At 47.3% G+C, this 72,089-nt stretch overlaps 1 protein-coding gene across 1 annotated transcript; it reads right to left on the reverse strand.

The window, feature by feature from the left end:
* Nucleotides 1-5,283: 5,283 nt before the first annotated feature.
* Nucleotides 5,284-59,406, reverse strand: LOC125940006 (uncharacterized). Its single transcript, XM_049655666.1, has 5 exons — nt 59,387-59,406; nt 53,338-53,502; nt 21,765-22,043; nt 15,595-15,614; nt 5,284-5,412 (listed from the first exon to the last, which is right to left on the reverse strand). Exons 2-5 carry the CDS (start codon nt 53,455-53,457, stop codon nt 5,322-5,324), a joined length of 510 nt encoding a protein of 169 aa, XP_049511623.1. The 5' UTR covers nt 53,458-53,502; nt 59,387-59,406; the 3' UTR covers nt 5,284-5,321.
* Between the last annotated feature and the right edge of the window lie 12,683 nt (nt 59,407-72,089).

Raw genomic sequence — 72,089 nt, forward strand, 5'->3', positions numbered from 1 at the left:
GGCTGATATGAGCAGGTATGTGTGTTTTATTCGACATTTTGACATTTTTTTTTCATATGACCGATGCACCTTTTCCCAATTTTTGTCGCTAACAACGATCTGTGGCTGTAGATGTCAATGTAAACAAGCGCACCGCTTTGCTAAATCCGACGCGGAAGGCTGCGCGCTCGAAAACTTCTTATTTATGCAAAATGTGTAAAGAATGTGCAAAAAGAATTGAAAGAAAAGCGAGGTGCAAGTTCAGGAGTCAGCGACAACAGCCAAAGCAGCCGCGCCGGCAGAGGGTACTCAGCGTACCTTTATAGGCCACACTATATATAAACAAAACAGCGCTATCACGCCTGCTCACCCTATATATATATATATATATATATATATAGTTAGTGAGTGCTACATGGCTTCCAGGAACGTCATGCTGCTCCGCGGAAGCCATTAATAATTATTCGCGATCCACGAAATGCACAACCGATGCGCACTCAACAAGGGCGCAGGTTCACAAATCCACCGGCGAAAGCCCCGGCACCCTACCAAAACGTTTCCGGTGGCGTGCGGCAGAGGGCAGCACAGGAAAATGAAAAAGGCGGATTGATGCATTGCAATGGGTTCGTGCACTGTTCATCATCGTGATCGTTCTGGCCACACTTTACACAGGTTGGATTCCTACGGCAAGACTGTGACCCATGCCCGTACCTCTGGCACCGGAAGCACCTACGAGGGTTGGGTATGTAGGGCCTAACACGCAGATACAAGTATGCGGCTTTGACAGCTGTAGGGAGAGTTGTGCTGGCAAACGTTAACACTACATTCTTTGTCCGGATTTCTTTGTTGTCTCTGCGAATGATGATCGTTCGTGCAGCGAGTACACCTTGATCTGCGAGAGCCTCCTCAATTTCTTCGTCACAGCATTTAAGTAGTTCTCTGTCAGATATGACACCTCGTGTGTTGTTCAGTGATCGGTGGGCGGTTACTGAGAGCTGGTGTTGTCCGATTTTCTCTAATTGTTTGATCTTGTTGCTTTGCTCTTTGGTTTCTACATCAATGAGTAGATCTCCTGAATTCATCTTTTTCGCGTTGTAGTTGCTGCCGATGCATTCTTGGATTGCTTTGCCTATCGGGAAAGGCGACATGTCCTGGATTTTGGTTTCACTCATAGATGTGATGACGAAAAACTTCGTATATTCATTCTTCTTAATGAAAAACTCTTTACTTGATTCGGTGCGTCCCCTTTTCAGGGGCCGATCATTTCTGGAAGGGGGGGTTCTTCATGCCATAAAAACAAAAAACTATTCGGTAGCTATGCTGGCCACCCACCACGGAGTCCAACTAGGGAACGTATAGAGACGCTAGCCATACAGCGCCACTATAACCCTATAGTCCTGACCAAGAGAGTTCATTTCCACAGGGTTAACCCTTGCCGCCAGGAAATTGGGAAGTAAAACGAAGTGAAGAGAAGACAGGAGAGATGGAAAGTGAGAGAGAAAGGCGAAGGTTGGAGGGAGAGAGAGACAGGAAAAGGCAACTACCGATTTCCCCCGGGTGGGTCAGTCCGGGGGTGCCGTCTACGTGAAGCCGAGGCCAAAGAGGTGTGTTGCCTCCGCCGGAGGGCCATAAAGGTCCAAACACCCGGCTTCAGCTCAACCTCCAGGATGCCCTTTTCCCCGGACACGGCTAAGCTGCGCACGGTTAGACGCGGGAGGATCCAACCCCCCTGTGCTCGGGTCCGTGGTGTCGCAACACACCAAACGCCTGCTTGCGCAGACGCCCCTGCGGGGGAATGCGATAGGGGAGAGCCATATGAAGGAAGGATAGTACTTTTATCGGCCCTGTCAACTTGTAACCATTCGCTTGCTAACTAAATTAACAAGCATGGTGTCAGCGCGCACAGTAAACATGAACTCATCACACTCGATGACCGCAGACACTCGCTGTCAGCGCACTGCGTAAGGAAACGCGGCAGCAGCAGCGAGCGAAGTGACCTTCGTGTTTGTCTGTCGCTTCAACGCAAAGTGAACGACGAGAACACACAGCACGCATAAAGGTACGAGCCGTCGATGCACCTAGACTCTACCCCAACGCAAATCGCTTTCAAGGTACGGCCGCGCGACACATACGCCGTTGCAGCCGAACTAGAATGCCGCCCTCCCCTACCCCACCCTTCGGTGCCTCGCAACGTTGGGTGCCTCGCGCATGACGGAATACGGCGCGCTTCCTGACTGCTTTCCTCCCTTTCGTTGAGCCAAGATCATGGGCCCTTCTCGTACGCTTTTAGCGCACATACCGCGTAGGGAACATGGCCGTGGTGTTATCACCCTTGGACTCGCGCTATCTTCGATATCGTCGTCTTTCATCCCCCGCTGGCTCTGTGTTCGCTCTTACATCCTTCGCTGTGATCGTTCGCTCTGTTACGCAGAGTGACGGCGACGCTCAAAGCAGGTACGGGTGCCTAAGATCTGCACTGTAAAAAAAGTTGATATAAATGCACTTGGAAACTACTAAGCAATCTGTTTGCTTCCACGTTTTTATAAGAGCTAGAACACGTAATTTAGTGCTGTGTCCAGAAATTTCTCTTAAAATATTCGGTATTGCCAGATTGCCAGTCCGAATTCATTCTGCGAAGGTCTACAGAACTCGCTTTACTCATATAAGAATACAACTGAGAAAATATTGAAATACAGTTCCTAACTTTAGGTACCTTTATAGATCGGAATACGGCATTCGAAGCAATAAATTATAGTACTATTTTTGCTAAACTTGAGCGCCATGGTGTCCATGGTCACGCTCTCAACTTATTTAAGTGATATCTATGTTTCAGCTAGCAATACGTAGCAATAAACTACTGCACTTCTGATCCTTTATAATTAATTCTAGCAATCACATGCGCAGCATCTTAGGGCCCCTTCTTTCCAATTCTTACTTCAGGGACATTGTAAAAATGAGTACGCAGACAAAATTTGTAATATACGCTGACAAAAGTACCATCTTGCTAACATTCTCTGACCAGAATGAATCGCTAATAAAGCACGCCACATATTACATGGACTGTCACCTTGAATTCGTTCACTACAAAAAAAAAACTAAAGCGATAGTTTTCCTCACAGAAGGTAAAAAGATGAAAACATGCCAACGCCTTATTTTTGGACGGCGTTGTGATTAACACATTTTGCTTCCTTTGCATTATAAACACGTCAACAATGTCATGGAATGCACATTTTACTGGAATAAGCGTTAAGAAATCTTGAATTCTAGCAGTAAACTTGCGCAACAAACGTAGATAGATAGATAGATAGATAAATAGATAGCCTCTGGAAATTCTATGAAGTACACTAAGAATGCTAAAGCATTAAAAAGCAAAGACGAGACCTTGAATTAAAAATGCTCGTGGAGTACTTGGATGGAAAGACTTAGGTTACGCCAAGGATATTTAGGCGTAGATGGCGTTCTTTTCACTGGAAAATGACACGCTCGTAAAAAGGAACTTCTCTTCAGCATGCACCAAATACCTTCTCAGTGTGCTCTCAGCAACGCGGACAGAGGTTCTGCATGCCCTGCATGATCGCCCATGTGCTGTTCAACACCGGATACAAGGTAAGTACTACTGGCCGCGCCTGTTAGAACCCTGATCGATGGCCGCGCCTGCCGGGATCGCATCCACGCCCGCTGCGCGGGAGGCTGAAATGTTACCACTCAGTCACCCAAGCGTTTGCTATCACGCAATGGAAAAATGCCCTGTAGGCGGGTGCGTAGGCGCAGACAACCCGAGCCTCCGCCAGTATGGTGGCGCCATCTAGTGAAGGCGCCTGCAAACGCAGTGTGCGCAGGCGCAGACGACGAGATGTGATCCACACGAGGCGCGCAATCAACGCGATCCCCAGCCTCCGCCAGTATGGTGGCGCCATCTAGTTAAGGTGCCTGCAAACGCAGCGTGCGCAGGCGCAGACGACGAGATGCGATTCACACGAGGCGCGCAATCAGCGCGATCGTGATGTGAAATGTGCGCCACCTATTCTGGATACCTCTTCGGTACACGTTATGGCGTCCCCTCGCAAGGTACGAACCAATGCTGAAGAAGCGAATCGTAGATCTACGTGCGCGGCTACAACCAGGCATCATCGGGCTCAGCAGACTGCTGTGCAGAGAGCATTACAAGCCGCAGATCGCCGTCGACGCCGGGCGGACAGTTGAGTCGTTCTCGTCAAAGTGAGGCGAAGAGACTGCCGCGAAGACGCGATTGCGCGTGGTGCCGAAATTGTAGCTACTCTTGAGCCGCTCCACCGTTTTACGCTGTGATTGTGCTGCGTGTGCCGCGTAGGCCTGTGACTTTTTGGGTTGTATCGTTTCATCTTTGGCTTGTATCGTTTCAGGGTAGAGGATATAATGAGCAATGTTCTGGCGAAGTGAATGTGTGTGGATGAAATACTGCACTCGTAAAAGTTTCTTATTTGGTGACATAGCCTTTGCAAAATATTCAGTTTTCCCCGTTTTCGCTTCGTGCAGGAGAAACACAAGTGAACAGAGCTTGGTAACTGATGGCAATAGAGCCTTTAGATTTATTTCTTTGTGACAGCCTTCCCTAAACATTCGCGCAGTATTTTCTTGCAGGATTACCAGCTTCCCAGATCCGCCTAGTGGTTCATAATCCATGCATTTGTACTTCCATTCAGGTAAAATATCACGTCCATGAGCGTAAGCGTCGGATGGCCGCGGTTGTGGTGACTCACACTGTCGAAGTAGTTCGAGAAATATTCACGCCAACTTCATCCGTACCGCAGAGTGTCTCGGGTCACGAGGGTGCGAAAGGACAATCCTTCACGTTCCCACGGATGCTACGCTCAGAAACTCGTCGGTCATCGAGGAAACACCGAAGCCATGACCACTGTATGACTCTTTGCTCGGGTGCCTGTTACTCCGCAACCTACATCAAACTGATACGGGTATTACGCGTACGTAAAACAAAACAAATACTATGCACTGTATACAAAGGTATCAAGGAGCAAAGCCGACCGTTACTCAGCGCTTGTGCGTCGCCACTCCACCATCCCGTATTCTTCGCACTCAAAGTACTATTGTCGCGTTTATGCACAAGCGTGAAGTAACAATATGCTCGATAAAAAAGCTAATCGCGTGAAAAGCACGCCAGAAGCAGTGTTAGCAGGTTATACCAATTTAATTGGCAGTCTTTTGCAAGTTGTCTGCGCCTCTATTTGGAACCAACACTTGAGTAAGTAGTTTGTTAGAGTTTATACTGCGTCTTGTATTAATTTATTATGTTTGTGTACTAGGCATAAAAAATTGTAAAAACCCAACGCAAATAATACAAAGCGTTAGAAAAAGATTGAGCTCTCACTGTGCTCATTTAGCCGGAGGATGTACCTTCCATCTCTAACAACCACTCTCAAAGCAAGCTGATGTTTCCTGAAACAGAAAACATTTTAGAATGTCATATTTTGTGTCAAATTTAGAATGTCATATTCAGAATAATTTATATCCAGAATCAGAACATGCAAAATGTGTATGAGGTATCGCCGCCTACGAGCTAGGGTACTGTACACAAAACACGAATATTTTGGTGATACCTTTAGAGTAGAATAGTGCTTCTATTTGAAGCAGTGATCATGCTTATTCAAGTTCTCCTCTATTTATGACTTCTTGAAGTGGGCAGAACTGTGAATATAGCGATACTTTAGAATTCCCACCTTGTTTTATTGTAAAACTTAATGTTGATGCTGTGTTCTAGGTTTTATTCGATTTGATATGCCTGGTGTTTTTTTTATTGCCCACCCTTGCCTTGCAAAGTTCGCTCATCATATTCTGTGAAGACTTGAACTACAACTGCAAGCGAAGCCAGACGCCCATTTAATGCGCGCCCTTGTATCGCATTTACCACGTACATTTCAGCGCCCAATTTTCGTAGTCCCAAAGATAATACATGACTAGCCGTAAGAGTTATTGTTGGTACAGTACTGGAGTCTTTCGGCTTCATTGTAGCATTGGCTTTATGGCACGAAGAAAGAAGTAGTAAACAACATTGCGATTATTACTAATTTCCGATCTCGATCTGTTGAGCAACGAATACGAATAATAGAATTGTGATTTTTACGCTTCCAACATTCCACCTTCTCCATGCATACCATTTTCAGTAAGGCTGCCTTAACATCAATCAACAAGTACTATAAATCTTAATGTTGCTTCAACGCAAATAATTTTATAATGACCTCATTGTAGAGCACGAAACTGTTGATAGCATTAAATCTTCATGCTTCCTCTTAAAGCTTTCTCCTCATCATGTTCACTGTGTCGTCGTAGGAAATGCTACATTGTGGCATTCAGAATATGATGCAATGTTCAGCACATTAAACTTGTACTACTACATCACTACTGTGTCCTAATCTGCCAGTACAAATCAGAAGTTCCTCCCAGTAGAAAATTTTCGCAGATCCAAAGCTCACGTTGACATCAACGCGAAGCAAAGCTATAATGAAGAGGAACTTAAAATACTTTAAAAGTGACAGCAATGCATAACACATTGTCTGCTTTCATCTCCTCCAATGTATATGTTTGCATACCAGAATCATGACAAAATTATTTTCATGCATTTTTATGTTCATCCACTGCAGAAGCTAGGCGGAAATATAATCTCTAAATCAGGGGACGTACAATGTAGATGTGTATGCAGCGATAAGTCCTGAAAGAAGGTGATGTGTGAAGCTTGACGAGGGAGGAATGTTGATGACAGGTATGCGCACAAAAATTGCCAGGTATCATGCACACTGGCAACAGGCAGAAGAGTAGCTTTCATCGGTCTTTCTCAAGAATACTGGGCTTGCATAGAGACTATTGGGAAGTAGAGACCACACAGCACAGTTGCACACAATTTCAGCGGAAACTGTAATGCCCAACTTAAATTTGTGGCATTCGATCACGCACCAACAACACACGACGGCACCATCAAGTGCACCGCCCGGCGAGAACGCGATGATGACGACTCACTGACGACGATGGCATGACGATCCTGGCCTGAAGACATTTGAGTCACAACGTCAAAATTAGGACAATAGAAAGACCAGAATGGCGGGACCATGACCCCAAAAAAACAAATTGCACGAGGCCAACAGCATGATGGCGACGAGGTGACGACGGCGGCATGATTAACATGGCATGAAACTTCAGTGACGGCAATGGTATGGCACTGACAGCTTGAAGACCACGCCGTAACACGACGAGATGTCCTGGTAGAACGATACGAAATATATGACGACGATGGCATGACTGAGATCAGAGCTGCGATGGCTACGACAACATGACGGTGATGGGATAGTGATACTCAAATGATTACAATGGCATCGTGAAGTCGGCATGCTGGCAATGGTATGGCGATGCTTGTATAACGACGGCAATTAAATTACGAAGGTGGAAGGACGAAGGACGGCGTAACACAGGGATGGCGACAAAGAGAACAAACACGACGACATGATGGTGGTGGCGTGTTGGTGTTGGAGCTCATGCCCGACCTTATGGTCATAAGCTTCACCTGCAGGTCACCTGGATTTGCGTGTATTCGCGTACATATTGCGATATTCTTTGTTTGCTCTATATTCGGTACCTGTAAATTGAACAAAGCAATATCGAGAAACCAGCAAGGATGACAGTGCTACGACGACAATGGCTAGGATGAAGGCTCTGTCTTGACGGGAGGGATGACGACACTGCAATGACGACGTTGGTGTCATGACAAAGTCATAACCACAATGAGATGATGTGACTAGAATCACTATGACTGAATGACGACGACGGAAAGATCTGATAGAGAAAAAGCAGGAATCTGACAGATGACACACGAGAAAGCTGGAATCACAAATAAGGATAGCAAAGATGGGATTGGCTTCCTGTGTTTGAGTTGTTCACCAAAGCAGCTGCAGCAGTGCAATGTCGAAGACAGAAGCAAGGAAGGTTTCGGTTTAAAACTTTGACTTTGACAAGACGACATCGTTATCAATATTATCACTACCATGCAAAAAGGCTTGCATTATTCAGTGGACATTACGGTGACCTACGGACATGATTTATTAAGCTAATTTTGTTGGGATTTTATTGGCACTGTAAGCATAGCTTTAACCATATCAATTTCAGTGCATCTCCTGAAGACTTGTTAAGCTTAAATAACATTGTTTTAAATATAGTTGACTAAAGCAGGAAGCAGAGTTCGTTTTCTCAGTAATACGATGTGACGCCTTCAACCGAGCTCGTACAACATAGCTTGTTGGTTGCTATGCACAGGCCACAAGTAAGAATATTGTAATGATACTGCGAGCAATAGGACAAAGACGACGTTGGCCATCATGGGGAAGAGAGCAACGATTGTCAAGAAATGCAGCAGATCCAACGTGCCCTGTTGAAATCGACATACAGCGAACCTTAGAAAGCAGTGTCCAGGCGCACCTTCTGATTTGGCTCAAGGATGCCCCCAGCGAGGAGCTCTGCAATACAATGCACCATTGAACGCAACCGGCATTATAGCGGTTGCAATAGGCAAGCTAGTTTGCTGCGCCATTTGTTTGGGGTACCCGACTCCCCTTAGAGCCGCAGATGCGACCATCAACGCTGTTGCCAGGTGGCGGAAGGCATGGGCACCGTGAGGAGATCTCCTACGGTGCCCTCTCTCCCGTCTCATCGAGGCCTCCTCGCCCTCTGCCCCAGCAGCCAATGACCCGCACGAGCAGGCCGGCTTCCCTAATATACCTTCCACTGCTGCGGGTGAAGTACTCTGAGCCGTTGCTCGTAGATGGCGCCGCCGTCTTGCAAACGATTGAGAGTGATTCGGCGAGAACGCACAGGCAGCAGCCGCAGCAGCAGCAGGCGGCAGCCAAGATCACCAAGAGAGGCGCAGCGGGGTTTCTAAAAAAACGTTTTGCTTTAAAGTTCTCTTTCCGCTTCCTTAGCTTATTGCAGCTAGATGCCGAAAGCTTGTAAACACATTTTCCTTTAAATCTGTACCCATGGTATTTTGGCAGATGAAATGGCTTCCACGCAAGACGGAATTCCACTTCGGCCAAGTCCTGGCTAGTTGCACCATGTCAACAGACAGAGAGCTTGTTTGAACCGCAACACCGGCACCCCCCACTACCCCACCCCAGCCGATGATCTCGATCCAACCCCGCGACCTTGGCTCCTTCAGCGCCACTAACAGCGTCGACGTCTATGAATGGCTTGGGTATTACGAGCGTGCCGCAACGAACAATCGGTGGAGCCCAACAGGGACGCCCGCCAATATCGCCTTCTCTCTGAGTGGGACAGCGCGCGTCTGGTTTGACACTCACGAAGTAGAGCTGACAAACTTTCATTTATGCAAGGCTCGTGACCGATTAGACAAAGCAATAGGCCGTCAGGGCACAGCTTTGAAAAAAATCTCTCCTGTCGCGCTGAGACTCTCACGGAGTCAGTGCGTGTCGCCTGTCCTTGCCATCATCACCCTTTGCCGCCGTGTTAGCAACATTACCGAGACGGGGAAACTATGCCACGTCCACAAAGGCATTAAAAGGCCCCTCACCAGGCCGCAGAGCATATGTTGGTTATACGCTGGAAGTTGTTACGTGCCCTCTAAGGAGTGTTCTACCGCAAGAATTTCTAGAATTAGTTCAGTAATAGCAAAGATAGAAATATTTGAAGTGTCGCGAGGGAGGCGAGCTTCATCGCCAACATAGACGCTGTCTCAACTTGCCCCGTCTAGTCTTCTTTTGCTGGGTCATTGTCATTTTCGCTCAGTCATGGTCATCACTATGTCTTACTACCATCATCGTTTAGGGATTCATTCACTTAGTACCCACGTCATAAACCATTTAAGTGGCTTTTATGTGTTAATCTTTTTTCGTTGAGTCATTGTGATTTTTGTTGAGCCATGCTCATGACTATGATTTATACCATCTTCACTGAGTGTTTCCTTCACTTTGTGCCCACGCCCGAACCCATTACAGTGGTCTCTCAGTGATAAACTTTTTTTGCTAAGTCATTCTCATTTTTGGTGAGCCGTGGTCATGACTATGGCTTCTACCCCAATCAGTGCTTTATGTCTCCATCCCTTAGAACCCCCCTCCCCCCCGTTCGAACCCATTTCAGTGGTATTTGAGTATTCTTTTTTCGATGAGTCATTGTAATTTTTGCTGAGTCATACTCATGACTATAACTTCGACCATCATCCTTTAGCAAGTGGGTTTTGAGTGTTAATGTATTTTTCCTGAGTCATTGACGTTTTTGCTGAGTCATGCTTAATACTATGACTTCTACCACCATCCTTTAGTGTTTCCTTCACTTAGTACCAACGTCCGAACCCATTTGAGTGGTTTTTGAGTGTTAATCTTTTTTCGCTGAGTCATTGTCATTTTTGTTCAGTCACGGTCATGACTGTGACTAGTCGGTCATGACTATAGTCCTGGTCATAATATGAGCATGACCGAGTCAAGCTCATGACTATGACTTCTACCACTACCCTTTAGTGTTTCCTTCACTTAGTACCGACGTCCGATCACATTTCAGTGGTTTTTGAGTGTTAATCTTTTTTCGCTGAGTCATTGTCATGTTTGCTTTGTCATGGTCATGACTATGACTACTACCACCATCCTTTAGTGTTTCCTTCACTTAGTACCTACGTCGGAACCTATTTCAGTGGTTTTCGAGTGTTAATTTTTCGCGGAGTCATTGTCATTTTTGATCAGTATGATTTCTACCATCATCCTTTAGTGATTCCTTCACTTGTACCCACGTCAGAACCTATTTAGGTGGCTTTTGAGTGTTAGTCTTTTTTCGCTGAGTCATTGTCATTTATGCCGAGTCATGGTCATGACTATGACTTCTAGCACAATCTCTTTAGTGTTTCCTTCACTTCGTGCCCACGTTCGAACCCATTTCAGTGATTCTTTAGTATTCTTCTGTTTTAAGTGAGTGAATGTCATTTTTGCTGAGTCATGCTCATGACTATGACTTCAACCGTCATCCTTTAGTGATTCCTTCGCTTAGCACCCATGTCAGAAGCAGTTTAAGTGGCTTTCGAGTGTTAATCTTTTTCCGCTACATCATTGTCATTTTTGCTGAGCCATGCTCAATGACTATCATTTCTACCATCATCCCTTAGTGCTTCTTGCTAAGTCTTGCGGCCTCAACTGCGCCCCCCAAAAGTCAGAGCTACTCCTGGTCTCACCGCGAAAGAAGCATGCATCCGACTCGCCCACTATCAAAATACAACTGGAGGGACACACCATCATTCCGTCTCAGAGCGTAAAGATATTGGGAATGGTTTTCCAGTCGGATCGCACCAACACAATATTAATTAACAAGCTTAAGAATACTACAGCCCAAGTTACCCACATGATCCGGCGAATAACAACCAAGAGAAGAGGCATGGGGGAGGCGGACACGCTTCGGCTTGTCCAAGCCTTCGTCGTGTCTCGAATAACTTACGTTATTCCATACGCACTACTGAACGCAACGGAATTCACAAAAATCAACACAATGATCAGAAAGGCATATAAGCAGGCGATGGGCCTGCCGATCAGTACGTCCACAGAACGCCTACTACGACTAGGCGTGCACAACACGGCCGAGGAGCTGATCGAGGCACATTTATCCAGCCAGCGAACAAGGTTGGCTGTTACGGAAGCGGGGAGGTCCATCCTGTTACGCCTGGGGCTATCTGCTCCTCTCAGCCATCCGCCGCCTCAGACTGTTAGCTTACCCCATGCCATCCGGAGCAACATCACCGTACCTCCTCTACCTCGCAACATGCACCCAGTGCACCACGCACAGCGAAGGGAGGCCCGGGCTCGGGCCATACACAAGCGATACGGGACTGTGCCCTCTACAGCCTACACGAATGTGGGGTCTTACCCCAGACGCGCAGCCACAACAGCCACCGTAATCGTCAACAAAAAACATCGGAGCAGCATTTCGCTCACCGGATACAATCCCCTCCAAGCCGAAGAAGCGGCCATAGCCCTCGCGCTCGCCCAAACACAGGTTGAAGTCATAGTTACCGACTCCCAACAGGCGTGCCGCAACTTCGCTAGCGGAAGAATTCATGCCACTACGCTCAAGATAATTAATCAAAAGCCGCCAACCAGATCAGTCATAATCATCTGGGCGCCAGCTCATCACGGCATTCCTGGCAACGAGGTCGCCAACCACGTGGCTCGAGATTTGACCCAACGAGCCGACGCCGAGGAATCTGAAGCGGAGCATATGCACCCTCTAGTCTCATACCAAGACATCACACAACACTACAAGCTAACCCGCAGAACATATGCACCCCCACACAAGTCACTACCTAGAGAGCAGGAGCGTTTCCTCCGAGCTCTACAGGTTAACACATTTCCCCACCCAACCAGAAACCACCTCATAGCCCCTACACAATTCTCTCCGCAATGCCGCTTCTGCGCAGAGCCCGGTCCCTGAGGCACATAGTCGGGGGCTGCAGAGAGGCACCACTCAATCCTCCGAACCCCTACCACACCAACGAGCTTTGGGAGAGAGCCTTGGCCAGCTCCGACCTCGAAGATCAGCAACGGCTGATTGCGAGGGCCCAGGACGTGGCCCGAGCTCAAGGCATCCTGGAATGAGGACGCCTCTCCAAAGCTGCATTTATACATTAAAGATGTTTATTCTCTCTCTCTCTCTCTCTCTCTCTCAATTTGTACTCACGTTAGAACCCATTTCAGTGGCTTTTGAATGTTAATTTTTTTAATGTGACACATTTCTCGGCGAAAATTTGCTACTTGGACAGTCTCTAGCTATTGACCTAACTGCCTACATCTTTGTGCTCTCATGGTCGTTTCGTTAGCTTGGTAAGTACCTAAATTGGCATAGTATGACAGCAGTGTATGACGAACATAAGTGATTGGTCATGACATATATGCATGACCATTGATTTTAGTGTTTCCCTCACTTAGTACCAACGTACCCAACAAACGCATGTCATGACATGCGTGTCATGTAGGTCATGACAATGACCCAGCAAAGAAGATTAAAACTCAGAATCCACCTAAATCGGTTCAGACGTGGATTCTAAGTCAAGGAAACACTAAAGGATGCTGTAGAAGTCATAGTCATGAGCATGACTCAGCATAAATGACAATGACTCAGCAAAAAAGATAAACACTCAAAAGCCACTGAAGTGGGCTCTGACGTGGGTACTAAGTGAAGGAAACACTGAAGAATGATGGTAGAAGTCATAGTCATGACCAGGACTCAGCCAAAATGAGAATGACTCAGCGAAAAAGTTTAAAACTAAAAAACGAATGGAATGGGTTCGGATGTGGCACTAAGTGAAGGAAAAGGCTAAAGGTTGATGGTCGAATTCATAGTCATGAGCATGACTAAGGCTTTCGCCTTAAGGTCTCTTAAGTGTAGCTTAAGGGACTCCTGAGGACTCATGACATCAATGTCATGACATGCGTGTCATGTAGGTCATGAAAGAGCCACCTACGTCTTGGTGCTCTCATGGTCATTTTGTTAACTTGGTAGGCGCCCCGCACACTGCTTCGCATAACAAAGATTCCCACCAGGCGTGGGATCTGCCAGTTTTTTCGCTCAATCATTGTCATTTTCGCTGAGTCATGCTCATGACTAAGATTTCTACCAGCATCCTTTAGTGTTTCCTTCACTTAGTACCCACGTCCGAACCCATTTCAGTGGTTTTTGAGTGTTAATAGATGAGCCATTGTCATAACCTACATGACACGCATTTCATGAAATTCATGTCATGGCATGTCATTTATGTTCGCCATATATCTTGTCATAGTATGCCAATTTCAGTACATAGTCATACCAAGTAAACGAAACGACCATGAGAGCACAAAGACGTAGGGGGCTAGATAGATAAATAGATAGATAGATAGATAGACCGATATATAGATATATACGGTCTAAGTAGCAAAAGTTCGTCAAGAAATCCTTCGTATCTAAAACAAGCTCTCTTTAATGGCAGACCAGAAGAACGTGCAGCTTATGCGCTTCGTTATCTTTCATGGCGCCAGCCCTTGCGCGCGCTTTCCTCCATGTGTGAAAGCACCACATCATTGTGTCAATATACCGGATCTCCCAGTTAACTTGGACCACGATTTAAAAAAAGACCATCGTACCGATAGCATAGTACCGACGGTCGCGTGTTCTTACAGCCAGTATTTTTTTCATCACGATTAATTAATTCGTTAATTGCTTTTAATTAGTGAACTTCTAAATTATTGCTTGAATCGCAAACATGTACATTACAAAGTTGTAGGGCACTTCAAAAAACCTCCGAATCAAGCATTTATTTCGTGCTGAATTGTGCCTGGTTGTTCTTTCTAAGAAAAAAAACAGCCCCCGAAGTACGCGAAATATGAAATAGAGGCGCGCTCGCGTGTGCCGCTACTCAAGCTCTCCCAAGCTCACTAAATAAAAGCAATTATTAAATAATACTTCCTTATGAAAAAACTGCTGGTTTAAATAAAAGTTTGTTCCTGCTCCTCCTTATGAAAAGAATACTGGCTGTAAGTGCAGACGACTGTCGCTAATATGCAGTCGGTACGATTTCTCTAGTGCGCTTGGTCTTTTTTTTTATCCTGGTCCAAGTTAACTGAGACACCAAGTATATTCCTCAAGGCAGCAGAATCCAGGCAGCGCCCCTCTCAGGAAGTTGCGGGAAGGTTCCTAAAGAAAGCTTTGCTTTTATACTCAACCAGTGTTCAATCCTAGCTAGAGAATTGGGCAACAATAACGTTTTCATATGTTGTAACGGAGTTGCAATAGCAAGGGGAGAAATATGATACGGGAGTGCATGAAGTGTGGATTCGAAGTGCAGGAAGCGGATCTCGATGAATCAGGATACGGCAGTGAATGTGGCATGGTAGAATGTCGAGTCGGGAAAGCCGCTTGCACGTCAAAAGTAGACTTTGCTAGTGCTTCCGGTGCACACATACAATGGCAAATCATTGATCGCATCGCGGACAGTGTTTCGGCGTTGTTAAACCGCGTAGGGCATTGTTGTTCCCAGTGTGCCGTAGCACTCCTGACCCCGTTTTTCTTCTATCTAGAGTTTTACGTGCCAAAACCTGTTCTGATTATGAGGCACGCCGTAGTGGAGGGCTCTGGAATAATTTTAATACCTGGGGTTCTTTAACGTGCACTACAAACCAAGCACACGGGCGTTTTTGCATTTTGCCTTCATCGAAATACGGCCGCCGTATCCGTGATTTGGGCCCGCTATCTCGTGCTCAGCAGCGCAACGCCTTAGCTGACTGAGCCACCGTGACAGGTAGCCTGTTTTTGAACCGTCACTGGCTGAAATACAATAATTCTGTTTGTGGCATCGTAGCTTGTTTCTCAATGGGCGATTCTGGATTCATGAATCCCCTGCCGTGAAGGCGTAGTGCTTCCATACTTGCAATACAATTTTTTTTCAAAAAATACTGCGCTAAAAAAGGCTGATCCGTAGGAGAATTTGTCTTTGGGAGTTGAGGCCAGTGACTCACTATGCAAGTAGGGTAATGGTACACCCGGAAGTTGTGTATCGCTAGCGTTACCGGTAATAAATATTTCGCAAGTAGTACTAGATAGTTCTGGTGCACTCACTTTTTCTTCCACTCTGTGAACTGAAACGAGAAAAATGTATATAATGCTTTATTTACCCCTGGATGACCCTTGCGATAATATTACATGAGTATTACAAAGTGCACTAATAGTTGCAAATAGTTATAAAACTTGGAGGATGCCTAAGCTTCACCTTTAAGAGTGGAACGCGATATCGTTATCGGGCTCCATTCGCATCACATTTTTCTTTAGGAGTAGGCTTCACTGAAACACACAACGTTTAAAAGCCAGCTTACAAAGACCAATTTTACACTGATGCCCTTATAGTCGGCTTTACTTTTAGCACAAATGCATTGCTGGGAAGACATCTTTACAGGAGCCATTTAAGCCGTCTTATATGAAAACGCGAAGGCCCTAGGACCATTGCATTATTTTATAAATTTTTTACTGTTCCCCGAGGCGCGCGCTTGTCGGAAATTTAGAAAGGGTCGGTTCTCAACATTCCCCTCAATGTTGCCTAGAAGCAAAGTACAGAGAAACACTATTAGAATGTGAGGAACGTTAAGCTTCGCCTTTACGAGTGGAACACGATAGCATTCAAAGATGCCTGGCTGCTTATGGGGCTTTTTTCTCGTACATTCGAAGTACAATCCGACGCTATCTGGCCAGTGGGTCTCGTTAAGTCGTAGTTTACGATTTTTCTGACGGATTCTACTGTGAGAAAATCAATTTTTGTTAACTAACGCCTTGCGCCACGTGGAGGGCCTGTGTGGTGGGGTAATTCGGGATGATGCAGTCCGGGATAATATGGTTCGGCATGATTATTTCCGCCAGACGCCGATGCTTGGCGCCGACACCGGATTTCCTACGACACGGGGCCCTCAACGCTATCGCATTAAAAGCACAGGCAAAGCACAGACATTTACAACGAATGGGGAAAAATTTATACTATAAGTAAATTAGATGCTAGTAGTTCCGAACAAGCGAAACACGTAGCTACAGGTAAGTGTCAAATCAGCATAAAGCACACTCTTGTTGATACGTTTAGAGAACCAGAAAAAAAAAAGAAACGCAGTTTCGCCCGAAAGGCGAATCATCAATTGCGATAGCAAATTAGTAGATAGCTATACGGAGCGAGGATAGTAGTTTTATCGTATGCATAAACTGGCGCACGTTTGCTTACTAAATAAATTAACAAGCCTGATGTCAGTGCGCACAAGCAAACATGAATAGATCACACTCGATGACACCGCAGACAACCAGTGTGAAAACGCTGGCGTGAGCAAGCGCGGCTGCAGAGAGCGAAGATTCGTGCGGTATATTGCTTCAACGGAAACTGAGCGCCGAAAGCACAGCGCAAACAAAGGTAAGAGCTGTGTGCAAATCGCTTTCGAGATACTGTGCGCGTGACAGCCCGCAGCCGCGCATAGTACAAGTTGCTCGCAGAGCAGAAGCCGCACGCCCTCCCTCCCACGCTGCCTTTCCACTCCAGTTCCTCTTGCGCCCAATCCACTGTGTAAGATATATACTCTTTAGGTTCGGACATTTCTCTGCTTGCTTGCGAGACGCGATCGACCAGATAAAGTAGCAGCGTTGCGCGCCGATCGGCCCAATGACTTCAGCGAATACCTATCGGCGATATGACGCAACTTCAAGACAAAAAAGGCTTTCATCGGTTTAATCTCCCGTTGGTATAGCAACTGGTGTTTCGCGGGAAATCCGAAATGATTGAGTGCCGCGCGACAGTGGGCCTCTTCGATTATGCGATCCTGGACTGTCCGCAAACCGTCCGCATAAACATCCGGACTGTCCGCAAACCGTCCGCGCCTTCCGGTCTGACTAGCCCTGACAGAAGAGCGCGTCACAGTCCCGTGATCCAGCTGTCGGGGACTGTCCGCGATTTCGGTCGATGCACCGCGACCGCAAGTCACTCTCCTGGCTGCCGTCGTCTGCTCTTTGCTACTCGTAGATAGCCCCCTACACAGCGTTTTTATTAGCGTGGCCTCCGCAATGGTGCAGTCTCAGAGGCGTACGTTGCCGACACAACCATGAAGCTAGCACAGTGTAATCGTAGCCTTAGCGCGCAGAACGTTTTCGCAAAGCTCAGTTTATTACGTCGCGCTAGCCAGCTCATTGCCTGAGAAATTTAAGTAGAATTCCCACACAGACGTAAGCAAAATCGTGGTGGTGGTGAAATATATTTATTGGCCCTAAAATTGCTGTGGAGAGACTCCGAAATCATGGTCGTGCCACGTCGCTGTTCATGCAGAAAGCACCCGCCTACATCCTCAAATCTCGCGAGACCGTCTGCTAATTAAAGGCCCGACGCGTGACAGAGCGCGTGTACACCGTCTACTAATCCTGCACGTCAAAAATCAAACGTTCGAACTTGGTAGCAGAAGGGATCAACATATACGTCAACAGCAACACGCGAAGCTCCTATTGTATACCACCCCAGATACCGGCATGAAATAGCCACATGCAATATATGATTCCTTGCACGTACGCTAGTTTCACTTACCTGAAAAGCAAAATTTAGCTGCAATGAGCTTGACAGATTTCGTGAAACACATTAAGAAAAGCAAGCATGTGCGCCTGATCGCTGTGCTTCTTTCTTAAAAAAACACGAAGACTAAAGCTACAGCAATTAGACGGCTCGTAAAAAACTTGCATGATGGCACACAAAGCACCGATGTAACAGAAGCGATAACTGAATGCACAGTAGTTGCCGTCTGGAGCGCGCAAAGTACGCAGAAGCACACGGAATCTTTCACAACATGGCCCCAAACACCGCGCGCATCTTTTTAAGACAGCCGTCGTCTGCTAACAACTTTACCCGCCGTGGTTGCTCAGTGGCTATGGTGTTGCGCTGCTGAGCACGAGGTCGCGGGATCGAATCCGGGCCAAGGCGGCCGCATTTCGATGGGGGCGAAATGCGAAAACACCCGTGTACTTGGTGCACGTTAAAGAACCCCAGGTGGTCCAAATTTCCGGAGTCCCCCCCTACGGCGTGCCTCTTAATCAGAACTGGTTTTGGCACGTAAAACCCTATAATTTAATTTTTTTTGCCAACTACTTGCGCTTGTCCGAGCAAACATCTGCTGACAGCTCCAACAGTCCGCGGGCAGTTCGGAACTTCCGGTCCGTGAAAAAACGAACGCGCTTCTGACAACACTCGGACTAGTGGGCGGAGCTTCGGAAGCTGTCCAAGAAAAATCGAATGCGGCACAGCAGTCCCAAGCAGTCTGGGACTGTCAGGGACTGATAATCGAAGAGGCCCAGTAGGTGACCGTGGTGAGGGGACAGCGTGGGGGAGAGGGCATCACCTTGTCGAAGCAGATACGGTGACGCGACGCCGCTTGCAGATGCTGTTCTATGGCTGCTTGTGGTATCCGAGCGTTCCTTGCCCTCGCAAGCTCTTGCCCTCGCAAGACGCAAGTTGCGTCTTCCCGCCGATATGTATCCGCTGCCGTCACCGGGCCGACGGACGCGCGCCATTTCTAGATTATCTGGATCGCCCCTCGCCAGTGTCCTCACATATAGAGTATATATCTTACACCGCGGCCCGGTCACAAGATAGGCATTTGGTGCCGCAGCTAAACGTCACTTCCCCTCCTTCCTTCCCAGCCACGCCCCCTCCCCATCCCGGGCCTTTCTAGCCACGGAAGACGTCGCGTGTGCTCTCAGCCGTGCGTTCGCTCTCCGTTAAAGCGCGCGTGCTTTCCCACGTTCAGTGTTGCAGTGAATGAAGCCTACTTGCCGTATTCTTAGTTGGTATCATCGCATGCGAAGCAGTAGGCGACGTGTAAGCACTGCTGATGCATGTTTAAGCTACACTCCGTTGGTGAGGAGGTGCCATAGGCTAATCGGACGCGAAGGACAAACCATGTGCGGAAACTGCGTCGTCACCTCAGCAGAAGGCGTACACTGCCTACGCCAGGCTACACCGCAGTCAAGCCTCCGCTGCGCTTAGACTACCGAAGCACCCACTGTCGGCGCGCTTAATGCCATGATGCAGCGCTTCGCTTCACCGCTCCTAGAGGGCGGCGTTTGCCGCAATTGTGACGGTTTTCCTCAGCAGTTCTAGTGAAGGTTTTCTACTGCTTCACTGGACATCCACCTACGCGGATACTGTCAAAGCGTACTTTGTTGTGTACTATACAGGGTGTCCCAACTATCATGCACCAAGATGTAAAAAAAGAGAAATTGCGTAACTCGAAGAACACCTAGCGCATACTGTTTCCAGTGCCGTGGAGTGCCCGCCAGAAAATTTTTTTCACTGAGATTTAATTAGATAATTGCAAATAATCATCTAACTCGAGAAGTACTGTCTTAATTATCTAGTGCACATGAGAAAATTGTAGTGCAACATGCAAAAATCCCGGTACAGCTTCCCGCTGCTCAATAGGTGGTACATAAAAGTGTTTTTCCGAGCGTCAAAAAAGCCTGCCATTACACATTTTACCGCGCGACTGGCCGCTCGAAGCACTTTGGCGACCAACGCGACCAGCAGCCGTCAGCACAGATACGGTGGCTCAAACGACGAATAAATGCCACACAGCACCAATCACGTTACAGAATCTAAACCTTTGGACACCACAAAGCTCTCACACGACTGCACATGCGGCTCAAAGCTGTCGAACCACCCAGCAACGTGGTTCGACAGCTCTCGTATAAAAGCACGAAGAGAGTGGCTTCTCCCTGTCCAACCTCCAGCGCTGAAGCGCGGGCTCCTCTTGCCCACGGCATTACCCTCGCTCTCAGTTTCTCTACCTAGCTGTGTAAACAAGAAAAGCTATTCACTTTAAGGATAAGGCAATGCTGCGAAGTTTTAATATTCTATCGCTGGAACAGAATGTGGCCGCTATTTTGTAGCGATGCCTTTCCGGTATTATTGCCTTTTCGCGCTTGTCGCGCTTTGTCAGGGGTCAGAGCGATGTTCCGCTCGCGTTATCAACGGGATCAGCCGGCCGTGCGCGGTGGATGATAACACTAGTCTAGAATAAGTCATAAGGCATGGCTATAAAATTACGGCCCATGTAATCGCCCCTGGATGTGTGCTACTATTTAGTCAATGCCGTTCGTTATTTGAACGATACCAGTGAATGACCACTGAAGCACACAACGTCATGCAGACTTCCCATAATTTCAGCAAATTTCAGAAGAGCTGTTTTTAAAGCAGTGTAGGGTAATCTCGGTTGGATAACCACTCTAGAGCGCGGATTGTAATAATCGATCTGCGCCCCCAAACTCTCACTGTTGTGGGGAACATTCGGCAATATTCCGTCTAGAAGCACTCCGAATCTGCAATTGAAATTCATAATTACGTGACCCTCGCCATTGTCTAGCTGTTATTATATATATATGCATAGATGTGAGTAATACGAAAGCAAACAAAACGCAGTACTTATTTGCGCTGGATGAATTCGAACATATAGTGTTCATATGAAACACGTAGGTTTGCTGCTGAATACTTAGTCTCATCAACCACTTCCGCGCTGAGTACGTGTATTGGTAATTACGGCCTCTTGAAAGCAATTGAAGGGTTCCCTGTCTTGTTTCTTGAGGGGGTTTACATGCAATATCTGCCACATTCATCGCCAGGAAGTCATAAGCCACACGGCTGTATTTCATTGCGTCTGATACGTGAACTGTGATCCTGCCACAGCGTCCTTGTTTCTTTGTTTCCAAGAACAAAAAACAAACATGCACACCCAAAACGCGACACGAAGAAACGAAGACAAGCGGAAATCAATAATCCAGCCAGTATTCTGTCTTTAATAATAAAAATTACCGAAAAATAATCGCCACATTGCTAAAATTTACGTGTGCACCGGTTGATGCTTATCTTGTCCTACAACAATAATAGTCGTCTGCCTTGCTTGCGTTTCCGTTTAACGCTGCGGGCCCGGTACTTCCAGGTCATGAACGGCATGCGTGTTATCAGCGTGACACGCATTTTCAACAAGAAAGTAGCGAGCGCAGATTTTTCTAGAAAAGAAACGCAAGCAGGGCAGATGACGATGATTGTTGTCAGATAAGATAAGCCCCAAAGGGTGTACGTTTTGTGCCACGCTACATGGCCCACAGACATTGACGTTCCTGGAATTCGTGCAGGTGCGTAGTAAGAAGCATGCTTCCGTTACATAACATTGGCTGCATTTCTATAGGAAGTTGTCATCCCTCAAAAGTGCGTACAGTATTATACTCACCGTTGTGTTTAGTAGAATCAAGTCGCTTCTCCCCTTCACCCACTGCCGCATGGACCGAGGTGCCGTTTCAGGCCTAGTCTCGACCAAGCTTCGAGAATTAATGCTCCCACCAATACTCTTCTGCAGAGGCTCAATAGGTGCTTCTGAAGGACGGAGCTCCGGACACCAAATGCACGTCTCCATCTCGTCGGTATTTTCTTGTGCTGTCGCCTCTGTGGTCTGCAGTGTGTATTCTTTGTCTTCGGGATCGTCCTCAGTCGGTTCCTCAGGCGGGACAATCTGTAAAAAAATATAATAAAACATCAGACGCGTGCGACCTTACAGAATTACAATCCAATTTCAAACAACGCCATTTCTGACGAGCATTTCCAATAAGAATTTCAACTCGCAATTATTAACTCACACACTTTAAGACAATAGCGGCGCCTGACAGGCACGTTTTTGACCTTGCTCTCACATAGCCCTTAGAGGCACTGGTAAATTTTTTTTGACCAGACAGAGAAATAGTAGCACATTTTTCTTTGTGAGAACATTAGTCATAAATTCCCGTGCCCTACCCTCCGCCTCCGCCCCATTTTCGTTAGATGTGATGGCGGTTGCTTTCACAGGTCTCGCAAGGCAACGGGAAAATTTTCGTGTCGTTCGTAAACACTCGTAAAACACCCGCACTCCCTCAACATAACAGAAATTTGTCTTCCTCGAGCAGTATTCGCCCACTACCTCCCCCATGCCACCTACAATTAACCCTAGGCCCTCAGTTCCCAGCGGCTATTGAGCACTTGACCAAGGCGGCGGTCAGACCTGCGACGCGGAAGAGGGTGCTAAGAATCTCTGGGTCCGGACAGGCCGCCAATGGAAACTGAACTTGGAAACGTTCAACACGCGCACCCTCTCGAGTGAGGCTAGCTTAGCAGGACTATTTGAAGAATTATCAGGCATTGCCTAGGAGATTATTGGCCTTACTGAGGTTAGAACTGGTGAGGCTTATACAGTGCTGACTAACCGCCACATCCCCTGATACAGATGTCTTCCAGACAAGAGAGAATTCGGTGTAGGATTTCTAGTCCATAAGTAGATAACGGGTAACATTGATCAATTCTACAGCTATAATGAGAGCGTAGTAGCCATCGTCATAAAGCTGAATAGGAGGTACAGAATGAAGGTAGCAGAAGCCTACGCCCTAACCTCCAGTCACGAAGATGAAGAAATAGAACAGTTTGATGAACATCTTGAATTAGCAATGAGAAGGGTGCAAACTCCGTATACTATAGTCATGGGCGATTTCAATGGAAAAGTGGGCAAAACGCAGGCTGGCGAGCAAGCAATTGGCAACTACGGCATCGATCCTAGGAATGCAAGAGGAGAGATGTTAGTAGAGTTCGCGGAAAGGAATAGGCTCCGAATAATGAATACCTTCTTCAGGAAGCGCAGCAACAGGAAGTGGACCTGGAAAAGCCCTAATGGAGAAACAAGGAATGAAAGAGATTTCATACTCTCCGCTAATCCCCAGCATAGTGCTGGATGTAGACGTGTTAGGTAGGGTAAAGTGCAGTGACCATAGGTTAGTGAGGTCTTGGATTTCTATCAATCTGAAGAGATAAAGAATAAAATTAGTCAAGAAGAAGCAGGCCAACCTAGACGCAGTAAGGGTAAAAGCAGACCAATTCAGGCTGGTGCTCACAAACAAATATGCAACTTTAGAACAGGAAGATCAAGACAACACAGAGGTAATGAATGAAACCGTCACTAGGCTGATCTCAGAAGCAGCAATTCAAGTGTGAGGTAAGGCACCATGGCATCCCGTAGGTAAGCTCTCCCAAGCAGCAAATGACCTAATAAGAAACGATAAAACATGAAAGAGTAAAACTCTTGAAATCAGATAGAATTCTCTGAACTGTCAAAACTGATGAACAATAATAATGTGAGGGATATTAGAAATTACAACGTGGAAAAGATAGAGGAAGCAGTAAAATATGGACGCAGCATGAAATCAGTGAGAATTAAACTTGGCATAGGACAAGACAAGATGTGTGCACTGAAAGATAACCAGAGTAATATCGGTACTTTCGATGACATAGTGAAAGTAGCGGAAGAATTTATATTGACCTGTTGTTACCAGAGCAGCCAAGCTACTTTCATTCGAAGTAGTGATGAACAGGATACAGAGACTCCTTCAATAACTAGCGAAGAATTTAGAAGGGCCTTGCAAGACATTAACAGGGGAAAAACAGCTATAGAAGAAAGAATAACAGCCGATTTAATCAAATATGTAAGAGATATTATGCTTGAAAAACTTGCGGCCCTTTATTGCAATGCCTCACGACTTCAAGTGTACCAGATAGATGGAAGAATGCCAACATTATGCTAATCCATAAGAAGGGAGACGTTAAAGAATTGAAGAATTATAGACCGATTAGCTTACTTTCAGTATTGTATAAGACATTCACCAAGATAATTTCCAATAGAGTCAGGACAACACTTGACTTCAGCCAACCAAGAGAAGAGGCTGGCTTCAGGAATGGATATTCTGCAATGGATCATATCCGTGTCATCAAACAGGTAATCGAGAAATCTGCGGAGTACAATCGACCTCTCTATATGGGCTTTCATTGGTTATGAAAATGGATTTGATTCAGAGTGATACCAGCAGTCATAGAGGCATTGCGTAATCAAGGAGTACAGGAGGCATACGTGGATATCTTGGCAAATATCTTCAAGGATTCCACAGCTACCTTGGTTCTCCACAAGAATAATAGAAAGCTATCTAACAAGAAAGGGCAAGGAGACACAATGTATCCAATGCTATTCACTGCATGCTTAGAAGTAATCAAGCTCTTAGACTGGGAAGGCTTAGGAGTGAGGATCAATGGCGAATATCTCAGCCGACGCCGACACCAACGCCGACGCCGGATTTTCTGCGACACGAGGCCCTTAACGCTATCGCGTGAAAACTCGCTCACATCAAGATGTCAGTTCTTAGTGGCTATGGTGTTGGGCTGCTAAGCACGATGTCGCGGGATCTAATTCCGGCCGCGGTGGCCGCACTTATATGGGGGTGAAATGCGAAAGCAGCCGTTTACTTAAATCTAAGTGCACGCTAAAGAACCCCACGGGCTCTAAAGTATTCCAGAGTCCACCACTACGGCTTACGTCGTAATCAGGTCGTTGTCTTGACATGTAAAACCCCACAATGTAATTTTTGAGTTGTCAGGTACCGCGCTCACTGACAATCGCTTTTGAAGGAGCCTGTTGCTTTGCAACATCGCACAAAACGATGAAATAGCCGCACGTGCTGTTATCTGTGCTTTTGAAAACAGTCAGGGATAGAGCAAGTGGATTTAGCGGCGCACCGCTAAGTCTGAGGGCACAGGTTCGAATCCCGACCGCAGTGGCAGCATTTCAATGGGACAAAATGAAAAAAAAAAGCGCTCCTTGGGTGCACGGTAAGTAAACCCAGGTGATCAAAATTATATCAGAGTCCTCACTACGACGTCTCTCATAATGATATCATGTTTTTGGCGCGTAAGGCCCCAGAATAATTTTTCACGGTCATCGCGAGGCGCTGGCAGATTGCTCTTTTAGGACATTATTGATAAAACCTTCTTATTTGTTTTACACTAATTTTCACGGCCGCACACTTCTGCTCGATTGACTGTAGCTCTTTTTTATCAGGCACACCCAAATTTCAGCCATGGGCGTCTAGTGTGGTCTTCGTGAAGTCCATTCGTAGGTAGGCGCAGGCCCCATACACTTAGGGACTGGCGACGCAGAAAACGTGCACGAGCGATTTCACCTTGCCTTGTCATACATCGCTTGAAAACGAGTCGGTGAAGGTCACGCAGTATATTGCACCACAGTTTCCTCGTTTTCTCCAAGTCATCCGGCAGTGGTGAATACCAGTCGACCGCACTTTCTCACAAACGCTGAAACAATATGTTTACTGGGATTACGAATGAACTGACGATTCCGAGAGGGTCGAAAATTTTGGCAGATACTTGCAGTACTGTAGGCTTGGCGCTTATACCGCATGCAACCGCATTCTACAGCGCAGATCCACAACCTCAGGAATTGTGTCAGGACGTTCTATAATGCCATCGTCTTCCAATGAGCCTCGAAGTTGTGCAGAATGCGTGATTCATTTACGCAACTTGATGCCCGCATCTTCGATGATTTCCTTTGCAACTCTACATATTTCTGCACCCTGACATATTAATGAGACTCGGGTTATTAAATCGCCCACATGGAAAGACTCTTTCAAGCTCTCAGCAATATGCTTGCGCTCCTCGTTCCCTTGCTTCCCCAAGTGGCAAAATATTGACGTAATGAGAAAATGTTAGCCGACAGATATACCTAAGGGTACTTTCTTCCTTCGGTGATGCATGAGAGTCGCTCGGGCGTTTTATTGTATCGTTCAGCATTAACTCAAGGCTGTATTGAACTTTGCTTGATATCTGGTTTGAGAGATGTCAGAGACGTGCCATGTGGGCTTTGTGAGTTTTCGCGCGCATGAGTGCGGCTTTCTTGGAGTTTTCGAGCACGTGGAAAAACCACGCTTTATCGTACCATAGGGGATCTGCGTTCGTCCCTGTTTATTGGCTGTAGAAAAAAATGCAAGATTCTTTCTTTCAGCGGAGAAGACCACAACATGCAGACGTAAGCAAAGGAAACTTTGAGCCGTCCTGGCATGTGCGCTGAACAGTGAAAACCAACTCGAAGTTGTGTGATAGGGCATACTTCGCTTATTACTTCTTGGTGAGACATGTAGTGACCATGACCAGCGTCGCTTCACTCCTGAAGATATACACGCTCAGCATGACCTTTCTGTTGGCATTCTCGCATATTGGAATCGCATTTCCTTAGCATTTCTCCGTCGCGTCTAAGAAGTGCAGTGACGCAGTGAAGCCGTCTGTCTGATCAATCTCTGTTGTTCTGAAGTTCACCAACATAGTCTTTCTAAGGCAGAGCTACTTGATATCGGCCTTCAGACGAGGCAATGTTACGCTCAAACTGTTCCTGCATTGCTGGGTCATGCAGATTCGAACGGCTATCTTCTTTTATGCCTAGAGCGTTCATATCCCCGAAGTTTTGCAGAAGAAAGTCTAAGTGGTCCAATCCTTAAACGCATGCTTTAACAGCAATAAAGATTGCATTCGTCGGCCTTACCGGGCTTTGGAAGATCCACCCAAATGCAGTGTTGATAGTCATGAAATTTGGTGAATCCTTGCTATACTCAACCTCATTCATGACAAGTTTCCACATGCAATCTGATCGAATTAGAAGCAGCCAACTTTGATTTGTAGACATGCCGGAAAGAGCAGCTTGTAAGATATATGTCCATTTTCAGCTTCTATTGTTTGGATGAAATAGTGCTCGACCGATATATGCAGAATATCCTTGCAAATGAATGACACCTTGACTGCCTGAATAATGAATTCTTGGCCACGGTATTGTGCCTTCAGTCAAGCTTCCACAAAGCTAAACATTTGTTCGGGGCTTTGATGTTCGCCAAATGTACTGAGAGTCAACGCGGTGGATCCAGACTCACATAGGTGGAGCATCTTTGAGACATCATCCCTGATGAAAGTTCTTTGGCGGCCTCCATCTATCACTCATGTTACATAGCCGCATTTGTATTCATCATTTACCCATGATCGAAAGATCTGCGAGGGTACCTCTGACTCGTTGCAGTTTGTGGCAGAGGCATAAGCGTTGCTCGTAGCGAGGGCAGGAGGTTGTTGATTCGCGTCTCCTGCAAGTCTCGCATGACACATAATAAAATCATGTCGGGCTCCACAAATGGTGCAGCTCAATCTTTTGTGACAGTCTTGTACGTGGTGACGCCATACAGTGCAGCGAGAGCATCGCACTTCAGTTATCGTCCCCTTGTTTTTTTCTTCGATGTCGAAGGGAACAGGGCAAAGTTCAGTACTGTGCTCTGACGAACCACTGAAACCACACTTGATCGTCGACTTTTTCGCAGTTTTGTGTAGAGAACTGCAGTGGTTGGCCTCCTTATGCATATCTCTTGGCTTTTTTGTACTTAACGAACAATTTTCCGCACACCGTAGGCAGTGACAGTTCTTTCCTGGCTTTCTACCTTAGTTAGGAGGAACACGGCAACCATCGTCAACTTGTCATCCGCCCTTGTGCTGACTGTGCAGGAGTGTTACTTCTCTAGCGGCGCAGTTCCTTTGAAATGGCAAACTTGTCTTCTCTAACCGACTGGAAGGTCGTGTGGCAGCGCCGCTAATATGATGTCGCACGTCATAGCCGAATAGGTAGCAGCTTTCACGCCCTAATTCCACAGGCAGCGTAACGGTCCCTGCACGTGGTCATATAGTTTTAGAAGTGCACGCAGGTCACTCGGTGAAAAACGGCCGCTAAGCCTCGGGGTGACATGATCTTGTTTTATTTGCGTTCTGTCGCCGACTCCTCTATGCACTATTTACAGTGCTTTTGTAGCGAGCCTCCATGGTATGCAGGTACTTTATCGCACCTAGGGCAGGTCCATGCAGCAACGGGCGAAGATACTGAAATTTTTCACTAATAATAGATGTAAAAGACAATTTACGAAGGAGACGTTCGTCACACTCGTTTGTCGTGCCGCGCGATGAGTAAAAAGGACGCAGGAAAAGCCAGTCTGACTCGGGATGCAAAATGCAAACTACATTTATGACAAAAGGCAAAGTACACCCGGACAGAACGTTACGCACATGACACACATAACACGCTAAAAGAGCTAAAGCTGGTGGGAGTCCCAAAAAACCCACAGTTCGAAAGATGTAGCAGCTCACAGTACGTGGACAGGTTGCGGTGGACAGGTTGCAGGAGTGAGGAGCGATGACGTGACGACGTCGGACACGCGTCGATGTTCGACGGTGAGGAGATGGCTCTTGACGAACTGGAGACGACCGCTCAGCAGCCAGCCTGCATCCGAGCCGCAATGCACGCTGCAGGAACGGTCAGCCTGCCCAGCGGACAGCTTGCGCTCGAGCTGCAGTGCTCGGCGCAAATGCGGCCATTAGCCAGGCCACGAACGGTGCTCCGCCGAACAGCTGGCCAAGGAGACGCCTTGCCCACGATCCGCAATGCTCGCGGCAAGTGGTATCACAGCAGGACACGCCACGCTCCTAGCTGCATTACTCGTGCTGGCGAACGCCTTGGCCAAGGGCAACGGTCGGGCGGAAGCTCCAGGGACGGCCGCGTTCCTTGGAGCCTTGATTGTCGGCGTCCGACACGTCGGCCTGCTGTCTTGCGTCTCCCGTTGACTAGGCACGTCTCTCGCCACGAAGCATTTCGCCACGCGCTCGCCATACGTGGCCCAATCGTGGTACGACGCATCTTCGAAATACCACTGGGCCATCGCTGATTTGGCGGGATCACTCCAATGCATGGCCCAGTCGCGAAAGAACGCGTGCACACTTCGTCGTCTTCGGCGTCGTTTTCTTTCATTCATCACAATAGATAATAGATAATAATAGATAACTTGTGGATGGCTTTTTGCTGCCAAAAAAGCATCCACTTAGCCAAAAAGGGTAACTCTCACTGCGATAAAATGCTTGCTACGTTAGGAAAAGCACGAAACAAAAAGAAGTGAGGCGACGCCGCCTTCAGTGCCACGCGCCATCACGTCGTGACGTCATTGATTTGAGGGCGTCTGCATGGAAAGCATGGATAAATTTGGTCGGCAAATATTCACTAAAGTGTGTCAGGCAAATATTCACTAAATATTGAACTGTGAAATTCACTTTTAAATTCGTAACGTAACACACCGGTACAGCATGTGGTGTTAAAAATCACATTTGGACCTGATTTTTATTCAGTAGTTAAGTTCTTACCATGAAATTACCGAAAATATAGTCTGAAGCAAACTTCACCAGCTTAAACAAATATATTGTATTTCTTTACTTCTCTCCTTAAAAACCGTGCAAGTTACATGCGCGGTTAAACTTCCTCGTGCTCCTTCATGTTGATCTTTATCTTCTTTATGCTATATATATTTTTTTATCCCGAGTCGCTGCCCCTCATAACGGGTAGCCAACCAGATGTATATCGGGTCAACCTCCCTGCCTTTCCATACTGTACATCCTTTTTCTTGATTTTTGTAGTTTGTGTGACCGCTCATTAAAAAAAATAGTTTCGCCACTTGGGGCAACGTCCTGGACGTTGAGTCCGATACAACCCCGGTGAATAACTACCGAAAATGAAAGACTTCTCTTGCCACCTCATTACAGTAAGATAACGATCTGCAACCACCTCATTTCTGCACCTTAATCACTCCGCCTGCATTCAACTTCTCAAGGGAGAATGCAGGGATACACGTAGAAGTGTCCGTATGGGCGCTGAAACTGCGAGGAGGGTAGCCTGTGAGTTTCCGCGTGGAAGCAGATTTTCTCAATCATTAAAAACCATACCTGCACATTAGCACGTGTCTAATTGGTGAATGCACTGTTTTCCATAAATACATTAACGGGAAATTTAGACTGTTGACGGCACAAATAGGTACTCGACTTTGGAAGGCACTGATAAAAAATTAGAAGTAAGGCACACGAGCACAATATGGCGACTTAGAGTGCACCTCACATTGTCACTCGACGCCAGGAGTCACCATTAATATTTTAAGCAACCTCATTCAGCAGATAGTCCACACACAGCGCAATGAAAGCCTAACAGCTTTCCGCTGCATGTTGTGACGTTTATGCGGGGAAGCATAGAAGTGGGAAGCTAAGTAATATGATCTTTAGCTAAGTGATCTTTAACAAAAAACCTTAAATTATTATGCATAATAATGATCCTGACAGAGGACAGGTAAACGCATGATGGTAGAAAAGATGAAGGTCAGCGTAAAACGCTTTATTGAGACGATATTCAAGAAAGGTGTTCGCCTGAATGCTGAAAACTACCGGCCTATATGATTAACTTGCGGCCCCTGTAAACTTCTAGAGCACATTATTACGCATTACATAATGTTCATTCTAGAAGAAAACAATATTTTGACTCCCTTCCAGCGTGGTTGTAGGAACGGCCTCTCGACTACCACCCAACTTGTCACCACTATTCATGACTTCTCAATAGCACTTGATAAGGGCGACCAAATAGACGCTATCTTAGATTTTAGAAAAGCCTTCGACGGTGTCTGTCACGGTAAACTACTCTAGAAACTTTCTAACATTGGCCTACCCATTAACTCAATTAATTTGATTCGAAATCACCTTTCCAACCGGAAACAGTTTGTCCAGGTCGAGAGCTTAAGCGCTGAGGTTCTGCCTGTAACCTCGGGAGTTCCGCAGGATAGTGTCCATGACCCTGCCTCGTTTCTTATCTTCATCAATGACATCGTTTCATCAGCTGACACTTCCGCCATAAACTTAAAACTTTTTGCAGACAACTGCATTCTTTATAAGTCACTTAAAAGTGAAAAGGACGAAATGTGCTTGCAGAAGAACCTGAATTCTTTTTCCGATTGGTGCAACACGTGGTCGATGGAGTTAAACATTAACAAATCAGTCTTTATGTGAATCGCGAATAAAATTAGCCTGTTTTCTTGTAGGTACACCTTAATTATTATTCCCCTGATCGAAGTCAGTAATTTTAAATACTTGGCGGTCAAGAATATAAATCGACTATCATGGGGTAGCCATATTGACGAAGTTTGTTCCTCCGCTTCGAAGAAAACTAGGATATCTTAGACATAAACTAAAAAACGCGCCATCTCAGATCAAACTTCTTGCATACAATACTTTCATTCAACCCCACCTAGAGTACGCATGCGTGGCCTGGGACCCATATTTTAAAAAGGTTGCTAATAAACTCGAAATGGTCCAAAGGTAGATGAGTAAGACTCATCTACAACGCCTATCACAATCTTGATTCACCTTCATCACTGATGGCTACTAACAACATTCCTCTCTTGAAACAGCGCAGAGCTATCGCCTGGCCCAAGTTTCTTTTCCTGCTCCGAAATCGGTAGTTTAGTACAGTAGCGCACCCAGGATCTCTGCCAGGGGGGGGGGGGGGTTGACAGTTTGCCGATACCATCTAAACAGCACTGATTTCGATTTCCTCACGGGAAACTGTCAAAAAATGCGCTTTTTGCGAGTGTGCAGACGATTGCGCGTCTTACATCTTAGTTGCAGTACTCAAATGCGTAAGGAAAGAAAAGGGGTTAAACAAAAGGGGGGGTTAAGCCGGCCTCAGGGGGGGGGGGGTTACAACCCCTGAATCCCCCCCCCCCCGCCCCGTCGGTGCGCCACTGGTTTAGTATTGATCCCGGCCACTTCATTTCCCCCTCTTCTTCCCGGCAAACCAGACATTGTCACAATCACGATCTGACACCGTACTTTGCGCGTTCTAATCTTTTCAAACACTCGTTTTTTCCGCGAACTATTACCGAATAGAATGCACTGCCTTCAAATGTTTTTCCAGAACGTGGCTTTCCTGACTTCGAAAAACCCATGCATCTTTTCGTGTAAAGTACATTCTTGTATTGACATACTACACGCATTACCTAAGTTGTGTTTCCTTTACCCTTGTGTGCATAAAACTGCTGATTGTGTTCAAACTGATTCTGTATATATTTTGATGTGTTTGCTTTACCCTTGTGTACATAAAACTGTTAATATATAGTTATGCAAAATTTTCCACACATGTACATTTAATCGACATTGTTAGTGTATGCTTGTCTTTCCGTAGCAATGCTTATTATAACCGGTTGTATACCTTGTTCATTTCTTTCACTGTGTTCTCTTTTTTGCCCCTCCTGCTTGGTCATCGGACTGCAGTATGTAATAAATAAAAATAAGTAAATAGATATCTCGAAAAATTCGCGCACTTCTTGCGTCATACCTTGCTTGACATTAGTACCCTTACCCTCACGCGTACATTGTTGGGCTGTTGTTTTGCCTTAGTGCAACTAGACTGTTATTGTCGGGAATATGTTTCAATTCCCGCAGCGAGATAATTTTCATGTTTGTCAGTGTAACTTGTCTGGGTGAATTATATGAAATAAATTAGCCCTTAGTGCTCAGAAATCGTGAAGGCCTGGTAGCTGTTGATTCTGGTGGCTTTAAAATATTAAATCTCGGACCGTAAACGTGTCTCAACTAGAGCACTGCACGGGCTCGGGCTTACCCGAAAGCCCGGGCCCGGCCCGGCCCGTGGGCCGGGCCGGGCCGGGTAGAGGAGTTTTTTCACGGGCTCGGGCCGGGCTCCAGCACGGCGTGTGCTTTTTGACCCGGGCCCGGGCCGGGCTCGGGTTTTTTGACGCGGGCCCGGGCCGGGCTCGGGCTTTCTGCGAGTTACTCTCGGGCTTCTCAACTCTGAAAAACATGTATTTTTCGGTCTCGGGCCGGGTTCGGACCGGTTTCGAGTCAGGCTCGGGCCGGGCTCGGGCTTAAGGTAAAGGGGTGGCGGGCCGGGCCGGGCGGGTAACGTAGATTATTTCCGGGCCCGGGCCGGGCCCGGGTCTCGCCATAAAAGTTTTGATCGGGCTCGGGCGGGCCGCCCAATGTGAAAACGGGCTCGGGCCGGGCCCGGGCCGCAAATATCGGCCCGTGCAGTGCTCTAGTCTCAACAACAGTGTGAAGCTGCTCAGGAACAACAAAATATCAATATGTATTCGTTCAAGCAAAAATAACAAAGGTTGTAGGTTGAGTCGCACCGATGGTGCGGCGAATGTTACGCCTGCCAGTAGATGGCGTCTGGGACATTCTTGTTAATATAGCAAATTTTCAGGGGTCACACAGCAAACTGGATCGTGAAAACGTATTTATTGACGGCACAGAGGCCGACCGCAGTGTATACAGCATAAAAAAGAGCGATGTAAACGCAATTTTAACTTTACACTTCGCTCCCATGAATACGCGCGCATGGATTGAGTCTTTTATTTTTATGTGCTATTTCTTAGATTTATCATCACGCTCTTTGCCACACTAGCCGAAGCCATGCATGATACATAAATGCAAACATGTCTCAAATAAACTTTCAGTTGCCAGTAAACGCTGTGTCTTGTCTCTTTATGTGCCTTAACTTTGTCTGAGTAGCACGCCCTCCAATTTAGTCATGCTTCCATACCAACTCACCCAATTTTCTATTCTAATCTATAAAGTAATTGGGACTCGTCACACAAACGAGCTGAGTGATTTGGTCTAGTGATTGCACTGCATTTTCAAGCAAGCTATCTTTGGCCCTTCTGCTTAGTATAAATTTGTGAAAGTTTCCCCTATATATAAATATTTTATAACAGTGCATGAGTGGTGTTTACCATGGTCCAACACAACAACCAAAAATTTTAAGATTTTTCTTGAACTAGAACTTAGAACAGGTCCTTGGGCTGGATACTACTGAGACCAAAACTTTCTTTATATAAACATTTGCCGATAATGTGTCCAATAGCAAAGCATTGAAATCATGTTTGCAGTTCGTTGATTCTTCATACGCGTACACTTGTGCATTTAGACATAGCTACAAAACAAAGGTCATAAAATACGTAGTGCAGTCAGACAGCATCTCTTCCGCAAATGAGCATTAGGACAAAGCCAGCTACGCAATTTCCAGAAGGGTAACAGCATTATTTATCACAAACGAGCATAACAAACTAACTACTTATGATAATAAGGAATTATTGTGTGTGAGGGCATGAACACAAGCAACACTTTCGCATGGCTGCCATGTTTACTTTAATATCGTACAAGCAGTGACTTTTCATTCTACTCAGTGCAAAATATTAAGTCAGCAAGGTAACATGGGGCAAATGCAGCCACAAATAAGCACCTTTCCTGATCCTATCGAATAGCACCAACTTCAAGCGAAATAAGTCATGCTTTCTCATGTTCAAGTGCCTTGTTCCGAGAAATCAAATTGTCATTCTCACATTGGCCTCCCATCCTGTGGTCCCCCGTGCTGTGTTATTTGAGATTACATTTCATTACACTTCAAGTAGCGTATCACTCTTATTTAAAAAGCACATCCCATTGCAGTCACGACCGAGATATAAATACGTGTTTGCGCCTGGCTGTGAAGCAGCACCACACTTTCTGTGAAAAAAGCTGAACTCTTCTTTTGAATTTAGCAGCATACTCAAAACACTATTATGTACATGCCGACAAGGCTGCTAGAGCAGCAGCCAGAATAGTTTAACCCTTAATTAATGAGTGTTGCCTACAGGCAACATACAAGACATTTTTTCTTGCCGAGTTTCAGTATTGAGTACGAAGTTTCCGCCTAAATATCTCCGGCCAACACTGAATGACAAGCAGCAAGCATCATTTGATGGTTTCCAGCTGGAACAGAGACGATGAAGATGTAATTTGGCACGCAACCCACTGTCTTTTGAAAGCAAGGTCAGAAGAGACAGGCCATTGCAAGATATCCAACTGCGGTTGTGCCACAAATGTGATGTGAAGCAAATGAATTGTATACCTATGCCTCAGATATGATGAGAGCGGCCTATACAAATTAAAAACAAAGCCCTAGGGGGTTTTGGGTGAAGTCCAGTTACAGTTTCGTGCCTGAGGTTTTCCCTTAATGTTGAAAACATTTCCGCAAAATTTTTTTTGGGATATTGTCCTTTTTATTGATGTGTTCTGCAGATTTAGATAGAAAAGAAACATTTTTATGGGCTTTTATGTCTCTTGTTATGAAAGGATTAAACCAACATAAATGACTAAATTGTGTGAGCTTCAAATTATATTCTCTCTGAGGAACCATGCTTCGCGATAACATGGAAATAAAAAAAAGTAACTGGAAAGCAGATCTGCATTACATTAAAATAAATACTGCTCATGCTACCTTTTAGGGTGCACACCACAATCCCGTTCTATGAACATGAATTTGTGACCTTGCTATGGGTTGCCAATTCTAGTGCCGTATTGTTAATCCAGAGAGGTCGAAAGGGGGATGTACTCGTATGTCACAGGTTAGAGCAAATGTTTCGACAAGACGACTTTTCTGGTGGAGCAAGGAATGTCTAAGGCTGCGGCCATTTAGTTCCCTTGCAAATTTGTTGGCTCCTGCTTGAGACGTCCTTTCTACAACTCTTCATCATTCAGGCCTCCATTTCTCTGTGTACCTCTGTCTTATTCAGCCTATTGCTGCAAACAGAAGCTGCATTTTCTTGTAAGAACATGAATGAACTCCAGGGCTTTGTGCATGGCTGTGTCTGCAAGTATTAAAATTTGTTTTCAATGAATGACACATTTAGTGCCTTTCTTCAGCATTCAGTAGACATGAACCAAAACTTAAGGTCATAGATTGACTATGCCGACCAATAAGCATGAAGCGGGGAAATACAGCTTCCTATAGATGTGGAGTGCGACTTCTTCATTTCACACCAAGCTTGTGGTTAGCAGGACTTCTTCCTAAAGGAGAGAAATTTTTTAACGAAATACATTATATGAGTATTCTCTTCATAATGTGAAAACCATTGGCTATTTGGTTATTCATGTTTAAGTGTGAACAGTTCCAGGGACACTGACAAAGTAAGCACTTTAAAAATGACGAAATGTAGCGCTAACTGTCCAATGATTTCATTGTACAACAGACAAACAGTTAAGTAGTCTGGATTGCTTCATAAAAGCCAAAAGAAATCCTAATAGACAGGAAGCAGTTATACACAATAATATATGTGCAAGGAAAATGCACCTGGGATGCTATGCAGGATGCGCCGAATTTCTCGTTCGCACGAGTTTTACCAGAGTTTGCTCGATGGCAGTCAGGTAACGGAGATAGCAAGGAACGTGCAAAAACTGCAGGAAAAAAGAAATATCGAGATAATTCCGCATATGACAACATGAGCGCACCCTGCGCGGAAGAGTACTTCCGCGCTTCAAGCAGAGAAGACTGCGCAAGAAAATGCGCCAGCGCCACGCACTGTTATCAACGTATTATCGCAATTTAGCAATACCGTCACTGTCTCCCGCTGTGTATCTGCACACTTGCCGTGAGCCGCTTGCCATGCCCTTCTCAGGCACGTCAAGGGTGTGCCTCATCTTTCGGGCATTATCTTTCTATCCTCCGTCGAATGCGAATAAGGCACATGCCGTGCATTCTTCCACCTACACTTTCCCTCAATCGAATACATTAAAATACAACAAATAAAATAACAAACATATTATTTCTTTAAGTATCGGTTTTTCGTTTTGAATGCTAGGGATTTGTGATGATAAACGGAGATCGAACTAATTAATAAATTTTGCACTTTTTTGCCGCGAGTGGCGACAGTGAGGCTAAAGCTTACAAGCGGATACATAGGGTCGCACGCACAAGGGAGTTCATACGGTGAGCAGTCGCCAAGGGCGCTGCAGTGCTAGTCTCGATAAAGTCAGTCATGACAATGATCTGTCATTCCCTGTCTATTAGGGGAATGGCAAAGCAGCGCTGGGGCATGGCTGTTCACCGCTGGTGCTTCAGTAAGGCGGCTATTAAGGCGCCGCTGTACGAACTGAAACGACACTCTAGCTATAGAGACGGGAGCAACGACTGTCGCTTCAAAATGGTTGTGCGGTATTCTAGGGTCCGTATTGACGCAGCACAGCGAAAATGCACCAGTTTATCTGCGTGCGCGAAGCCTCCGCGATGCATTGCGATGAACAGCGTGCTGCCCAGCGACACAATTCATTGCTTGTCATCGCTTGCCCAGTGAAGGTGCCTCCATGCGCATGTACGCAGTATTTGAGTGTGTTGTTCACTCCAATGCGCTTGCCGATTGCCTCTGCTGCTGCGCTACCAGCCATCGCAGATCGATATCGTAACGACATCGCAGCAGTCGCATTTTGGCATGCGAGGGAAATTGTGTGCAGTTAGGAAATTAGACTTCGAACGCAGGAATGTGTTGCAACTGTTTAGTGTGCCGTGCTTGTGATGAAGAAATGCCATCGTACTGGGTCTAGAAGAGCGAGCGTTTCCCGACGCTGACCGTGTTTGCGACACTGCGGCTCCGATACATCACCGATGACAGAGCAGCCATCTCAAACGACAGCTGCGATACGTTGTTGTTGGAAAACACTACGCACTGCTCAGCATCATCGTCCACCACGGTGCATCGACACCTTGCAAGCAGCTACAGTGACGTGCCGGTAATTATTTGCTGTGCAATGCGTCGTCACAATGCAAGCAATGAACCGTGTTGGGGGGCTATCACAGCCTAAGAAGATATATGCATAAGCCAGCGAAAGTCGACGCTTTGTTTTTGATAGTGGTGATCACTACATCACCAGTGACAATGCGCTGTGAGTGTTTTATTTCGGCGGTCAGGATTGTTGATGCCTCTCAGTTCCGCACCACGTCGCTGTTGCCGAAAAATAAGTTGAGCGTGGCCCAAACGTGGTGGGTGCGCGCACAAGAGTTACATGCCTCGCGCGGGGCCTGACCTGTGGTTTGATTGACAGGCGAACTCGTGCCAAACTCGTACCTCGCGAACCCTCCCTCGAGTTGAACTCGCGAACATGGCGGCGGCAGCAGCAGCAGCAGCCCGTGTCATCGCATCCAGCGGCAGCAAGCGTCAGCATGGACCGTCTGGACTCGTTCACCTACATGACCGATGTAGAGTTTCAGCGTCATTTTCGCATTTCCAAGACGTCAGTGCGCTGGCTGTGTGACGAGTTAGACGAAGGCCCTCGTCTGCGGAGACAGCGTGGTGGACAAATTATGCTTTCCGAGCACAGATTGGTGTGACTAGGCTGCGGAGGAAAATTTCGTGCGATCGCTTCGCCTCTCTCCGGCTTCAACCGCTGTTCGTCGACAGCGCCGCAGCCCCAGGCCAGGTCCGGCGGAGTCATCGAAGTACTGGGGCACCAGCGAGCTCCTGGGGTTCAATCCGGACCAACCAACCTGCGATGGCAAAGTGGTCACATTATAGCGCCCACAAACGCCGCAGCCCGGAGCGCTATGGTGGGCGCTTGAAAGAGAAAAAGAAAATAAAGATGCGCAGCGCGTGCTCGAGGCGCAAGCTCGGCACGCGCAGTGTCGTTCTGAAAGCTTGCCACGCTGGTCGTCGCACCCGCCGTTTGGCTCGCCGCCTTCACCTTCGGAGTAGGGACGACGGCACGGCTCGTCAGCCGCCGTCACGTCCTCCTACAACATTATATAGGAAGACTCAGAATGGACGCCCAGCTGCCTTCCGGTACAACAGGTGCCGAAAGGAATTTTCGCTGTTACACAGTACCACTACACTGCATCGGCGGACAGGCGAAGGAAGTTGCTTCGCCAACACAGACTGCCTCGGCAGTCTGAACGACCACCTCTCCAGGTGGAAAATGATTTGGCTGACGTACTGCGTAAGCATAAGCATAGACATATGGCAGTTGAAGGAGATGACCGGGGACTTGTTTACTCGATCGGAGCACGCCATCGCCGACTGGAGGAACTACACCCGTGAGGTCGCGTGGGACGAGCTGCTGGCGCGATCTCCACTCAGTAGCCCAGGGAAGATAGCGCAAGTTGACAAGTTTCTTCTTCGCAGCGAACAAAAGTACAATCGAGCGGTGTTAAAGATGGTGGCCCATGGGTCTTCGGCATGGTCTGCGCGAAAAGGTGTGCTGCGACTTTTCAAGGTCGACCGACGGAAGGCGGCGACGCTAGGCGCCATTATTGCAGCCAATGTTCAACCGGGGACCATTATTCATATTGACGAATTGGCCGCATAGAACTGTATCCCAAATTTAGTGGATGCCTACGGGGCTGTGCATCAATCTGCATTAGGATACAGTCAACCACAGCGTGAACTCTGTGGACCCCATCACGGGTGTTCCCACACAAAAAATAGAAAGTTATCTTCAAAAAAAAAAAAAAAGTGATGCACCACCTCGTCAGCGGTGGGTACGGGGTAACTGCACCGATGCTGGAGTCCCACCTGGGTTGGATGTGGTGGCACTCAACGGCCACGTGCGCTGCAAAGACCCTTTCTTGCATTCGTTAGAATCCACGTATCGCTCGGGCTACCCAGTATAAAGACTCTTTCTTGCGGTTGTTATAAGTCATCGCTCGTTGCTAGCCAGTACGAAGTTGCATTTCAAAGTAAATGAAAATAAATCGTAGTTTTCTGACCCTTGTATGAGTGCTTTCCAGCATTCCTCAGTGCTTACACGGCAAGCGCGCGGCAAACCACTTCTGCGCTAGCCGACGCTCACTTCGTCTCGCAGCCTTACTTCAGCGCGAGCAAAGAGCGATCTGTTAAAAGCCCAGTGCGACTGTCAAGCGCACACCAATCTGTGCTCGGAATTGCTAGCGCAAGCACGTAGCGAGCTGTGCCAATCCAATCCGGAGGAAAAAAAAGAGGGCGAGAGTCCCCTCGTGGTATAGCGTGAAACTTTGTTAACTACGAATTAGTCTAATACACATTCAGCGTACATCTTGTAAACTTTAAAATGCTTGTAACCACCGCTGATGTGACTAATATTATTGCACTAAATGCATTTGTTTCATAACTTGATTTTGCCTGTAATACACTCGGTGGATCGACAAACAAGTGAAAGAAGGCACGACCATGCACCGACCGTATCTACACGTGAGCCCCAGTTTGTCGACCGCCCATATGGCAAAGCCCAAGGGATGATAGCCACCCAGAGGGAATCTAAATAAACCAAGGAAACTGGAGGCGTGCCGACGGACAAACTTTGTCTTGCTACCATTTGTTCTTTCATCTTGGGGCGTCGCCAGAGCTCGTGAAGATCCCGAGTTTCGCCAAACTCGGCCCATCCTGCATAGCACCCCTGGGGTGCTATGCAGGATGCGCCGAGTTTCTCGTTCACCCGAGTTTTACCCGAGTTTGCTCGATGGCAGTCAGTGAACGAAGATAGCAAGGAACGTGAAATAACAGCAGGCAAAAAGAAATGTCGAGATAAATCCGCGTATGACAACATGAGCGCACCCTGCGCGGCACAGTGCTTCCGCGCTTCAAGCACAGAGGACTGCGCAACAAAACGCGCCAGCGCCGCGTATTGTTATCAACGTACTATCGCAATTTCGGAATACCATCACTGTCTATCTGCACACTTGCCATGAGCCGCTTGCCACGCCTTTCTCGGGCGCGTCAAGGGCGTGCCTCCTTTTTCTGGCATTATCTGTCTATCCTCCGTCGAATGCGAACAGGGCACATGCGGTGCATTCTTGCACCTATACTTTCCCTCAATCGAATACTTTGAAATACAACAAATAAAATAACCAACATTTTACTTCTTAAAGTATCTGTTTTTTTTTGTTTTGAATGCTGTAAATTTGTGATGACAAGCGGACATGTAATGAATTATTAAATTTTGTACTTTTTTGCCGCGAGTGGCGACAGTGAGGCGAAAGCTTACAAGCGGATACATTCTAGAGGGTCACACGCACGAGGGAGTTAATGCGGTGAGCAGTCGCCAGGGGCGCTGCAGTGCTATGTTCGATAAAGTCAGTCATGACAACGATCTGCCCATTCCCTGTCTAATAGGGGATTGGCAATGCAGCGCTGCGGCATGGCTGTTCACCGCAGGTGCTTCACTGCGGCGGCTATTAAGGCCGCCGGTTTACCAACTGAAACGACACTTTAGCCATAGAGACGGGAGCAACGGCTGTCGCTGCAAAATGGCTGTGCGGTATTCTGGGTCCGTAGTGACGCAGCACAATGAAAATGCACCAGTTTATCTGCGTGCGCGAAGTCTCCGCGATGCATTGCGAACACGAGCGTGCTGCCCAGCGACACAGTTCGTCGCTTGTCACCGCTTGCCCATTGAAGGTGCCTCCGTGCGCATGTGCGCAGAATTTGAGTGTGTTGTTCACTCCAATGTGCTTGCTGATTGCCTCTGCTGCTGAGCTAATAGCGATCGCAGATGGATATCGTAACGACAGCGCAGAAATCGCATTTTGGTGGGTGAGGGCTCTTGTGCGCAGTTAGAAAATTAGACTTCGAACGCAGGAAGGTGTTGCAATTGTTTAGTGTGCCGTGCTTGTGATGACAAAATGCCATTGCACTGGGTGTGTTTGCGCTGACCGCTGACCGTGTTTGCTGCACTATATCATTGACAGAGCAGCCATCTTAAATGACAGCTGCGATACGTTGTCGTTGGCAAAACACTACGCACTGCTCAAGATCGTCGTCCACCACGGCGCATCGACGCCTTGCAAGCAGCTACAGTGACGTGCGGATAATTATTTGCTGTGCGCTACGTAGCCACAACGCAGGCAATGAACCGTGTTGTGGGGTCATCACAGCCCAAGAAGACATATGCATAAGGCAGCGAAAGCCGACGCGTTTTTTTTCTTTTTTTTTAATAGTGGTGCTGAGTACATCACCGATGACAGTGCGTTGTGCGTGTTTTATTTCGCCGGTCAAGATTGTTAATGCCTCTCAGTTCCGCACCACGTCGCTGTTGTCGAAAAATAAGTTGGGCGTGGCCCAACCGTGGTGGGCGCGCACAAGAGTTACATGCCTCGCTCGGGGCGTGACGTATGGTTTTGATTGACACGCGAACTCGGGCCAAACTCGTACATCGCGAAACCCCCCTCGAGTTAAACTCGGGAGCATGGCGGCGGCAGCAGCAGCCTGTGTCATCGCATCCAGCGGCGGCAAGCGTCAATATTACCATCTGGACCCGTTCAGCTACATGACCGACGTAGAGTTTCAGCGTCGTTTTTGCCTTTCCAAAACGTCAGTGCGCTGGCTGTGTGACGAGTTAGGCGAACGCCCTTGTCTGCGGAGACTGCGTGGCGGGCATATTATGCTTTCCGAGCACAGACTGATGTGACTAGGCTGCGGAGGATAAGTTCGTGCGATCGCTTCGGCTCTCTCCGGTTTCAAGCGCTGCTCGTCCACCGCGCCCTAGCCCCAGGCCAGGTCCGGCGTCGTCATCGGAGTACTGGGGCACCTGCGAGCACCTGGGGTTCAACCCGGGCCAACCAACCTGCGTAGGCGAAGTGGTCACATTATATTGGAAGACTCAGAATGAAAGCCGGGCTGCCTTCCGATGCAACAGGTGCCTGAAATCAGTTTTCGCAGTTACACGGTAAAGCTGCACTGCACGGTCAGAGAGGCGAAGGACGTTACTTCGCCAACACGGACCGCCTCGGCCGTCCGAACGACCACCTCTCCAGGCGGCAAATGATTTGGCTCACGTACTGCGTGAGCAAAAGCGTAGACATATGGCTGTTGAAGGAGATGACCGGCGACTTGTTTCCTCTATAGGAGCACACCATCGCCGACAGGACGAACTACCCCCGTAAGGTCGCGAGGGACGAGCTGCTGGCGCGACCTCCACTTGGTACCCCGGGTAGATAGCGCAAATTGATGAGTGCCTTCTTCGCGGCGAGCAAAAGTATACAATCGAGGCCGCCTAATGACGGGCGACAACTTTCCGCAAGCCGCCAAAATTACGGCGGTGTTAAAGTTGGGGGCCCATGGGTCTTCGGCATGTTCTGCGCGACCAGAGGGGTGCTGCGACTTTCAAAGTCGACCGACGAAAGGCGGCGACGCTAGGCGCCATTATTGCAGCCAATGTTCAACCGGGGACCATTATTCATAGTGACGAATTGGCCGCATACAAATGTATCCCAAATTTAGTGGATGCTAACGGGGCTATGCCTCAATCCGCATTGGTAGACAGTCAACCAAAGCGTGAACTTTGTGGACCCCATCACGGGCGTTCACACGCAAAAAAAAAGAAAGTTATTGTCAAAACGTGAAGCGCTCCCTCGTCAGCGATGGGTACAGGGTAACTGCACCGATGATGGAGTCCCACCTGGGATGCATGTGGTGGCAGTCAACATCCACGTGCGCTGCAAAGACCCTTTGGTGCGTTTGTTAGAAGCCACGGATCGCTCGGGCTAGCCACTACAAAGACTCTTTCCTGCGGTTGTTAGAAGCCATCGCTCGACGCTTGCCAGTATGGAGGTGTATCGCAAAGTAAAAGAAAATAAAGCGTAGTTTTCTGACCCTTGTATGTGTGCTTTCCGGCATTCCTGTGTGCTTACACGGTAAGCGCACGGCAAACCACTTATGCGCTAGCCGACGCTCACTTCGTCTTGTGATGCGCGCGCTACTTCGTCTTGAGTTGTGGATGCGCGCGCTACTCGCAGCTTTTCTTTAGCGCGAGCAACGAGCGATCTGTTAAAAGCCCAGTGTGAAAACCAGGCGCACACCAATCTCTGCTCGGAAATGGGAGCGCAAGCACGTAGCGAGCCGCACCAATCCAATCTAGAGCAAAGGAGCAACGAGCGATCTGTTGGAAACCCAGTGAGAAAAGCAAGCGCACACCAATCGGTGCTCGGAAATGCTGGAGCAAGCACGTATCGAGCCGTGCCAATCGAATCCAGAAAAAAAGAGGGGGGCGAGCGTCCCCTCGTGGCATAACGCGAAACGTATTTAAATACAAATTAGTCTAATACACATTCCGTGTACATCGTGGAAACATTAAAATGCTTACAACCCACGTTAATGTGACTAATATTATTGTACTAAATGAATTTATTTTATAACTTGCTTGTGCCTGTATTGCACTCGGTGGAACGACAAACAAGTGAAAGAAGGCACGACCATGTACCGACCGTATGATCACGTGAGCCCCAGTTTGTCGACCGCCCATATGGCAACGCCCAAGGGATAATAGCCACCCAGAGTGAATCTAGATTAACCAATGAAACTGGAGGCGTGCCGATGGACAAACTTCGTCTTGTTATCATTTGTTCTTTGATCTTGGGGCGTCGCCAGAGCTCGTGAAGATCCCGAGTTTCGCCAAACTCGGGGCATCCTGCATAGCACCCCTGGTCACAAGTTTGCAGAGAAGTATGTCATTTCCTTATGAGTTAACAAACAGGTGCTAGACTGAAAGATTTGTATTTCAATTATGTTATTTACAGTAACCAAGCACGATCTTTATTTAAATAAAGTTGTTTTTCTCTCTCTCTTGGGGGTTTTGTTTATTGCTCAGGTCAGTTGGTTACTGTTCGTACTGCTACTTCATACTTGTCAAATTCAGGCCGTCAGTCATATACGGTGTAAAGTGTACAACTGCGTGGACTGACAGTTGTTTCATTGATTTATTCTGGTGGAACAGCATTACAGAAAGTAAATGAAGACAAACACACTCAGGACACAAGCCAGCGCTCCAAACTCTAGCTTTAATAAAAAAGTATACAGGATTTATAAGAGGTGGTGAGAGGAAGTGAGGTCGTTCATTCCTAAACCAAATTTTTCGTGTAATGACGTTCGGCCTTTCCCATTTGGTTTTTGGCCGTTTCGTTATGAACCTGCCAAAGCTTAACAATCTTACAAACTGTCCGGTCACAATTTCTCGATAGAATAGGTATTGTAGAACATGACCCGATGGCAGTGGCAAGCTGCATACAACCGCCGTTGCACTGTGCCCTGCCTGCAAATTGTGCCACACACGATAACCAAAACAATTGGTTTCTCCTAACTTCAGTCTTTTATTGCGATAGCAACTATATGGACACGCAAAGCGGATTTCTGCGGTGGGCGTCGTCGGCGCCATCGCCCTGAGGTTCCGTGTAAAGTCCAACGGTGACAAAATCATCGCAGCGCGCCGTGCGCTGTGTGTGCCAGTGAACGCGTATGAGGGCAGGCGGCAATCAGCGGCTCAGTGTATAGCGAACGCGAGGGAGGAAGGCAGACCGGAAGCGCGCGGTTGGTTTTCGCGCTTGCGAGGCACCGGGGCGAGGTGACGGAGAGGGATGGGGGGTGGGGGATTAATCGTTTTCAAGAGTTCGGCAGGAGCAGCGCTAACATTTTGAAACCGCACTGGAATGACGGCACAGGAGCAGTGACTGTGCAGCGGTGTTAGCGCGACTGTCGACTGTTTTTTCGAGTCCCGAGCGATGCCAAGCCGAGCGCTTCCCTTCTCTTCCCGGACACGGCACACGCCACCACGCCGCCCGAAACCGGAGGCTTCAAATTCCCTGGCAATTCAAGGCATGCAATAGCAACACACTTGTTGATAGCCGTGCCACTCCCAGTCCACTAAAGACGTGGCACAGCATGCGCCGGTTTGGAGCGTGTATTTGACATAGCGATGGAGTGTATGTCAATTCCAAGAAATCTATAGCGCCCTAGCATTTCTTTGTTGAGCGAGCGAATGACACACCAGTCGACTCTCCAGGTGGGCAAGTGCCCAACAGGGTTTATTCAGGCCTTACATAGCCGTGGATGCTGCGCTGTCATGCAGCGGCACTGCCATACAATACACTATTCTCGCATGCTGGTTGTGTGGCCTTTCAAAGAAGGTGTCGGTTTCATCCAAATTTACCAGCCAATTGACATTCGTTCGCTCTGTAGAAAAAAGGATGTGGTTTAAAACCCTAAACCAGTAATTTTCTTTTCCCCTGTGCTTACTGCACTTTCTTGCATATATGAGTTGGACTTGACCTCACTTTTGCCATTTCTAGTATTTGTTGTTTAGCTGTACTAAACAGAGTTCCACGTACCTTACTTAATTCTGCACTAAGAGCCATTTTATAACACATATTGTTTATCTTTTCAGAAGCTACTAGTGCTAACTATATTTAGGCTTTAACAAGTTAAAAATGATCTTTTATGAAACGTTTTTACGCGTGAGTTTGAAACTCGGTTCCACCTCTGAAACATTAAAATAGGATCCTACGAATGTAGGCAACCATGTTTCAACCTTCTTAAGTGAGCCTGGCAAAAATTTCGATTAATCAAATAATCGATGAAAGTGATTAATCGATTACAGGCTAATAGGTTAAATGATTATTCATTATTCGACTAAAAAGTTAATCGACCATCCCTATCACAAAGCGACCATGCAATATCTTGAAATCGATCTGCAAAGGGGGCGAAGTGCGCATCCGCGCGGGCCTCATCTTCAAAGCGATCTGTGATGGGGACAAAGTGCATGCACCGAGTACCGGTAGCTCCGTATGCGCTGTGCTTTCGACATTTAGTTCGTGTTGAAGGGAGATGAGAGACTGTGCGAAGGACAATTTGCCTACTGCTGCTGGCGCGCTTTCTCACTCCAGCGTTTCCACAAATCTTACGTTTCAATCTGGTGTATAGGGAATCAAAGGCTTCTAGACGAGCAACCTGATGCCTTCCTATTCGTTGTTCAGTTTGCATGATCTTTCGCAGAAGTAGCTATAGGCATTTTTGTTGCAAATACGAACTTACACCTCTTAGTCTTAGTAGAAAGAGGTCCGGTAAAAAAAGGAGCTCATGAACTACACGTCGTGTGCAAGAACTGTACCTAAGCACAATTCATTTAACCCGCATGCTGCCCTGTGGAAAAACCAAACAAAACATGGGTAGGTCGCGATTAACTTTGTCCTTTAAATGTGCAAGCATGATTGAGGTCCGAGAACACCGAGGTGGCAAAAGAAAGCATGAGAACAACAAATGACCTGCCGAACGGCTTGCTACCGCTCATGCGACATAGTGAAAACAATTATAACAGCATCACCGGCAGTTTTTTTATGTATTTGAGTACCCCACCGTGCAAGAGTTCTTCGCCGACATACCTTAAAGCGTTTGCCTCCACACACATACGGAGGGCAATGCTTATTCAGCTCCCAGAACGTGAATCGAGCAGTGAAGCACTAGCAGCGACGCAGAAAACAATGACTTATGACGTAATAGTTCAGCGGAAATCCGCTAGGTGGAGATAAGTAGTTAAAGGGAAACTGAGACATCCACCTAAATGTAGCAATTTGCTACAATGGAAACCCAACCGGGTTCCTCGAAAGAAAGCCTCGTAGTTGAAACATTCGTCCTGGTCCCGGACTCGAACCCGGGACCACCGCCTTTCCGGGGCAGCCGCTCTACCACATGAGCTAACCAGGCGGCTATAGCAGATGGCAGGCCGAAGTCGAATTTGTCGACAACTCGAAGCAAAGGCAAGTGTATGACGTAATAGTTCAGCGGAAGTCCGCTAGGTGGAGATACGTAATTAAAGGGAAACTGATACATCCACCCAAATGTAGCAAATTGCTACAATGGAAACCCAACCGGGTTCCTCAAAAGAAAGCCTCGTAGTTGAAGAAAAATTCGTCCTGATCCGGAACTCAAACCCGGGACCACCGCCTTTCCGGGGTAGCCGCTCTACCATCCGAGCTAACCAGGCGGCTAGCCCGGAAAGGCGGTGATCCTGGGTTCTAGTCCCGGACCAGGACGAATTTTTCTTCAACTACGAGGCTCTCTTTCGAGGAACCCGGTTGGATTTCCATTGTAGCAAATTGCTACATTTGGGTGGATATCTCAGTTTCCCTTTAAAAAAACAATGACGGACGGCTGCGTCCTTTCCCAAGCGCAATTCGCGAGGCCGCCACCAGTGGCGCATCCGTCAGTGCGCGCTATGCGTATAGACACTGCAACAAGTTCGGCTTATCCACAATTTGGCACAATTTGCTCAGGCTGCCTGTAAACAATGTAGTGTGTGCAGGATAGTTCTTTTTAAAAAGCTGGGAAAACTTGAGAAGGCTGTAAATAAGGTCAGAAAAGCAAAGCAAAATTTTAACAATTCGTCTATATATTTCTGTTGATGTGACGCTGAAGGTGGATGGTGTATCTGAACAGTTTTTGACTATGCAATACTATTCGCAAAAGAACACATTTTTTCAATAACGTGATAAAGAACAATGACAATAATGTGACAGAAAACTACCTAGTGAATATTTTTAAGAAGTTGCACCACGTTTTCATTGTTATGCTGATGCACAAACCTGCACACCTCTACTGCGCACCCAGCTTTGTTGTTTAGGTATTTATTTGATTGTAACGTAGTAATTTACATTATACACTCGTCCTGAAATACGTCATGATGGGCTCCTTCAGTACTTTTATTTTCTTAGTGAAACACACATACCTACTTATGCTTTGGGCCATGAAAGAAATGTCACATCAGTCATTCTGAGTGAAGCCACTGAACAAGCTATTGCATGTAAAAGATACAGCGATAAAGAAAAAACATGTGCGAGCATGCCAATGCCTCTGTTGCTGAAAAGGGGAACTGCAGGAGGGCGTCTGATGCCTGTCTATGAAGCTGCGTCATCTTCACAGCTGGCAATATAAGGGCTCCATGCTTGAAACACAGGAGAAAAATTTTACATTGCGATGACCACATAGAGCATGCAGCAGCTGGCCGCAAGTTTATATTGGATCACATCCGCTACTACATTGCGTTTTGTACGAGTATGTTGTTCAGCTTACAATAATGGTAAACTAAGCTTGCCAAAGTTTTAAATCCTAATAGGCTCTGCTCTGTACATACTATAGCCTTTAGCCGAGTCATGACCTATGCACTTAAGCTATGCAATGTTTACTGATGACATAAAAAGAATGGTTTCTAAGACAAAGTAGTTCCGCCTACAGGATGCATAATTAATGAGCGCTTCTGACAATGTATAGCAAGGTAGTGTTATTAATACCCGCGCAAGATAGGATGACGCTGTGAAATATGATATAATCCTGAGGTAAAAAGCGAAAACTTTTAATATCGGAGCTTTTTAAGCCGACCGTTACTCCGCGGGTTGTGTACAGAAAATGTGGGCCGGTCCTGGCAGTCGTGCAGAAAGGGATCAAGCGCTATTATGGCACATATCCCTGTGAACTAGCGAAGCGCAGCCGGGGTAAGTCTAGCTACGCATGGTTGGGACTACTTAAGCTTAGCCAGTCATCGATAGCCAATTTATAGCCAATTAATGGCTAATCGATACTGGATCATTAATTATACATCCTGGAAAATATTGGAGATGACTTGGTAGTGCTTAGCCTAGCCCAAATACGTAGCCAATACCTAGCGGTAGCCAATCGATAGCCAATCAATAGCTAATCGATAATCGATTAATATTAAATAAATTCCAGAAAATGCTGGCGATGACATGGTAGTGCATAACCTAGCCCAAAAGCCAGGACTAGCTAGGTGCCCATCAGCTCCACTGTCTCTTTAGCATTGCACCTCCAGTGCAAGCTACGCAAATTTTTTTGTAAGAATTTTGCATCTAGACATCAAAACTGAATATTGGTACTCAAGGCGTTGCAGCAAAAGAATTAAACATTGAAAAATTCGAGGTGTCCAGTGCAGAGAGCCGGCTGTTTAACGATAATACTGTGGATGCACCGACTATATAGTTATAGCATAGTATTTGGCACGGGAGGCGTAGTGGCGGCCTCAGCAAGGCACACAGCCACCGAGCGACGCGCCCGTATGACCTATCGCCGCCATAGGTATCGCGTAAAAATTTATATCTCCCGTCACGGCAACCGCGTCGTTTTCTGCACCCCCTGGGATGCCGGAACGACGGTACTCACCCGCTCTGGCTGCCGAGAGTCTAGTGACGGCCTTTCCGCTTATCCGAATCCAGGCGCAACAACTGCTTCCTCCAAGCAGTATGCAAACTAAAGACTTTCTTATGGTCATAAGGTAACCATCTCCGTTACTCCGATCGGCAGAGCGTGTGGCGTAGACTTGCAGTACCGTTCGAAGCGCACAACAAGAATGCGACAAAGCTCGCACAAACACGCTGACCGTGGAAAAAAATTTCTGGATGGCTAAGTATTGCAGTGAGGCAATAACTCATATTAGCGCCTCTGCTAACATAGAAGACATATGCATACAATGAACGTGCAGCGGTCGTTGGAAATCACTCACCGTGGAGTCCTGGGGGTACAAAACTGCGAGAACCACCAACGATGGCAGAACAATGCGCTGGTGCTGGTAATGGCTGCCGCTTCGACTCTCCTCGCGCCCACGCGCCTGCACCGAAGACCTTCGTCCGCGCGTAATTTCGGCTTCCGGCATTCTCTGCACTGCCAAGGCGTGGCTACTCCAGAAAAACAGCGCGGAGACACATTGCACGGGATATTTCAAATTTCACTGCAGAAATAGTTCTTCTGAACTTGTCGATCGGGCTGACTGCCATGTTAGTCAAGGCAGGCGGCCGAGTTATTTTCGCTGTTTGGCTCGAGTCAGATATGGGCGTATTTCAACACTCCCTATCTAACCAACACCACAGTTACTTTTTGAAAACTCCCGTTTTACTGCCGGAATGCTCCCTAAATTTTCCGCTGAATGAGGTCGGGGATAAAATAATGGTTGTAGCGTAATTTACTTCCTCTTGCGGGAACACCTATTTTCATCTTGGGAGGAAAAGGGGCATGTCAGCTGTTTAAATTCCCATTTGGGCACATTTGGGTTCAGAGTGTTCATCTCCCGGCAATCTTGAAGTTCCTGCATAAGTTTTTTTTCAACTGTGGGACTTTTGTCTTGAAAAACAAGGCATCATTTCGGTAGCTTTAGAGAATCGCATTGTTCAGTTTTTATACGACGTGGGAAGAGAATTTGAAGATACGATTGTGACACTACTGCAGTTGTCAAGTGAGGTACAGGTACTAGATCGTGCTTTTTTTTTACGGATTTTCTACAATACTGCCTCTACGATTTTTCGGCACCGAAGAGTGAGCCCGTATTCATAAAAACGGGGGAGCTTCCAGCAGTGGCCTCTAGAAGCTCTGATTATCCAGGGTCGCAGAAGGATAAAATGTGTTTAAGATGGTCTACGGTTTACTGACGAGAAGCGAGATTTAAAGCATCAGGTATACTATTTATTCTTCGCCGTTCCGGTAGCCTCTGGCCGCACGTGCTCGTCAGCACGGGCTCTCTACAGGAAGTAGGCGCTTCTTCTTTTTTGATCCGAGACTGCGCTTAGATTATTTCAACAAAGGATTGCCTCGCTATCATCTGGGCTTGCCTAGTTGGCAGCGAGTCCTTATTTGAACTTCGGCCTTACCTACACGGTAGGCCGTTCACCGTCGTAAGCGACCACCATGCTTTGTGTTGCCTGGCCAACTTGAAGGTATTTTCAGACCGCCTTGCACTATGGAGCTTGAGTCCTCAAAAATTTGGTATCACTGTGATCTACAAGTCCGGACGGAAGCACTCTGAAGTGAAAAGCCTATCTCACGCTTCCACTGACGCTCCGCATTAAGACGAATAAGGTGACAACACGTTTCTTTGAACAGTAATCACAGACGACTTCACCGAACGAGAACGAGCAGACCCTTAAATAAGGAGCCCTGTCGCGTAATTGCAAGGCAGGAGCGTCTTTGTCCTAAAACCATTAGGGTGTGAATAGTCTTAGTTTGCTCGGCATCTCTGTAAAGAACTTCTGACCAGTTGGCGCCAACTACTTTTTCGTTATGCCCTCAGCACTGCGGCCAGAGGATCTGCATGCCCACATGATGACTTAGCAGCAGGTCACTTCGGCCTGTCCCGTACGCTGCCGAGAAGACAAGTACCATTGGCGAACTAGAAACGTCACTCAATATGTCAAGACACCTGCTGAGACTGCAAGTGACATAGCCGATGCTCCTGGCGCTTGCGAAGCGATTCGCTGCCGCTTGTTTTGTGTCGTGTCATCATGAGCGAGTGTTTAAATATGTCAGCGCTCTTCGCCTGATGCTCACTGACTTGCGCTTCAAGAGCCACAGACCAAAACACATTTTAATTGGTTCATTTTCTGGAATTTGTGTTTCGACCCTTCGGTTACTCCAACCATATCTTGCGGTCTCGCAAGAGTCAAAATAGGGAAAGTCGACTATATAGTAAATCTACCAGGGAGAAACCAAGTGTTCCGTAATTATTTGCAGCGCTTCAATTCAAACCAAAAACGAGAAACTTCGCATCACATAATATTTAACATAGCCCCCTTTTCAGCGTGATTGAACTCAATATATCATACAGTTTTAGGATTCTGTTCGACATTCGACGGCAGTATGACGATATGCGATACTGAATATGTTTCCTACAAAGGTTGTCATTAAGCATTTATTGTTCCTTACTCACAACATTGCTACATTAGTGAATTATAAAGAACTTCCCTTGCTTAATTCTGAGTAAACTGCGATAACAAACTGCACGGGTCGTGTAAGCCATAAAAAATGAGAGAAAGCATGTTCAGTAACTATTTTCAAAACACGTACGTTGCTGAAACACTTCGAACTATTTTAACACACCAACCAAACAATGCCTCCCCCTCCCCCCATTTTCTACATATATCAGTATAGATGCCTTTATTGGTTTTTTCAGAAAAGCATCGAAAATTTGTAGGTGTTTCGCATAACGTCCGAACGAAGCCGACAGCAAGAGTATACAGTGCTAATTTAACCCACAATTAAACCATAGATTTTAAAATTTGCCTGCATACCGCTCCTAATATTGCCCATATTTACCAGCATATAACCTCTTGAAATAACTTTTTTCACAAAAAAAATGAAAATGTCTACGTACTGGCACTAACAGGTTCGCTGTGATTGAAGTGGCCTTTAGAAGGGTTGAATAAATACGTCCGAAGCCTTCTATAAAAATATTTTGCCATGATTTCTCCTAGTGGTAAACTTACATATGCGATGCTCCTCTGTCCAAATCTCACAATGAAGCCCACACAGCATGCATAACTTAAATATCAAAACAATAACAGCTGCTGAATCCCGAATTCACTGTTCCATGACGCCGTGCCGGTGTGAAGAAATACAAGTGTAAATAATCACATCCTTCCGGAAGAAACAATGCAGCTACATTACGTTCAAAAGATCATATAAAAAGCAGAAACTAAAATGTTAATGTGTTGTTTACCGAACCTCTGCAACTGATATTGCTCCAGTTCTTTGTTGGAATTCCAGTGTGCGGCGCACTGTACCAGTTGTCACGCCTTGATGGGATGATTTGAAGCACTTTACGTTGTTTGTAAATAATACCATTCCAGACGCCTTCGTTAGGAGCAATGTCTCAGTGCTTCGTATTATCTGCATTTTAAACAATATATTTTATTAACACAGCATTCCAACTGCTTCGGGCACGAAACTACAAGAACCTATCAGAAATGGCTTTCTCGTTTAATTTTACCATAGTTACTGTTAAACTCTCAAGCTTCAGTGTACAATGTCACAACCACGTATATTTGTGTTCATACGTTGATGTCGTTCTACCGAAGATGAAAAAGAAAACTATGCTATCGTGTCAGACAAATGTCGCGAACATGGATTCGTAAAGGTGAACTCCTTTTACCGAAGCAACGCTTGGCAGGAGGTGTGACACTGAAGGGCTTCATTTAGGTTTGTATTTATACTACACTGATCGTCTGTTTGCAAGTTCTGAGAAGCATGAACTTGTTTTTGGATGTTAACATGCAAGAAGTTTGCTTAGATGTGAAAATTACTGACTTAGACCAGGAAACAGTGACTAATTCATTTAGGAAACAGTGACTAATTTATTTAGGAAACCTTCATGCTGGGAAGTTGCTTCCGCTCAAGAGAGAGAGAGAGAACAATGTTGCACAACCGCAATTGTAAAGGCACATTTGGCTGTCGTTGAAGTGAATTCCGCGGAACGTTTCCCAATATGGCAGACTAATATCCTGAACGCGCTTTTAAAGTGAAGCTGTTTATGACTAGGCTTCCGTGTATTTTTCGGTCGCATGTGCAAAAAAAACGGTTAACCTTGCACTTGGCCGCGCAACGGCCGCGCAACATTTTCCTGAAGTGAGCGCCAATTATTCATCTTATTACTCATGATGATGTTAATTTCTTTTCGCGCGTCTCGGACTTGCGGCCATCACTGCGTGTTGCATAGCGCAGCTTGCAACACTGGCACCGCGTTCCAGAAGACCAGCTTCGTGAATGCGTCTCTCTCTTTCGCTCTCATATAGCGGGCAAAACCTCGTCACCTCGCAGAGCACGAGCATTCGAACGAGCCAGCTGTGGACGACGACGACGATGCTCGAGCGCAATCATACGGTTCGCATAAGTACATGTTCCGCAAGCGTGGCTGTATAGCCTAGTGGTTACGACGCTCGCCTTCGGACCCGGGGTGCGCGGGCTCGAATCCCGCCTCGGCAAGAAAGTTCATTTTCTTTCTTGGTAGTTTCTTGATACGCACCACAAATTACGGCTGCCTTAACAAGCTTCGCTGTTAAAAGTGATGTGATTTAGCTTTGGTTAACCCTGGTTGATAGCGAAAGTTAGGCCCATTGTCGAGCTGTGGCCGAGGTGTGGTTTCGCCCAACTCTACTTGGGCAACCGCGGAAGTGTCTCCTTTCAGGGCTTCGTAAAGGCCTAAATATAGTCCGACGTAGCGTGAACGCGCGCACGCGTTGTGCCACGTTGGCGAGAACAGAAGCGGCTATAATTCGACCTATGGTTCGACGTACTGGCGCCGCCAACGTAACCGAACGCATGGTCAGTGCGATCCGACGCGCCCGGCGTCTGCGTAACCGGACGCACGGCCAATACGCTCGGACACACGCGGCGTCTGAGGATGCTCGCCCGCGTGCCGATGCATGCGCCTTAATGCTCTCTTTTGGTTTGACCTCTAGCTCTCAAGGTGAAAACTGTTGGGTCGCCGACGGCTTCCCAACGTAGCGAAATGAAGATTTCGCTTCAAAACACTTTCGTGTTAAAGCAAGTCCCACATTCGACATCACAACAGCTTCTTTCTGGATCCAATACAAACAAACACTTGTACCACACAGTATGAAGCGTACGTTATTAACTTTGCTTCAAGACGTGGCCTTCATCCTGCAGTCGACATAAAATAGGCTGATGATGAAGTTTCCCTCCGGTGTCAGGTCGTTCATTGGAGGCAACAACCTTCGAAAGTGGCCACGTTGTGAATTGGCTAGCCAAACGGAGCACCCCTCCCCAGGACCTTCCGCAGTCGTAACACCTGGAAACTGCCTCACCCCATCATCGCCTAGACAGACTGCTGCTCTGCACCTCCTTTCAAGCCCAGTGATTGAGCTGACTGTTTGGATACGAGTAAGCGTTCTGACTGTGCGGCAAGCGAGGGAACAATTTTCAGCGTTTGCTCCCACCGGAGTTAGGACTCGACCTCGAGCGGGCATTCGACAACCTGTCACACGAATACATTCTCAATACCATCTCCACCCTCAACCTGGGCCCCAGATTACACGCATATGTCAGCTCATTTCTAGCCGACAGGACAGCAACGCTTAAGGTTAGCGGACTAACGTGGCAGCTTCTAACGCTAGGCAACAAGGGGACACCACAGAGGTCCGTTATCTCTCCTACCCTCTTCAACCTAGCCCTAATAGGCTTAGGCAGGAAGCTCAGCGCCATCGAAGGCATCAAGTACACAATATATGCTGACGATGTCACTATATGGTGTAACGGTGGCAGTGACGGCCACATTGAATCGACATTACAAAGTACTCTTAATACGATCGAGGATTACCTAGAGCCCACGGGACTTAAATGCTCCCCAACGAAGTCGGAGCTTCTCCTTTATACACCAATTAGACCTGGACCCAAACCAAAGGGCTGGGTCTACGCCAAAGACCGGGACATCAAACTGCACACTAAAAGCGGAGGAGTGATTCCCATAGTAGAGTCAATCAAAATTCTAGGTATGACAATTGAGGCCAATGGCGCTAATACCAAGGCGATGAAGAAGCTTATCACTAAGACAGACAACGCCATGAGGCTAATCAAAAGAGTCGCCAATAGACAACAAGGTCTCAAAGAGGACAATTTACTCAGGCTCGTACATGCATTCGCCTTATGCCACTTCACATATGTGGCGGCGATGCACAAATGGAAACCCTGTGAAAAAGCAAAGCTAAATATCCAACTTAGAAAGATCACCAAGCAGGCACTGGGTTTCCCGAGTTGCACGAGCACGGAACGCCTAATGCAGCTTGGCACACATAACACACTTGAGGAGATCGCAGAGGCACAGGAAAGAGCTCAGTTGGCTAGACTGTCGGGTACCAGGTCGAGTCGTGCCCTGCTCCAGGAGTTAGGCTTCGACGAACCTAAAATCAACTCACTAAACACAGACATCCCGTTGGACACGCGTAAACGCTTCGAAGTCAAACCGCTACCTCGCAATATGAATCCGCAACACACCACAGAAATGCGACTATACAGGGGCGCTAGTCTTCTCCGCAAAATTCACAAAGAAAAGCAGAGCGCTTGTTTTGTCGATGCAGCAAGACATACAGACAGAAAAGCTTTCACGGTAGCTCTCGTGGAAAACACGGGCAAGACCGTCCACTCCAGCCACAGTTATCACAAACAACCCAGAGATTGCCGAGCAGACAGCAATCGCCTTGGCGTTAACGGATACCCGGAGGCCATACATATACAGTGATTCTCGTAGTGCAGTCAGAGCCTTTCAGAAAGGTGTAATCTCGCAGCAAGCCTTACATATTATACAAAAGAGCAAAATCCACTTCCATTCAATCTGCTGGTTCCCTGCACACCTGGGAAACATGGAGAAGGCTTCCCTGAATCTCAAAGAGATGGCCCATAAGTGCGCGCGAGAACTAACCCTCCGTAGCGCTGCCCTAACGGGTCCTGACCATTTCCAAGAGAACAGGGACGCCCCACTGACATATAACGAGATCACTAAACACTTCTACCTCAGCCGAAGGGAATTTCCTACACCACATCCCACACTCAAGAGACCACAAGCACTCACTTTGAGACTACTTCAAACCAATACATATCCCACACCCAAACGCCTACACTACTACATGGCGGAACAATTCCCCTGTACACAGTGCGCGAACTGTAATGAAACACTTGACCTCAAAGATATGATCTGGCCATGCAACCGAACTACCAATGCCGATTACACGCAGGACCTGGCCAGGTTCGAGGCTGCCATTCGCAGTCCGGATCTGGTTGAACAACTTTGGGCAGTCCAGCAAGCCCACGACGCGGCCTCGAAGCTCAGTCTTCCGGTCCCGACGTGGGATTAGCCCTTCTATGGGTCACCCCATAGCCTTGCAGGACCAAATAAAGTTCTCCATCCATCCATCCCACCGGAGCAAAATGAATTTCGTATGCCACACACAGGCTTCGAGGCGACAGCGCTAGATGACACCGCGTGCTCGTAGGTAAGCGCAAAAGAGGAATCCTGATGCTGTGACCGTGTAAAATGTATAACTAGTTTCAACGGTGGCAACATGTTGAGTCGCTACATTGATTCAGTGCTAACGCATTACCGCTGACAGTGATGGTGAGATGGGTTCTGCCACACTGATTTTCCTTATCTCTTTGCAGTTTTTACAAACGTGTCCGAAAACAGTTCTAGATTTCTTCTACGAACATCCGAACGGCTAGGGTAGGGAATGAGCGTAATATATCGCTGTACAGATAGAACGTAGTGTACATTTTCGCACATCACAAATTGGAGCAATGAGTTAAATTCCAAAAAATCACCGTTTTGAATGGGTGTATTAGTTCGCTTAAACGCCCTTTTCAGTGGGTTTAGTGGGTGAGGTATCAAATCCAATCAAGTCAAGCTGTTTTTCAAAACCGCTTGACTAGTTCGCCGCCCAATCGGTAAATTTCGGAGCGCGGTAACAGTACTTCCGTAGACAAATAGAAAATCGACCCTTTGTTGACATGGGCGTACGGTAGGGCACACACAAAGGAAATGAAATGTAAAGCCAATAATTATATCCAGAAGAGTTTAAGCAATCATTTCATTCTGCATAAACATGCAATACAAAACCATTTCTTAGTAAAATGAAAATCTGAATGCTATTCAGTTACAAATATCTAGAATATGTACACTGAATGCAAGAAAAGAAATGTATAGAAATATATAGAAGGGTTGCAAATAACTACATACAACCAAATGCAACAATTTGATACGAGAGTATCAATTTGATACTGAGACACGCTGCCTAAAAAAAACAAGTGCTAAGTAGTCGAAATCTCTGAGTTATACATCACTGTAAATAACTTGCGGATATCCTGATTTGAACAATTAAACAAGTCAGAATTGTTCAGGTCATATTGATTTGGAAGGCAGAGAAGAGTGTAAGTGTTGTTTTCCGGAGTTAGTTCATACTGTGTCTACCTCCCAATTTTCCCCATGACACGTAATATTTATATGCCTAATTCTTAAGTTAGTTAAATGTGCAAATTTGTTATGTTCTTACGAGTTTCTAATTTGAATTACCTGCTTAATGTATGTCTGATCTACTTTAACAATTCTTCAACTGCAGAATAAGCGTTAGTAGATGCCGCAAAATGTGCATTCAAAATATGCCAAACGCATTTTTTGTTGAACCAAGTATATTTGATTGAGATTCGTGACCATTGTTCTACCCCATTCTAGTTGACAACACTTTTAAACGAGAGCTAAAGAGCGAGTCATAGAGCAGAAGCTTGATTGCTTCTAGAAGTAAGTATTGAAACCGACGAATTACACCTATCACCTGAGCAAATTTTTTACAGGATGTGCCTTACATGTATTGACACGACCAAAGAACCTTAAGAGTGCAATCTTAAGTTGCCTGTTCCCCTACACTATCTTTAGTGTGCAGATTTTTTCGACCTAATGCAAAACACTTTACTATTCAAGAAAACTCGAGTGTTAAATTCTGTATAGGAATAAAATATTTAGAATAATTTTCATGTTGCCTGAACGTATACTTCTCATACTCCAGGATATTTAGGGGCATTTCATGAACTGCTGCAACGAGTAGCCAGTGCAACGTGTGAAAGGTCGTGTTGTGATTACCGCGTAGTATTAGGGATGGTGGCTATTTAGATACTGAATAAGACAGTCAGCCAGTTGTTGGTTAAATGAGCGTTCAGTTCCGTACCATAACTCCCTTTCAATGCATTTGCTGACGAGTAGGAATAGTCTTACCGCAACAGTGCTTGGAATGGGCAGGACTTCGTTTTCAAGATCGTTGACAAAAACACCACCATGAAAAGAAAGAAAACGGCGAAATAAATTTGATATTCTGTCCTTTTCTAGATAAACCACAAGATTTGCACTGTTACGTGATAAGGACTAAACACACTGTGTAACTATTACCAGCGTGTGACATTTATTTGCATGTGACATTTGAGAAAAACTCACTTAGTAAGATTTTACACTTTTTAAAGGACAAGTGCACTTGTAACTTTGTGCCTACCGCAGGAGCTGGGAACAAAAAAGCTTATTCCAGCTGAATGACAAGGATGCGCCGTAACGGCGCAGAGTGGAGTGCGTTGTACTATCCTACGTCCTGAGTCGTCCATGCGCGTGTCGCATGCTATACTAGCAGGCACTCTACTAATTGTCGATTGTCCGGTTCGTCTGAGGCGTGTGTCTAGGCTCTCCAGTGCATGAGTGCTTCTGTTCCTCATAGGAAAGTATCAAGAAATCCTCAGTTAATATAGTAAGCGTCTGTCCTGTCCACCTGGCATCCCTTTTCGCGACAATTTGTTCCGTTTTGCGCAATTATCAATATGCTCTTCTACACCTTCCACCTCCTACGACCCGAAACAGAAAAATTCAAACGGATATACTTTGACGGACACTTGACAGCGGACCGCGTAGCTGTCACGGCGGGAAAGCCGGCCCCATACGTTTTGACTGTTGTCCTACCTCTAAATCCAACACCACTGATCTTATTTCAACGCCATCTCCCGGGTCGTGGAGTTCCAAGCTTCTAGAGGCTAATATTTCATTGTCAAGTGGCATCCGGCATAAGTCACCGTTGTGCCGCCGATCGAAATAACCGTATTACAGTAAGCAATCGTCCTTTTGCCTAAGTCTGCAAGACTTGGTCAGCTAACTAAGCGCAGCCGACGTCTGAATTCAACACTACTCTTTAGAAAGATGCTCCATCGGCGCGTGAAAACGACCTCACGAACAACTACGTGCCTAGAAGTCATGACAACGATGCAATCGACTACGGCAAGAACGCCAATAGCCCTGGCCACGTGTTAATGACGTCTTTTAACGCCGGAAGAAAATCGAGCGATAAGTGTTTTATACGACGCAGATGCGACCGAAGCAGGAAATGAAGAACGTAGACAACGAACTACCAAAGCTTCTCACGGACGGCAGCAACCACTGATTTGTAGTTAATGCCCATTGTTATGTTATGGCAACGGCTCCGCTTGTACATACCAGCCCTAAACTGACATCATCAGCCTCACGACTGTCGAATATCCTTGCGTCCACCTTAACTGTAAAATTCCTATGTGGCGGAGGTCTGGTTGGAAACTGCTAGACATTCTATAAACCAGGTGCAGAATTGTCACCACAACCTTACTTGTGATTTGACGTGTTATGAAAGGAAATTGCTTGGTGAAATCAAGTTCACAGATTCGGACCTACATATTAGCTCAGATAGTAAGTCGATCGCACAGGAAGGGCGCTGGTCTAGGCTTCGATTCCCAAAGCAGGATGAGGAGGAGGAATAAACGTTTATTTTGGAAATAGTATCTCAGGGCGAGCCCTGGTTCTACTCTACGTGGGAGGTCTCCTAATTCCAAGAACCTTCGCGCCTTCACTGCCTTCTTGGCCCTGGCGACGAAGCGTTGTTGTTACTCCATGTCCTCAAAGACGAGCTTGAACTCCCACGTTTCGATGATGTCTTCGATTTCTTGTCTGGAGTTACAGTCTCTCGGCGAGGGCGATGCGCCTGTGTCTAGGTGCTATGGGCACTCAAGGATATGTGCGCCAAGGTGTCCCGTACGCCAAAAATTGGACAAAGATATGAGTATTCCGTGCGTGTAAATGTTACATTGTAGTCTTCTGAGTGCGGTGCTCTCTTTGTTGAGTTTTCGATGAGGTGGTGGGCACACCCTGCATTACAGCGTGTGATGTTGAAGGATCGTTGAGTAGGTGACTGGTACGGTCTTTGCCCCCGTCGACGCAGCCCGGACGTCTCGAGAGTAGGAAGGGTTGGGCCGGCAGGCATGATCGCGGGCAGCGGTGTGTGCCGCCTCCTTCCCCTCCAGCCCTTCGTGCCCAGGTACCCGTGTCACGCAGGTGTACTGATTCGCAGTGCTTCGGCGCTTCACTATCTTGAGTGCTGTCGACACGCGACCGTTACCATAATTTCTGAGAGCTGCTTCAGAATCCGAATCTCTTCCGATCCGGCGTGGTTGTGCACGAGCCACCAGAGGTGCTGTCGCTGCTGCGTCTTTGTAGGGCCGTTGTCGAGAAGGGCGCGCAGGAGGTGCCACGTCGTCTTTGTGCTCAAGGTTCACAGGAGTTTGTCGCAGAATGCATGCCAGTTCTATTCTCCGTGTATGCCTTTGCTTGCTCAGTGAGGAGGGCGATTCGTTTCTTTATTTCTTGCTTACCTTCTGCCTCTTGCATCTCTTTAGGAGAGCTCTTCTGGTTTCCCAGAAGAGGAGGAGGTGCGTGTCGACGTCTGGAGCTACTTCATTCTTCTGTATTCTCTTAGTGAACCGTTTCACCGTGTCGAGGACCTTCTTCAGCCAGTCGTCTATGTTCTCGATGGTTACCTGGGCCTTTCCAACATTGGTGGGCTTGAGAGTTTAGGCCACGGTTAGTGGGAGGATGTGGTGGTCATTGCACAGGGTTTCCATTGTGCCGAGGACACGTTTAGCGTGAAGGTGAGATCTGGGTTTATGTCTCTGGAGACACTACTGCCTATCCTCAGGGTTTGGAGTGGGTCGTTCCCCATGGTGAGTCAGTGCTTTTGTGGAGTGTCGTGTACTCGAGCTCCTGGTGGGCTGGTATCCTCAGGCTGTGTGTGCGGCACTGAAGTCCCCCCCTATAACGAATTGATGATCATCGGGACGCTTCTTAATTTCTCGGAATAGGGGGTGGATTTGTGAAAGGTGGCCTGAGGAGGGCTGTACACGCTCGCTACGAAGCGGCTCTTGTATGACTTCTATTAAGGTGTGTTCGATTGGTGTGTTCACCGGTTCCAATTACTGTACGGTGAGATTCTTCGTGGGGATTGCCGTGGGTTTTCTTTGTACATGGGCGGTCTACCCTTGTAGCCGGACGTTTTGTGTACTTGTTTCTTGCAGTGCTATGAGATTGGGTGGATTTAATTTGACAAATTTTGCGAGTTAGCATGCCGTGGTCTTTTAAGATTCCCCTTTATGGTCAGATAGAGAGAATGTATCTGAACGCCGTCAAGCTTTCTCGGTTTTCCCCTGCTATTTTACTGCTTGTACGACTGTTTACAGACGTGACGGTGTTTGGAATACGGCTCACTGGGAGAGAAGTTACAGGCGAGGAGTAGGGGCGTAAAACTCGAGCGCTTGGAGTCTTTTTTTTAAAGATTGCGGGTCAGGGCTGAACACGAATGGATTATAATCCACTGATGATGATCTTTTTCCTATCAGTATTACCCTCCAAGCCTCACTGCGCTTTTGTTTAAATGACAACAAGTTTTAGAAATTTGGCAATCTGTTCAGTCGAAATCACGCACAGTTTTGTCTCCAACGAGCTTTATCACACGCGTCCTTCCACCATGGTTTTGGTCTGCGTGGTAGTTTACCCTGTTATACCGGTATGGAGTCCTCAGCTGCTTCTAAAACATTTCTAGTTATCGCATCGCATACGTTATCAATATCAAGTGCGATGACATCGTCAATGCTTATTTCGGAGCTTTACATAAAATCATACGTCCCTTCCACTCCATGAAGATGGTCGAAACGCGAAGCTGTCTTACACCGAGTGTTACGAGTGTTACATGTGCATGTGTTGGACGTGATACAATTGCGTAAGCACAGATCTACAACACGAACTTGATAGGTTGCGAGGCAAGAAGAGGCAGCGATTTTCGACGCTGTTCGACGAGTGTCCAATCTCGGGTCGAAACCTCCCGACCGCCGCCAGAGGCATCGGCTGCAGTCACGTACACCAAACGCGGATGGTGTTGGCAGCAGCTGTGCGTTTTTTCCCCTTTATTACCGACTTGACAACGTACAAAACAAGACATTTTAACAATACATGATGGTCAGGATAAAAGCATCTGGCATTGGTTGGCTGACAGGGCGAGTAAAAACGCGCGAGGTTCGCAACTCAGTCATCACACTGAGCCATATTGGTTATTCTTTTTGCAATCTGTACAATTCCCTAATTTAACAAATGCTTTCTCTGCGCGTTGCTCGTTATCCGAACGGGCGCGTCACACAGAAACACGTTCTCTTATACCCATCGCCTCTCCTCCTCCACCCAGCGAGCGCCCTCTCATGACATGCCCTCCCCCGGCGCGGCTCTCATTCCCTTCTGGTCACGTGACCTGCGTGACACCGGCGGATGGACAGACGGCGCAGCCTCGACCTACAACAGCCCCGCTGTTAAACGTCGGAGCCCTTCCACTACTGTGAAGATGGAAGCCAGCGAAGCTGTGACTATGGTGGGTCTGCAGCAGTGAATATTGCTATAGTGAATTTATATATTTTCATTATTGACTATATTGGGCGTCTTCGGCATGTACCTGAAAGAGTAAGGACACCGGCGTCTTGTTTTGAGCGAAGGCGAAGTAGTGCCCTTGCTGCACCAAGACCGATCGTCTGTCGAGGCGTTATCCCGACGCCAACGAGATCTCTCCGGCTCCTGCTCTCGGCGGCTCATACCCACATATCCTACGAGGATATAGATGGATGGATGGAATAACTTTATTGAAAGGTCCGGCGGGCTATGAGCGACACGTGATTTCTTTTTTATGTTCGTTTATTTATTTTCAATCTCTGTCTTTCTCTCTTGCTCAGCGCGTCCTGCGCTGCGCGAGAAGACGAGTTAGACGGTGAAACGTGGTCACCGATAAAGATAAACAGATACACGTGCCCCTCTTCAATACCTTCACTGGCCCTGAGGGTACTGTAAAAAATAAATAGGTAAATGAATAAATAAATAAATAAATAAGTCGTAGTTTCACCCGAAAGGCGAACTATCAATTGCGATAGCAAATTTACTAGTAGAGTATACGGAGTAAGGATAGTAGTTTTATGGGCTGCATAAACTTGGACACATTCGCTTACTAACTGAATTAACAAGCATGGTGTCAGCGCGCTCAAGCAAACATGCATAGATCACAATCGATGACCGCAGACAAGCACTGTCAAAACGCTGGCGTGGGCAAGAGTGGCGGAAGCAGTGACCGAAGGTTCGTGTGGTCTGTCGCTTCAACGGAAACTGAGCGGCGAAAGCACAGCGCACACTAAGGTCAGAGCCGTGTGGAGACAGCTTTCAAAATACGGTGCGCGCGACAGCCCTCAGCCGCGCAAAGTACGCAGTTCCTGGCAGAGTAGAAGCCGCGCACTCTCTCTCCCGCGCTGCCTTCCCGCTCTCCTCCTTTCGCGTGGGAGATGAATTCCCAGTTCCCCTTGTGCCGGGTAGCAAGATACGCGTTTAGTGCCGCAGCTGAACGTCACCTCCCCTCCCTCCCTCCCATCCCCTCACGGCCTTTCGCATGACCGGAGACGTCGTATTTGCTCTCCACCGTGCGTTCGCTCTCAGTGAAAACGCGCGTCCCTCGCGCGCTTTTCACTCGCACATGCAGCAAACGGCGCGCGATGACGGCGGCGGCGGCGACGACGACTGCGACGGCAGGAATGCGCTTGGATTGTCCATATAATTTCTATCGAATTAATAAATACCCCGCATCAAAAAGCATCGTCCCGAAGCTACAAGCACGAACGCGAAAACAAAACTACGCCTAATACAGAAAAACAACAAAGAAACAAAGTCCCTAAGTTCGTCAGCGGGCATAAAAAGACTTAGGACGCACCATGTGGATGATTTCAGGTCCTGCGCGGTGCCGCTGTGATTGCCAAATGCCGTCTGGCACGACCTCATACTCCAGTGCACCAATACGTCGGATGATCTTGTAGGGTCCGAAATAGGGTAGTAACAACTCCTCGCTAAGTCCTTGTCGGCGTATCGGAGTCCAGACCAAAATACGGTCGCCGGGCTGGTACAGCAGATTGCAATGTCGGCTGTTGGTCCTCTGCTGGTTCCTGATGCGCAGACGGGCGAGCTGTCGGGCTTCTTCAGCGCGGTGGAGATAGGCGGCGACGTCGAGATTCTTTTCGTCGGTGACGTGTGGCCGCATGGCATCTAGAGTCCTCGTTGTGTTCTGCCGTAAACCACCTTGAAAATGCGTGATCTGCGTTGTTTCTTTTACCACCGTGTTGTAACCGAAGGGTACGTACGGCAGAACGGCATCCCACGTCTTGCGCTCGACGTCGACGTACATTGCAAGCATGTCGGTGAAGGTCTTGTTCAGCCATTCCGTAAAACCATTCGTCTGAGGGTGGTAGGCAGTTGTCCTCATTTGGCATGTCTGGCTATATTGCAAAATGACTTGGGGGAGTGATGCAGTGAAGGCCGTTCCTCTGTCAGATTTAAGGACTTCTGGGGCACCATGTCGCAGCAGGATATTGTCGATGAAGAATTTATCGACTTCGGCTGCACTACATTTAGGAAGAGTTTTCGTTTCGGGGCAGTGGGTAAGGTAATCGGCAGCCACGACGTTCCCCTCGTTTCCATATGTTGACGTCGGAAAAGGCCCCAACAAATCCATCTCGATCAGCTGAAATGGTCGGCAAGGAGTCTCGATCGGCTGTAGTAATCGCGCCGGCCTTCTCGGTGGTGTCTTGCGTCGCTGGCAGTCCGACATTTCTTGACGTAACGGGAACGTCGGCCGTAAGGCAAGGCCAAAAGTAGTTCTCTTGGATTCTAGAGAGCGTACGGCAAAACCGGAGGTGCCCGGCTGTCTTATCATCGTGTAGGGCGTGCAGGACATCTGACCGGAGAGTGGCCGGCACAACAAAAAGGTAGTTTGCGCGGGCTGGCAAAAAGTTATTCTTCATTAGGCCGTCGTTTCGCAGGGAAAGCGAAGACAATCCGCACCTAAATACGCTCGGGACAAAGTCGGTCATGTTTTGCAAGTACTCAGGAAGGCTTCTTAGCTCCGGGTCCACTCACTGCTGTTCGGCAAAGTCGTCTGCAGTTATCGTTCCTAAAAAGGCGTCCTCGTCTTGGGAATATTGAGGCGGCGTGTCCACGGGAGCTCGGGACAGTCGGCATCAGAATGTTTCGTCCGGCGTTGTTGATTATAGTGATGTCATATTCTTGCAGTCTGAGGCTCCACCTCGCCAGGCGTTCTGAAGGGTCCTTTAAATTCGCTAGCCAACACAACAGGTGATTGTCGCTAACGACTTTGAATGACCTACCATACAGGGAAGAGTATAATTTTGCTGTAGCCCAAATGATGGCGAGGCACTCCTTATCGGTCGTAGAAAAATAGCTTTCCACTTTTCACAGTGACCGATTAGCGCAAGCTAGCACTTGTTCAAGTCCGTCTTTTATCTGGAGTAGGATAGCACCGCAGCCTAGGCTACTGGCGTCAGTGTGGATTTCGCTATCTGCGTCTTCGTCGAAGTGCGCAAGCACCGGTGGCGATGAATGCGCCGTTTGAGTTCTCGAAATGTGTCGGCCTACGGCGTTTCCCACTTGAACCCGACATCAAGTTTAGTAAGATGGGTCAGCGGCTAAGCGATGCGTGAAAAGTCATTGATAAAGCGCTTGTAGTAGGCACACATGCCCAGCAATCTAGGCACTGCCTTCTTGTCGATGGGCTACTGGAACTTTGCGATAGCAGCTGTCTTCTTCGCGTCGGGGCGTACTCCAGATTAGCTGATGACGTGGCGCAGGGACAGAAGCTTATCGTAAGCGAAGCAGCACTTTTACAGCTTCAGAGTGAGCCCTGATGACTTGATGGCCTCTAGTAATGTTGCAAGCCGCCTATAGGTGATCGTCGAACTTTTTGGCGACAACGACGTCATCCACGTAAACAGACAGGTCTGCCACTTAAATCCTGCTAACACCGTGTCCATCACGCGCTGGAATGTTGCAGGCGCCGACCTCAGTCAGAATGCATGACCTTGAACTCATGGATGCTGTCTGGCGTGATGAAGGGGGTCTTTTCGCGATCCCTCTCATCGACTTCTATTTACCACTAACGATACATCAACGAGAAGTATTTAGCATTGCAGAGCCGATCGAATGCGTCATTTAACCGTAGGATGGGTTATACGTCCTTCTTCGTGATCTTTTTCAGTCGATGATAATCGACGCAAAAACGTAAGCTTCCGTCCTATTCATTCACCAAGACTACAGGAGATGTCCACGGGCTTTTCAACGGCTGGATGATGTCCTCGCGCAGCATTTCGTCGACACGGTGCCTTATAGCTTCACGTTCTCGCGTCAATACACGGTAATGATTGCGGTAATTCTGCGAGAGAGTTTTCGAGCACACTCTTAGGGTGTTGTGCGATGCTTGGCAAATGGTGTTTTTCGCCTCGATGACGTAGAAAAGCAGACTGTATCATCGGAGTAGACTTTTGAACTGTTGCTGATTACTCATAACAGGGAGACTAGGACTTATGTCGAATTCCCGTCAGGGAAATATGGTCGTCGTGGTACAAGGGGCAGAATGCGAGAGGACCAACGCAATGCTGGTTTACACAATTGCCTCGATGTATGCGATGGTCGTGCCCTTGTTGATGTCCTTGAACTCCTGGCTGAAGTTGCGCTGCCGCAGCTTCGTTTTGCCCCTGGCGGCGCGCCGCGCCTGTTTTGCCGCTAGTGTGTACGTGCCATTAGCCCCGTCCGGGAGCCAATGAGTGTGAAACTCATTAGTGTGACTCATCAGTACGTGCCATTAGATCCGTCCGGGAGATAATGAGTGTGAAACCGTCCCAGAGTGTCAAACTAGTGTCCGGATAAAACGCGCACGGCGCGCCGCCGGCGGCAAGACGCGCTCCGCGAAAGCAGCCGCGAAACAGGTTTTTTTTTATTGCCGCGGCAGGGATCACTCCTGTACCGATTTTTTTGCGGTTTGCCGGGTGTCGCGGATGAAGGAGAACAATGAGAGCAGCCCGCTTCCGTGACGTGCGCATGGGAAACTGGTGTCATGCGGACCCGCCCAACCGCTCGTTTCGTACTCTCGTCCGGTGTTAGCCGGAAACTCGTTTCGCACTATCATCTGCAGGCGTCAGCAGCCCGGACGGAGCTGACGGATAGTTCGAGAAGGGGGGACGTGTCTATGCTGTCACGTGACTGCCGCAGCGGCGCGCCGCTGGTTGGTGTGGCCGCCCTGCCGCAGATTCGTTTTGTTGCCGGCGGCCCGCCGCGCGCGCTTTGCCGCTAGTGTGTACGTGCCATTATACCTTCCCTTAGGCGCTCCGTTGTTCGCGTTTCATTTGACGCCGATAGTACACATGTGAACTAGCGAAGCTGTTTAAGCTCAATAATGGTCTGTCGAGTGTACGGCGCAAAACCTCCGCCTGGCGATGACGTCACCATGCATCGCCTATCAATGCTTCGCCCCAGCTGCGCCGACCGCGCCGAGCCTCGCCACAGCTGCGTGAGCCGTGACGTCATCGCACGCGCCGCTTTGCTTCGCCTTAGTTTTGTCGAGCCATGACGTCAGCGCGCCGTGCTGAGTATCGCGACGCCGTAGCGGCGGCGAAACGTCGGCGATTCGCAGAGGATCCGGAGTTACGAGCCCGCGAAACCGGGCAAAGGCGTTTTAGCGTCTAGATGCGCCCGATACTTTAATGTTCGTTGCCCCTTGGGCTCTCGGACGGCAGCGGCGCAGGAGGGCATCTGATGCCGGTGCGCTCTATGGCGAGAGACATAGCTGGGCACCTGCAACAACAAAGGAATTATTTTATTGTTTTTCACCTTTTCAATTTCATTTCATTCATTTATTGTGTTTTATTAGTTCACTTTATTGTATTTATTTATTGTTGGAGTTTTAGAAGTTAACTTTCATTTGATGCATAATTGTTCCTTCACTTTGAGTTTTAATGCTTAAGTTTCCTTGTTGCCTTGTACGAGTGATACAGGAGCACTTTTTGGATGAAAGGTGCAATGCGTGCATCCATTTTTGTTCTGTAGTATTTGCCTCTTTGTATTTACGCTTATCCAGCTGCAACGTCAGCGTTCTTTTTTATTTACATATTTCTAAGGCGCCTAGTCATTCACACTGGAATCATTACAAGTAGTTGTAGATTTCTGTGTATGGGTTTTGTACTGTGATATTTATATTGCTTCACTATGTGTTGTATCTTACTGCGCTCATTATGAAGCGTTACCGCATAGTGTATGCGCTGTGATATTTTCATTTCGGCACAGTGAGGCTAAGGTGCAACAACTATAATGTGGTATTTTTTCAGAGCAGAAAACTAGTCACTCTTCAAGTTGCATAGTGTCACAAATGAAAATGGCCATCATCACTTCACCACGCCGGTGATTTGTTTCCTCTAGTTTTCGTTCCAAGTGAGTCATTGCAAGAATAAGTTTCAAGAGTGACACGTTCTGGGTGCTCTAAGATTGCAGAGCCAATTATTCATGTTGTATGTAATTTATGTTTCCTCACAGCTGGCAAGTGCACTCACCTTTCTATAATTATGATTCACCTGTTGTTTAGCATCGTACTACAATTGCTGTCGAGAAATGAATGCTTCTAGTGAGTGACTCGTAACACTGAGAAGAGAACGGACGTACCTGTCAAAGTCATACTTAATTGCTCCGGACCTCGCCCCTGACCAAGCAGCCGCCCTATATAGCATTTTGCTTTCCTACCGCGACATATTTGACACTGACAATCGGCCACTTGGTCAGACGTCCCTTTTTTAAGCATCGGATAAACACTGGTGATGCTGTTCCCATTCACCGCCGACCGTATCGCGTGTCCATAGTTATCCAAGTTATCCAGCAGGAAGTAAACAAGATGCTCGCCAAAGGCATTGTTGAGCCCTCGTCGAGTCCTTGGGCGTCGCCGGTCGTGCTCGTCAAAAAGAAAGACGGCACGTGGCGTTTCTGCGTGTATTACCGCCACCTAAACCGAATCACTAAAAAGGACGTTTACCCTTTACCACGAGTCGACGACGCTCTTGATTATCTTCACGGTGCCAAATACTTTTCGTCCGCTGACCTTCGGTCTGGTTATTGGCAGAATTCCGTCGATGAGCAAGACCAAGAAAAGACCGCTTTCGTCACTCCAGATGGCCTCTACCAATTTAAGGTTATGCCGTTTGGTTTATGCAATGCCCCCGCCACGTTCGAACCTATGATGGACTCTCTGCTTCAAGGTTTGAAATGGTCAACTTGCTTTGTTACCTCGACGACGTCCTTGTGTTTTCTACGACATTGGAGACGCACCTTGAGCGCGTCACAGCTTTCCTTGGCGTCTTCCGGAAGGCTGGGCTCCAATTAAACTCATCGAAGTGCCACTTTGGGCGCCGACAGATTACAGTGCTAGGCCATTTCGTCAATGCTTTCGGAGTACAACCCGACCCGGAGAAGGTTCGAGCAGTAACGGCTTTTCCTGAACCTGAGTCTGTCGAAGACGTCCGGAGTTTCGTGGGGCTCTGTTCTTATTTCAGACGGTTCGTGAAATGTTTCGCAGCAATCGCGCGACCACTCACTGAACTTCTGAAGAAAGACGTGCGTTTTACGTGGGGTTCCCCTCAGGCTGCCGCATTTTCACGCCTTATCATGATTCTGACCAATCCACCAATATCGGCCCACTTTGACCCGTCCGCACTTTCAGAGGTCCGAACCAATGCCAGTGGTTATGGGATCAGCGCCGTCTTAGCGCAACGCCAACACGGACACGACCGCGTTATAGCCCACGCTAGCCAGCTCCTGAGAACGGCAGAGTGCAAATATTTCATTACCGAGCGCGAATGTCTTGCTCTCGTCTGGGATGTTTCAAAGTTCCGCCCATATTTATATGGCAAGCCGTTCTGAGTAATCACAGGCCATCATGCACTCTGTTGGCTTTCGTCGCTCAAGGATCCTACTGGCCGGCTCGCTCATTCGGCCCTCCGACTACAAGAATATCCCTACACAGTGACGTACATGTCGGGACGCCAACACCAGGACGCAGATTGCCTCTCTCGCTATCCAGTCGAAAAGCTGACTTCTACGTCTCATAATGACACCGACGCCTGCGTTCTCTGTGTTTTTCCACTGGTCTATGTCGCCGACGAGCAGCGCCGTGACCCGTCCTGGCGTTTCATCATTGACCGCCTGGAATCGTCACTTAACGACAATTGCCTTCGCTTATTCGCACTTCGAGATGGCGTGCTCTACCACCACAACGTTTACCCCAACGGCACAGCATTACTCCTTGTGATCCCTAAACACCTTCGCTCGGCTGTTGTCCACGAACTTCACGACCTCCCCACTGCCGGTCACCTCGGTGTGTCACGTACCTACGACCGGATCCGCCGACGCCTCTTTTGGCCAGGGCTTGCTCGCTCCATTCGTAGATACGTAGCTGCGTGTGAGAAATGCCAGCGACGCAAGACACCATCGACGCTCCCTGTTGGGTACCTTCAACAAATCGACATTCCCGCGGCGCCATTCTTTCGGGTTGGTTTAGACTTACTTGGTCCTTTTCCTCTTTCTACCTCTGGTAACAGGTCGATCGCTGTGGCCGCAGATTACGCCATGCGCTACGCCATCACCTGAGCGCTCCCTACAAGCTGCGCCACAGATGTTGCCGATTTTCTTCTACGCGACATGATTATATTACATGGAGCTCCGCGACAACTTCTCACAG

Source organism: Dermacentor silvarum, chromosome 9 (assembly GCF_013339745.2).
Source record: "Dermacentor silvarum isolate Dsil-2018 chromosome 9, BIME_Dsil_1.4, whole genome shotgun sequence".
NCBI lineage: Eukaryota > Metazoa > Arthropoda > Arachnida > Ixodida > Ixodidae > Dermacentor > Dermacentor silvarum.

Bases quoted from the DNA above. Each gene is read 5' to 3' on its own strand.
- LOC125940006 (XM_049655666.1), bottom strand. From the start codon at position 53,457: ATGGTATTATTTACAAACAACGTAAAGTGCTTCAAATCATCCCATCAA. The intron at 22,044-53,337 runs GTTCGGTAAACA...ATTTTTTTACAG, and splicing joins GAGCAATATCAGTTGCAGAG to ATTGTCCCGCCTGAGGAACC. The intron at 15,615-21,764 runs GTGAGTATAATA...TTCTCGTTTCAG, and splicing joins TGATTCTACTAAACACAACG to TTCACAGAGTGGAAGAAAAA.